Here is a 72,089-nt window from a genome sequence, read left to right on the forward strand (position 1 = left end):
GTGTAACTACCTGCTTAATGATTGTATCTCTGTTAAGAATGTCAGTCCTGTGAAGCTAGGAAATCATGCTTGTCCTGTTCACTGTTGCATTATCACCATCTAGCACACCTCTTGGTACATCATTGATTGGATAAATAAATGGATGAAGGCAAATGTATCAACTGGACCATTTAGTATCAGTGATCTGAAATCAACAGTGTTTTCTACATTCTTAAATGGATCAATAAATAAGTCTTAATGACTTATTTAATAAGTCATTTTAAAAACTAATTGCTCAAATTATACATTGTCATACTTTTCCTCAGACTATTGCTTTGGGGAAAGATGTATCAAGATGTATCTTCCTGACATATATCAAAAGCAATCTGTAAGTACGGAAAACACAACAATTAAGATTTATCCCTCATGATTCCTGACATGCTAAAATGTTCTCAGAGGGAAATGCACACATCTATTTATATCTCTTTACTGAGAAACAATCCTTTATCATGAAAAGTATTCCTCTCTGAATGGAGCAATGTGGACAATACTTACCTTGCTGGTCAGAGTACCAGAGTTCACTTTTCATTTCAGTGAGTTCACAGCTAGATCTATCTAGCACTCAACATTTATTTTCTATTTCAAAAGAATTTAGTGGCCTCAATAACAAATTTAAGGTACTGCAAAAAGGCTATAATATTAATTACCCTTGAAAAACTTAGGTGATATTCATCTTGGCCAGGTAGAAGAGACTAATGCTAGGTAATATAAATCTTTTATGTTTCTCTGTTAATGTTAGTCCTTAAATTGGCAAGGAATATCCCATTTATTGGAATAACTGTTTTGAGTTTTAAAGAAGCTATTGCAAATGCGTGGCATGGCCACTTACATTTCTTTACTTGTCCCCATGGGAGATGTCGCTAGTTATTAACAATGCTAAGACGATTTTTTAAGCTAATACTTTTCTTAAAAAGTATTCTATTTCAGGCAGCCACTATCACTTACCATATTGATTTGTGAGGTGAAACCTTTCCTACTCTCACCCAAAGACAGGGGATGTTCAAATTGGGTGAAACTCAAGCTTAGGAACACACCAGAAAAATGAATGATGGACTCAAGGGATAGTGTAAGTACACAGTTGCATGGATCAAAATGTTCATATATATTCCAGTTACCAGGACATTCATACACATTCTTTCACTTGATATTCATGAAATTCCTATGGAGTAGGCAGATCAGACATTTTCTTTGTATTTTATAAATCAAGGAGAGACAGAGAAGTTTAGAAACTTACTTGGAATCAGAAAATAATAAAAAAAAATTAGTCCTCTGACTTCAAATATTTTTTATCTAGAAATTACTTCTATAGAATTATTTTATAATCATAATTTTTTCTATTACTATAATTATATAGCTATTATTCTTTACAATTAGAATTATTTTCATTTTCTATAGTTTCTTTCTAATGACCTGATTGAATGATGAATAAAAAGTATAATCAGAAAATTCATAAGGCTAAAAAATATATTGTGGCAAGCTTCCTTTTCTCTGATAAGAGACCAATTAAACAAATCAGACATATACTTGATTCTAGTATGAACTTTACTCAAGACATCTGAAAAGGTCTTCTGACTCAGAGAAAACCTGGTTGTTTTCCAGGGCTGTTGTCAAAATATTGTCTGATTACTATCTTTCTGCAAACAAGCTGTTTAAAAGCCATTGTGGGTGCTCATGTTAAGCCCAATCACCAACTAGGAAAGCAGAGACCATTACTATGCATACTTAGCCCAGTTACTCTGGAAAGGAAGACAACACTTAGAATCCAATTCTGGCTGTCCTTTTTGTATTTTCCACAGATAGCACTTCCCATGTCACCACTCTCAAAGTCTTCTAGACAATTTCAATACCAGTGGATCTGATTCTTTGATTTGTTTCTGAGGCTATTTGGGCAGCCTGAATTTTAACAGTGTAAAAAAAGAATAATTGTATAGGAGTCAGGGGCTGAGAAATAGGGATTGGGGTATGAAGATTTCTATAATAAGTTTATGTGTGTGTGTTTGAGTGTATGTGTTGATGTTGAGAAATGAATGACCTAGTTGAGAAATGAAAAATAAGACAAAATGCTTAGTAAACCTAGTACAGTTCAGTTCAGTTGCTCAGTTGTGTCTGACTCTTTGTGACCCCATGGACTGCAGCATGTCTGGCTTCCATGTCCATCACCAAATCCCGGAGCTTACTCAAACCTCATGTCCATCGAGTCAATGATGCCATCCAACTGTCTCATCCTCTGTCATCCCCTTCTCCTCCCACTTTCAATCTTTCCTGGGATTAGGGTCTTTCCAATGAGTAACTTCTTCACATCAGGTGACCAAAGTATTGGAGTTTCAACTTAGCATCAGTCCTTCCAATGAATATTCAGGAATGATTTCCTTTAGGATAGACTAGTTGGTTCTCCTTGCAGTCCAAGGGACTCTCAAGAGTCTTCTCCAACACCACAATTCAAAAGCATCAATTCGTCGGTGTTCAGCTTTCAAGTCCAGCTCTCACATCCATATATGACTACTGGGAAAACCATAGGTTTGACTAGATGGACTTTTGTTGGCAAAATAATGTCTTTGCTTTTTAATATGCTGTCTAGCTTGACATGGCTTTTCTTCCAAGGAGCAAGTGTCTTTTAATTTCATGGCTGCAGTCACCATCTGCAGTGATTTTGGAGACCAAAAACTAAAATAAAACCTCTCACTGTTTCCATTGTTTCCTCACTTATTTTCAATGAAGTGATGGAACCAAATGCCATGATCTTCATTTTCTGAATCTTGAGTTTTAAGCGAACTTTTTCACTCTTCTCTTTCACTTTCATCAAGAGGTTCTTTTGTTCTTCTTCACTTTTTGCCATTAGGGTGGTGTCATCTGCATATCTGAGGTGCTTGATATTTCTCTTGGCAATCTTTATTTCAGCCAGGCATTTCCCATGCTGTACTCTACATAGAGGTTAAATAAGCAGGGTGACGATATACAGTCTTGATGCACTCCTTTTCTGATTTGGAACCAGTCTGTTGTTGCATGTCCAGTTCTAACTGTTGGTTCTTGATCTGCATACAGATTTATCAAGAGGCAGGCCAGGTGGTCTAGTATTCCCATCTCTTGAAGAATTTTCTGCAGTTTGTGGTGATCCACACAGTCAAAGGCTTTGGCATAGTCAATAAAGCAGAAACATATGTTTTTCTGGAACTCTCTTGCTTTTTCTAGGATCCAACGGATGTTGGGAATTTGATCTCTGGTTCCCCTGCCTTTTCTAAATCCAGCTTGAACATCTGGAAGTTCATGGTTTGCGTACTGTTGAAGCCCAGTTTGGAGAATTTTGAGCATTACTTTACTAGCATGTGAGATGAGTACAATTGTGCGATAGTTTAAACATTCTTTGGCATTGCCTTTCTTGGGATTAGAATGAAAACTGACCTTTTCCAGTCCTGTGGCCACTGCTGACTTTTCCAAATTTGCTGGCATATTGAGTGCAGTACTTTCACAGCATCATCTTTTAGGATTTGAAACAGCTCAACTGGAATTCCATCACCTCCCCTAACTTTGTTCGTAGTGATGCTTCCTAAGGCCCACTTGATTTCTCATTCTAGGATGTCTGGCTCTAGGTGAGTGATCCGGGTCGTGAAAATCTTTTTTGTGTAGTTCTTCTGTGTATTCTTGCCACCTCTTCTTAATATCTTCTGCTTCTGTATGGTCATTCCATTTCTGTTCTTTATCGAGCCCATCTTTACACGAAATGTTCCCTTGGTATCTCTAATTTTCTTGAAGAGATCTCTAGTCTTTTCCTGGTGAGTGATCCGGGTCGTGAAGATCTTTTTTGTGTAGTTCTTCTGTGTATTCTTGCCACCTCTTCTTAATATCTTCTGCTTCTGTATGGTCATTCCATTTCTGTTCTTTATCAAGCCCATCTTTACATGAAATGTTCCCTTGGTATCTCTAATTTTCTTGAAGAGATCTCTAGTCTTCCCGTTCCCAATGCAAACAATTTCTTTGCATTGATCGATGAGGAAGGCTTTCTTATCTCTCCTTGCTACTCTTCGGAACTTGGCATTCAAATGGGTATATCTTTCCTTTGCTCCTTTGCTTTTCACTTCTCTTCTTTTCACAGCTATTTGTAAGGCCTCCTCAGACAACCATTTTCCCTTATTGTATTTCTTTTTCTTGGGGATGATCTTGATTACTACCTCTTGTACAATGTCACAAACCTCCATCATTCTTCAGTCCCTCTGTCTATCAGATCTAATCCATTGAATCTATTTGTCACTTCCACTGTATAATCCTAAGAGATTTGATTTAGGTCATACCTGAATGGTCTAGTGGTTTTCCTACTTTTTTCAATTTCAGTCGAATTTGGCAACAAGGAGTTCATGATCTGAGCCACAGTTAGCTCCCAGTCTTATTTTATCTGACTGTATAGAGTGTCTCCATTTTGGCTGCAAAGAATATAATCATTCTGATTTGGGTATTGGCCATCTGGTGATGTCCATGTGTATTGGACTTCTCTTGTGCTGCTGGAAGAAATTGTTTGCTATGACCAGCGCATTCTCTTGGCCAAACTCTGTTAGCCTTTGCCCTGCTTCATTTTTGTACTCCAAGGCCAAATTTGCCATTTATTCCAGTTATCTCTTGACTTCCTACTTTTTCACTCCAGTCCACTATAATGAAAATGACATCGTTTTTGTTGTTAGTTCTAGAAGGTCTTGTAGGTTTTTATAGAACAATTCAACTTCAGCTTCTTCAGCATTATTGGTCGGGGCATAGACTTGGATTATTGTGATACTGAATGGTTTGCCTTGGAACGAACAGAGATCATTCTGTCATTTTTGAGACTGCATCCAAGTACAGAATTTCAGACTCTTTTGTTGAGTATGTGGGATACTCCATTTCTTCTAAGGGATTCTTGCCCACAGTAGAAGATATAATGGTCATCTGAGTTAAATTCACCCATTCCAATCCATTTTGGCTCGCTGATTCCTAAAATGTCAATGTTTACTCTTGCCACCACCTATTTGATCACTTCCAATTTGCCTTGATTCATGGACCTAACATTCCAGGTTTCTATGCAATATTGCTGTTTATAGCACTGGACTTTGTTTTCATCACCAGTCACATCCACAACTGGATATTGTTTTTGCTTTGGCTCTGTGTCTTCATTCTTTCTACAGATATTTCTCCACTGATCTCCAGTAGTATAAGCATATTGGGCATCTACTGACCTGGCGAGTTCACCTTTCAGGGTTCTATCTTTTTGCTTTTTCATACTGTTCATGGGGTTCTCACGGCAAGAATACTGAAGTGGGTTACCATTACTTCTCCCGTAGACCACGTTTTGTCAGAACTCTCCACCCTGACATTTCCGTCTTTGGTGGCCTTGCATGGCATGATTCATAGTTTCATTGAGTTAGACAAGGCTGTGACTCATGTGATCAGGTTGGTTCGTTTTCTGTGATTGTGGTTTTCATTCTGTCTGCCCTCTGAGGGATAAGAATAAGAGGCTTGTGGAAGTTTTCTGATGGGAGAGACTGACTGTGTGGGAATCTGGGTCTTGTTCTAATGGGCGGGCCCTTGCTCAGCAAATTTTTAATACAATTTTCTGTTGATGGTTGGGGCTATGTTCCCTCCGTTGCCTGACCTGATGCCAAACTATGATGGAGGTAATAGAGATAATGATGTCCTCCTTCAAAAAGTCCCATGCACATACTGCTGCACTCATCGCCTCTGACCCTGTATAGTCCACCATCGACCCATGCCTCCACCATAGACTCCTGGATACTCACTGGGAAGTCTGGTTTAGTCTCTTGTGTGGTCACTGCTCCTTTCTCCTGGGTCCTGATATGCACAGGGTTTTGTTTGTGCCTTCCAAGAGTCTGTTTCCTCAGTCCTATGTAAGTTCTGGAGGCTATATTGTGGAGTTAAAGGTGACCTCCTCCAAGAGGGCTTATGCCATTCCCAGGTCTACTGCACCCGGAGTCCTTGCCCCTGCAGCAGGCCACTGCTGACCTGTTCCTCCACAGAAGACACTAAAACACAGTTCTGGCTCAGTCTTAGTGGGGTCTCTGGGTCCCAGTTTGCACAAAGCTTGTCTGAGCCTCCGAATGTCTCTGGCGGTTATGGGGTTTGATTCTAAATGAGATTTTGCCCCTTGTACTGTCTTACTGGGGCTTCTCCTTTGCCCTTGGATGTGGGGTATCTTTTTTTGGTGGGATCTAACATTCTCCTGTTGATGGTTGTTCAGCAGCGAGTTGTAATTTTGGATTTCTAACAGGAGAAGATGAGCACACGTTCTTCTACCTCACCATCTTATAGAAAACTCAAGAGAAAAATATGCTGTGTCTTAATCTGTAGAGCTTTTTCCCCCCATTTTCACTGTTCCCAATACCATTAGGCCAAAAATTCCTTCCATTTTCCTTCCTACCGGCAGTAGAAGCCTACAGGGGCTTCCAAATTTATGCATTAAATTAAAAAATTAGGTTGGAAAAACATTTTAAAACCATTCAAGAATAACCAAAGTTAAAATTATCTACCAGTACAGAAGTATATATATCCATTTTTCAAACCAACTATACAATTAAAGACAGAGTCATTATGTTAGCTACCTTCAGCAATCAAAGAAATCTAGACCACTGAGTGTGAAAAGCAGCATTGGTTGTAGTTTAGGTTGAGCCTTGAGTAACAATCCAAATAAATTATTGTTTAAGTCTATTTATCTTTGTTGTAGTTAAGCTATAAAGAAAGAGTAAATAGCACAATACCTATTGGATAGATTCATTTTGTGTGGCTGCTATTATCTGCTATTACAGATCAATAGTCTATCACAAAATTGCCAAACACTTATACCCAAAGGAAAATAAATTCATTATGGTTAATTGTTTATTATTTTTCCTCCATTGTTAAATATTAAATAGTTAGTATTAAATATTTCTTCTGTGTTGTATTCTCCTATGCTGCATAAAGATTTTTGGTTTCCAGGAATCTTTATCACACTTCATGCCATACACAGTTGTATTTTAAAACTTATAACAAATGAAAACTCCTTAAATGTAATTTTAAAATGTGCTTGTTAAAATGACATGAATTCTGAGTTTGGCTCAATGATTCTTCTTTAGACTCTGATCATGTATCAGATAGAACCAGGCATCATTGCACAGGTGAGTGTGTATGTACTTTGAAATCAGAAATAGTTATTTGAAGCAGGGCAAAGACTAATATAGTTTTGCCAAGAAAATGCACTCGTCATAGCAAACTCCCTCTTCCAACAACACAAGAGAAGACTCTACACATGGACATCACCAGATGGTCAACACCGAATTCAGATTGATTATATTCTTTGCAGCAAAAGATGGAGAAGCTCTATACAGTCAACAAAAACAAGACCAGGAACTGACTGTGGCTCAGATCATGAACTCCTTATTACCAAATTCAGACTCAAATTGAAGAAAGTACAGAAAACCGCTAGATCACTCAGGTATGACCTAAATCAAATCCCTTATGATTATACAGTGGAAGTGAGAAATAGATTTATGGGTCTAGATCTGATAGATAGAGTGCCTGATGAACTATGGAATGAGGTTCATGACATTGTACAGGATACAGGGATCAAGACTATCGCCATGGAAAAGAAATGCAAAAAAGCAAAATGGCTGTCTGGGGAGGCCTTACAAATAGCTGTGAAAAGAAGAGAGGCAAAAAGCAAAGGAGAAAAGCAAAGATATAAGCATCTGAATGCAGAGTTCCAAAGAATAGCAAGGAGAAATAAGAAAGCCTTCTTCAGTGATCAATGCAAAGAAATAGAGGAAAACAACAGAATGGGAAAGACTAGAGATCTCTTCAAGAAAATTAGAGATACCAAGGGATCATTTCATGCAAAGATGGGCTCGATAAAGGACAGAAACGGAATGGACAGCAGCAGAAGATATTAAGAAGAGGTGGCAAGAATACACAGAAGAACAATACAAAACAGATCTTCACGACCCAGATAATCATGATGATGTGATCACTAATCTAGAGCCAGACATCGTGGAATGTGAAGTCAAGTGGGCCTTAGAAAGCATCACTACGAAAAAAAGCTAGTGGAGGTAATAGAATTCCAGTTGAGCTGTTTCAAATCCTGAAAGATGATGCTGTGAAAGTGCTGCACTCAATATGCCAGCAAATTTAGAAAAGTCAGCAGTGGCCACAGGACTGGAAAAGGTCAGTTTTCATTCCAATTCCAAAGAAAAGCAATGCAAAGGAATGCTCAAACTATCGCACAATTGCACTCATCTCACATGCTAGTAAAGTAATGCTCAAAATTCGCCAAGCCAGACTTCAGCAATACCTGAACTGTGAAGTCCCTGATGTTCAAGCTGGTTTTAGAAAAGGCAGAGGAACCAGAGATCCAATTGCCAACATCTGCTGGATTATGGAAAAAGAAAGAGAGTTCCAGAAAAACATCTATTTCTGCTTTATTGACTATGCCAAAGCCTTTGACTGTGTGGATCACAATAAACTGTGGAAAATTCTGAAAGAGACGGGAATACCAGACCACCCAACCTGCCTCTTGAGAAATCTGTATGCAGGTCAGGAAGCAACCGTTAGAACTGGACATGGAACAACAGACTGGTTCCAAATAGGAAAAGGAGTACATCAAGGCTGTATATTGTCACCCTGCTTATTTAACTTCTATGCAGAATACCTCATGAGAAACGCTGGACTGGAAGAAACACAAGCTGGAATCAAGATTGCCAGGAGAAATATCAATCACCTCAGATGTGCAGATGGCACCACCCTTATGGCAGAAAGTGAAGAGGAACTAAAAGCCTCTTGATGAAAGTGAAAGAGGAGAGTGGAAAAGTTGGCTTAAAGCTCAACATTCAGAAAATGAAGATCATGGCATCCGGTCCCATCACTTCATGGGAAATAGATGGGAAACAGTGGAAACAGTGTCAGACTTTCTTTTTTTGGGCTCCAAAATCACTGCAGATGGTGACTGCAGCCATGAAATCAAAAGACGCTTACTCCTTGGAAGAAAAGTTATGACCAACCTAGATAGCATATTCAAAAGCAGAGACATTACTTTGCTGACTGAGGTCTGTCTAGTCAATGCTATGGTTTTTCCTGTGGTCATGTATGGATGTGAGAGTTGGACTGTGAAGAAAGCTGAGTGCCGAAAATTGATGCTTTTGAACTGTGGTGTTGAAGAAGACTCTGGAGAGTCCCTTGGACTGCAAGGAGATCCAACCAGTCCATTCTGAAGGAGATCAGCCCTGGGATTTCTTTGGAAGGAATGATGCTAAAGCTGAAACTCCAGTACTTTGGCCACCTCATGCGAAGAGTTAACTCATTGGAAAAGACTCTGATGCTTCGAGGGATTGGGGACAGGAGGAGAAGGGGACGACCCGGATGAGATGGCTGGATGGCATCACAGACTCGATGGACGTGAGTCTGAGTGAACTCTGGGAGTTGGTGATGGACAGGGAGGCCTGGCGTGCTGCGATTCACGGGGTCGCAAAGAGTCGGACACGACTGAGTGACTGAACTGAACTGACTGAGATTTAAAATCAGTGTTCTGGATTGTTGAACTTGAGTCACAAGAATCAGGTGTCATATTCAGTACTGAGCTTTACTAGTAATTCACAGGGCATGGGTGATAATGCAACACAAGCAATGAATTTTCCTTTGGAAAGATTAGAGACAACCAATGCTGCTCCCTACGTCCGTTAGGACCTATTCTGACTTTGATTAAACATGGGATATTCCAAGCAATACATGCAGGGCTTTGCTTATTATAGAAAGAGCCATTTTGGTTATAGAGTATTTCCTTTAAAAACTTCAGTATATGTAGCTTATATGACACTTTCCAGTGGGCCAGGTCCCATATGTTTATGAATTCCTAAGGTATATACAATAAGCCACCTAGGCAGACCAGATGCACAGTGCATTTTGTTAAAAGCATTCCAAATATATATATATATATATATTCCAAATATATATATATTCCAAATATATAGTATATATATATATATTCCAAATATATAGTGTATATATATACTCCAAATATATAGTATATACATATATATGTATGTATATATATATATACATACATATATATATACACTATCATTCTGCTGGTAAATTTGCAAGGAGTTTTGACCAGTACAACTTTTTCTTTCCTGAGTATCCGTGTTAAAGAAAAAAAAAAAAAAACTCCGCAGATATCATAAGCTTACTTTTAACCCTTTATTTCTCATCTTAGTTCAAATCATTACTTCACTCTTGGCTATTGAGTGTTACTCTCAGAGACCTTCGTCAATTTCCACCATATAGGTTTTAACACTGTCAATTTCCACCATATGGGTTTAAACACTGAAGACATTCACTGTTCCGAAAATTATTTTTCCTTGTTTCTTCAGTTCAGTTCAGTTGCTCAGTCATGTCCAACTCTTTGCGACCCCATGAATCGCAGCATGCCGGGACTCCCTGTCCATCACCAACTCCTGGAGTTCACTCAGACTCACGTCCATTGAGTCCGTGATGCCATCCAGCCATCTCATCCTCTGTCGTCCCCAATCCCTCCCAGCATCAGAGTCTTTCCCAATGAGTCAACTCTTCACATGAGGTGGCCAAAGTACTGGAGTTTCAGCTTCAGCATCATTCCCTCCAAAGAAATCCCAGGGCTGATCGCCTTCAGAATGGACTGGGTGGATCTCCTTGCAGTCTAAGGGACTCTCAAGAGTCTTCTCCAGCACCACAGTTCAAAAGCATCAATTTTTGGCACTCAGCTTTCTTCACAGTCCAACTCTCACATCCATACATGACCACAGGAAAACCATAGCCTTGACTAGATGGACCTTTGTTGGCAAAGTAATGTCTCTGCTTTTGAATACGCTATCTAGGTTGGTCATAACTTTTCTTCCAAGGAGTAAGCGTCTTTTAATTTCATGGCTGCAGTCACCATCTGCAGTGATTTTGGAGCCCCAAAAAAGAAAATCTGACACTGTTTCCACTGTTTCCCTATCTATTTCCCTTGAAATGATGGGACCGGATGCCGTGATCTTCATTTTCTGAATGTTGAGGACCTTGAATTCCTTCTCATGGCCTATAGATTATAGTCTGAGGCAGATCCTGTGAGCTATCTTATAGATACTGAAAGCCCCACCAGGTGGAAGAAGTTAACTGTATGATGACCAGACTGTAGCCATGGCATAAACTGTCACAGTAATGAGAATTGAACTCAAAGAAATGGGAACAATCTGAAACAATCTGAAAACAAACTAAAAACAATCAAGATGACTCTAGTCAGACCACTGTATAACCAGTTTCAAGATGATTTGCTGCTGATGAAGATTAAGATGATAATGAAGACAATAATTTTGATGATGAGGAAACTGAAGAAGAAGTTCCAGTAAAGAAATCTGTATGAGAGACTCCAGCTAAAAAGGCACAAAAATCAAACCAGAATGGAAAAGACTCAAAACCATTAACTTCAAGATCAAAATGTCAGGAATCCTTCCTAAAAACAAGAAAGAAGTTAAAACACTGAAAGGACCTAGTTCTGTAGAATATGTTAAAGCAAAAATGCAAATAAGATTGAAAGAGATGGTTCCCTTCCAAAAGTGGAAGCCAGCTTCATCAATGCTGTGAAGAATTGTTTCCGGATGACTGACCAGGAGGCTATTCAAGATCTCGGGCAGTAGAGGAAGTCTCTTTAAGAAAATAACTTAAACAGCTTTTTAAATGTTTCCATCTTATTTTTTTTCTGTAATATTTGATATATGGCTGTTTTTTATAATGCAGAGTGAGAGTTTTCCTTATTGTGTCTGATAAATGTTGTCTGGGTTCCATTGTCAGGAAAAAATTAAAAAAAAAAACAGCAAAAACTATGTTTGCTATCTTAAAACATCAACTTAAAGATTTGATGACATGCATCAAGAAAGGGGGAATTTCAGCAGAGATATAAATCTCTAAAAAAATCAAATGGAAATGCTAAAAATAAAAAACCTAGTATAAAAGATAAAAAAGTTTATTTGCCAGCTCATCAATAGATTCAACACAGCTGAAATAAAAACCAATGAATCTGAATATATATGAAAAGAATATGCTGAAACTGAATCACAAAGAAAAAAGCAGTAAGGGAAGAAAGATTTCTAACAGCTGCAGGACAACATCAAATAGCTTAATACACATGTAATTGAGGTTTTAAAGAACTAGAGAGAACATAGCAGAAGAAATATTTGAAGAGAAGATGGCCAAGAATTTTCCCCAAATAATAAAGTGATAAAACTTCAGATTCAAGATGCTTGCTGCTGCTGCTGCTAAGTTGCTTCAGTCGTGTCCTACCCTGTGTGACGCTATAGACAGCAGCCCACCAGGCTCCCCCGTCCCTGGGATTCTCCAGGCAAGAACACTGGAGTGGGTTGCCATTTCCTTCTCCAATGCATGAAAGTGAAAAGTGAAAGTGAAGTCATTCAGTCATGTCTGACTCTTAGTGACCCCAGGACTACAGCCTACCAGGCTCCTTCGTCCATGGGATTTTCCAAGCAAGAGTACTGGAGTGGGTTGCCATTGCCTTCTCTGTCAAGATGCTTAGAGAAACACAAAAAGATAAATAAAGCACATCTGATAGAGCATATTTAACTTCTGGTAATTGAAGCAGAAAAGAAAACAAAGAGACAGACCAAAAGATATAGACTTTGAAAGAAAAATATGGATAATTGGAGACTATTAATAATGATTTCACCAGAAATTATGCAAGAGAGGACAGAATAGTGACATTTTTAACTTAAAAATTTTAGCTCTTAATTTAATGCCAAGTGAAATCATCTTTCAAAAATGCATGAGGAGTTTTCATTCAAAAAGAAAAAAAAAAGAAACCGAGACTTCGTCACTAAGACTTATGATATAAAATGTTAAAGGAAATTTCTCAGGCAAGAGAAGATAACAGATATAAATTTGTTTCCACACATAGAAATGAAAAGCTTTAAAAAATAGTTAATGTTAAGATAAATGCAAAGTATATAATTTTTCTTATTTTTAATTTAAAATGTAATTGACCATTACAAGCAAAAATTTTAATATTATATTATTGGATTATAACATATTTAAAATTAAACTGTATGTCAGTGGTAACAGAAATCAGATGAGAGAAAAAAATGAATGGCTTTCTTTTCAGGTTCTTACATTATACATGAAGCAGTGGAATACTGTTTGAAAGTAGACTGAGATAAATTAAAGATGTGTGTTGTAAACTTTAAGGCAATCTTTAAAAATGAAAAAGAAAAAAACATTGCTAATCCAGTAGTCATGTATGGATGTGAGAGTTGGACCATAAAGAAAGCTGAGCACTGAAGAATTGCTGCTTTTGAACAGTGGTTTGGAGAAGACTCGAGAGTCCCTTGCACTGCAAGGAGTTCAAACCAGTCCATCCTAAAGGAAATCAGTTCTGAATATTCATTGGAATGACTGATGCTGAAGCTGAAGTTCCATTACTTTGGCTACCTGATGCGAAGAACTGACTCATTTGTAAAGGCCCTGATGCTGGGAAAGATAGAAGGCAGGAGGAGAAGGGGATGATGGAGGATGAGATCACTGGATGACATCATCGACTCGATGAACATGAATTTGTTTAAGCGAGCTCCGGGAGTTGATGATGGACAAGAAAGCCTGGCATGCTGCAGTCCGTGGGGTCATAAAGAGTCAGACACAACTGAGCGATTGAACTGAACTGAATTTGGTCTTAGAAAATAAATTGAAAAGCAGGCTGTAGAAGTAAAAAATAATAATAAAAATAAAGAACAAATAGAATAAAGAGAAAACATCCAATAAGATACTAGATTTAACTCTAACACTATAAATGTTTATAGTAAATATAAAAGGATCAATCATTTGAATTAAAAGATAGATGTTATCAGATGGAATAAAATGCATGACCACACTATATGCTATCTAAAAAATGCTCATTACAAATTAAAGATGTTGACATAAGTAAAAGCAATAGGATATAAAAAGAGATATGTAGACACTCACTAAAAGAGTGGTTATATTAATATCAGACAAAGTAGATTTCAATACAAAGGATAGTACTATCAGGGGTAAAAGAGGGACACAATGATAAAGGAATTAATTGACCAAAAAAGACATAACAATCCTAAATATGTATTCACCTAACAATTAGCTTCAAAATATGGAAATGAAAACTGATAGAGCTGAAGGCATAATAGGCAAATTCATAATTTTAGTTGAGAGACTTCAATGTTCCTCTCTCAGTAATCGTAGAGCAAATAGAAAATCAGTGAAGATATAGAAGGCCTTTACAACACTACAAAGCAACATTACTTGACATTAAAATAAATATACTTCACCCAGAATAGATGAGTATACATTTGCCCTATTTCTATGCCTCCTATAAACAGACCCCAAGATGGGGTTAGATAGTGAAGATACTTTTTGATTAGATCCACCCTAAGGGGGAAAAAAAAAAAAAGGAACCAAACTTTCTGTTATAAGATAAATAAGTCCTGGGGATGTTATATGCTTCATGGTGTCTATAATTGACAGTATCTTACCTGGGTTCCCAGGTGGTGCAGTGGTAAAAAATCCATCTGTCAATGCAGGAGATGCAAGAGACTCAGGTTCAATTCCTGGGTCTGGAATATCCTGTGGAGTAGGAAATGGCAACCCGCTCCAGTATTCTTGCCTGGAAAATTCCATGAATAGAGGAGCCTGGAGGGCTACAGTCCATGGGGTTGCAAAGAATTGGACACAATTGAACAACAGAGCATGCACACACATAGTATTGTATATTTGTACGCTGGAAAAAAAAAAAAAAAGGAGATGTCTTGGTGAGACTGACTTTAGGGCTTCTTTAGGCGGCCCATGAGTAGTATGACTTAGCATGAGCGCAGTGATTAATTCAAGGGGCAGCAGCTGGGGCCATCCAACAACACTGCTTCCCCAAGAAGGAGATCTGAGTGCCACATTTTCACAGATCCCAAGTACATGTCTTATGCTGCACAGCATATACTTCACATAGCTTTGGAGAACAGCACCTCCATGGTTCCTATGACACTCTCTTTCTGAGGAGAAACTTAGAAAAGGAAGTTAGTGGGATAAACTATAAGCATTAAAGGTAGAGAAATGCAAATAAAGTTCATAGTTTAGTCATTAGTATTGTACCAATGTTGATTTTTTAAATTATGAATTTCTTCTTTTTTAAAAAAATGAAGTACAGTTGATTTACAGTATTACATTTAAAATATACAGCATAATGATTCAGTATTTTTATAAGATATACTCTATTAAAGTTATTACAAGATAATGACTATAGTTCCCCATGCTGTAGGATATATCCTTGTGGCTTATCTATTTGATACACAGTACTTTATGTCTTGTAATCCCTCCCCCAACATGCCATTCTCCCCTTCCATACTGATGTTGATTTATTAATTTTGATAAATGTACCTGTGATGTTGCGATATAATAAAAAATATATATTTGGTTTTTGTCTCTGGTACCTAGCACAGAATTCTAAAAATTCTTTCTAATTTCCCCAGTGATAGGTGTTTTAAAAGCATCAATTATTGTGTGTGTGTGTGTGTGTGTGTGTGTGTGTATGTGTATATATCTCCCCAGTCCATTCTAAAGGAGATCAGTCCTAGGTGTCCATTGGAAGGATGGATGCTAAAGCTGAAACTCCAGTACTTTGGCCACCTCATGAGAAGAGAGTTGACTCACTGAAAAGACCCTGATGCTGGGAGGGATTGGGAGCAGGAGGAGAAGGGGACGACAGAGGATGAGATGGCTGGATGGCATCACCGACTCGATGGACATGAGTCTGAGTGAGCTCTGGGAGTTGGTGATGGACAGGGAGGCCTGGCGTGCTGCACCGTGGGGTCACAAAATGTAGGACACGACTGAGCAACTGAATTGAACTATCTCCCCATTTACCCAAACCTGATATATGTCAAGGAGGTGACTCTTAGTGGATCCTTAAATGGCATCAGGATGGGGACTGGTTGCTAGAGAAGCCAACCATGTGATTATAGGGTTGAAACTTTCAGCTCCACCCCCTGACCTCCAGGGAGGGTTGAGGGGCTGGAGATTCAGTTAAGCACCAAAGATGGTAATGGGCAAAGATGTAATCAATCACTCCTATATAATGTCCTGCTTTAAAAACTCTATAAACAATGGGATTTTGAGAGTTTCTGAGTTGGTTAGCATGTCCACATGAGAAGAGGGTGGTGCATCCCAAACTCCATGAGGTAAGAAGATGGCATTAGACTTCATCTGCGTACCTCTTCATCTAGCTGTTGATCTGTATCCCTCATAATATTTTTATAATAAACCAGTGATGGTAAGCAAAATATATCCCTGGGTTCTATGAGCCATTATAGCAAATTACTGAACCTGAAGAGGGGATTATTGGAACCACCAATTTGTAACCAAGTCAGGCAGAAATGTGGGCACTCTGCAGACCCACTACTGTGATGGATGTATGAAGCCGGGACATATTTATGGGACAGACTGGGGTCTATGCTACTACAGGAAGTTAATATAAAAATTGAATTAATTTTAGGACACCAATTTGGTGTCTGCACAAAATTAGAGAATTACTTAGTGTGGAAATCCCATCGATTTAGTATCAAAACTGTTTTGTAAGAAACAGATGACAATACTAGCAGTACCACAAATACGTCAAATGTTAAGGTAGATGGGCAAATGTTACAAAGGATTTTCTGCCTTATTTTTGCAAAATTATTTCAAAATAAAAAGTGAAAAGAAAAAGAGAAAAGGAAATGATGCTGACCCCATTTTCTCTTGCTGATTTTGAGTTCATTTGCATGCTAGTCTTTGTACGCTAGAAGTGCAAAGAGCGCTGCTGGTAGACATGGCTTGTGGTTTAATGTCAAATTCCTTTAATGAACATTTAGTCAGAATGACCAAGAAATAAAATGAGAAAGAAAGAATGTATTTGTTTGAGAGAGAAGAGATTCAAACTACAAATCAAAAATGAAAGAAGGGACATTACCACAGATCCTGTAAGCATTATGATGATAATAAGAAAATACGTTGAACAACTTTATGTCAATACATTTTTACAATGTAGATTAACTGAGTAACTTCTTTGATATCATGAACTGCCAAAGATCACTCAAAAAGGAATCAGTTCTGTTCAGTTCAGTCACTCGGTCTTCTCCAAATCTTTGCAACCACATGGACTTCAGAAGGCCAGGCCTCCCTGTTCATCACCAACTCCTGGAGCTTGCTCAAACTCATGTCCATCAAGTCGGTGATACCATCCAACTGTCTCATCCTCCATTGTCCTCTTCTATGCCCACCTTCAATCTTTCCCAGCATCATTGTTTTTTTAAATGAGTCAGTTCTTCTCATCAGATGGCCAAAGTATTTGAGTTTCTGCTTCACCATCAGTCCTTACAATGAATATTCAGGAATGATTTCCTTTAGGGTGGACTGGTTGGATATACTTGCAGTCCAAGGGACTCTCAAGAGTCTTCTCCAACACCACAGTTCAAAAGCATCAATTCTTTAGCACTCAGCTTTCTTTATGGTCCAACTCTCACATCCATACATGACTACTGGAAAAAACAGATTTGACTAGATGGACCTTTGTTGGCAAAGTAATGTCTCTGCTTTTGAATATGCTGTCTAGGTTGGTCATAGCTTTGCTTCCAAGGAGCAAGCATTTTTAATTTCATGCCTGCAGGCACCATCTGCAGTGATTTTGAAGCCTCCCAAAATAAATTCTGTCACTGTTTCCATTGCTTCCCCATCTATTTGCCATGAAGAAATGGGACCGAATGCCATGATCTTAGTTTTCTGAATGTTGAGCTTTAAGCCAACTTTTTCACTCTCCTCTTTCACTTTCATCAAGAGGCTTCTTAGTTCTTTGCTTTCTGACGTAAAGGTGGTGACATCTGCATATCTGAGGTTATTGATATTTATCTTGTCAATCTTTATTCCAGCTTGGGCTTCATCCAGTTCAGCATTTCTCATGATATACTCTGCATATAAGTTAAATAAACAGGGTGACAATATATAGCCTTGATGCACTCCAATCCCGATTTGGAACCAGTCTGTTGTTCCATGTCCAGTTCTTACTGTTGCTTCTTGACCTCCACACAGATTTCCCAGGAAACAGGTCTGATGGTCTGGTATTCCCATCTCTTGAAGAATTTTCCCCAGTTTGTGGTGATCCACACAGTCAAAGGCTTTGGCATAGTCAATAAAGCAGAAATAGATGTTTTTCTGGAATTCTCTTTCTTTTTCTATGATCCAGTGGATGTTGGCAATTTGATCTCTGGTTCCGCTGACTTGTTACCAGCTTGAACATCTGGAAGTTCACAGTTCATGTATTGTTAAAGCCTGGCTTGGAGAATTTTGAGCATTACTTTGCTATCGTGTGAGATGAGTGCAATTATGTGGTAGCTGAATATTCTTTGGTATTCCCTTTCTTTGGGATTGGAATGAAAACTGACCTTTTCCAGTCTTGTAGCCACTGCTGAGTTTTCCAAATTTGCTGGCATATTGAGTGTAGCACTTTCAAAGCATCATCCTTTAGGGTTTGGAAAAACACGACTGGAATTCCATCACCTCCACTAGCTTTGTTCATAGTGCTGCTTCCCAAGGCCCACTTGACTTCACATTTCACGATGTCTGGCTCTAGGTGAGTGATCACACCACTACGGTTATGTGGGTCATGATGATCTTTTTTGTACAGTTCTGTGTAATCTTGCCACTTCTTCTTAATATCTTCTGCTTCTGTTAGGTCCGTATCATTTCTGTCCTTTATTGTGCCTATCTTTGCATGAAATATTCCCTTGGTATCTCTGATTTTCTTGAAGAGATCTCTAGTCTTTCCCATTCTATTATTTTCCTCTATTTCTTTGCACTGATCTCTGAGGAAGGCTTTCTTATCTCTCCTTGCTATTCTTTGGAACTCTACATTCTGATAGGTATATCTTTCCTTTTCTCCTATACCTTTCACTTCTCTTCTATTCACAGCTATTTGTAAGGCCTCTTCAGACAACCATTTTGCCTTTTTGCATTTATTTTTATTGGGGATTATCTTGATCACTGCCTCCTGTACAATGTCACAAACCTCCATCCATAGTTCCTCAGGCCCTCTATCAGATTCAATCCCTAGAATCTTTTTCTCACTTCCACTGAATAATCCTAAGGAATTTGATTTAAGTCATACTTGAATGGTCTAGTGGTTTCCCTACTTTTTTCAATTTCAGTCTGAATTTGGCAACAAGGAGTTCATGATCTGAGCCACAGTCAAGCAAACAAAACCTTGTGTGCACCAGGACCCAAGAGAAAGAAGCAGTGACCCCACAAGAGACTGACACAGACTTGCCCGTGAGTGTCCAGGAGTCTCTGGCAGAAGCATGGGTCAGTGGTGGCCTGATGCAGGGTTGGGGTCACTAAGTGTAGCAGGGCCTGCATGAGACATTTTGAAGGAGGACACCACTATCTTCATTACCTCCACCATAGCTTGGCCTGAGATCAAATAACAGGGAGGGAACACAGCCCCAGACATCAACAGAAAATTGGATTAAATATTTACTGAACCTGGCCCCACTCATCATAACAAGACCCAGTTTCCCCTCAGTCAGTCTTTCCCATCAGGAGGCTTCCATAAGCCTTGTATCCTTATCCATCATAAGGAAGACAGAATGAAACCACAGTCACGGAAAACTAACCAATCTGATCACATGGACCAAAGCCTTGTCTCACTCATGGAAATTATGATCCATGGTGTGTAGTGCCACCCAAGAAGGTCCAGTCACAGTGGACAGTTCTGACAAAACATGGTCCACTGGAGAAAGGAATGGTAAACCACTTCAGTAATCTTGCTGTGGGAAACCCATGAACAGTATGAAAAGGCAAAAAGATAGGACATTGAAAGATGAACTCCCCAGGTCTGTAGGTGCCCAATATGCTTATACTACTGGAGATCAGTGGAGAAATATCTCCAGAAAAAGAACAAGGAGACAGAGCCAAAGCAAAAACCACACTCAGTTGTGGATGTAACTGGTGATGGAAGTAAAGTCTGATGCTATAAAGAGCAATATTGCATAGGAATATGGAATGTTATGTCCATGAATCAAGACAAATTGGAAGTGGTCAAACAGGAGATGGCAAGAGTGAACATCGACATTTTAGGAATCAGCGAACTAAAACGGACTGGAATGGGTGAATTTAACTCAGATGACCATTATATCTACTACTATGGGCAGGAATCCCTCAGAAGAAATGGAGTAGCCCTGATAGTCAACAAAAGAGTCTGAAATGCAGTACTTGGGTGCAATCTCAAAAATGACAGAATGATCTCTGTTCCCTTCCAAGGAAAACCATTCAATATAGTAGTCCAAATCTATGCCCCGACCAATAATGCTGAAGAAGCAGAAATTAAGTATTCTATAAAGACATATAAGACCTTCTAGAACTAACACCCCCCAAAAAATGTCCTTTTCATTATAGGGACTGGAATGCAAAAGTAATTTTGTAAAAAGTAAAAAAGAAACCCCTGGGGTAACAGGGAAATTTGGGCTTGGAGTACAGAATGAAACAGGGCAAAGGCTAATAGAGTTTTGCCAAGAGAACATACTGGTTATAGCAAGCACCCTCTTCCAACAACACAAGAGAAGACTCTACATGGACATCAGCAGATTTTCAAAAAGGAATTGATACCCTAAACTGTCAATCTAATACTGTTATCACATTGAGGAATTTCCCTTTAATTTCTAGTTTGCTGAGTATTTTTATTATGAATGAATGTTGGATTTTTTTTCTTGGGTTTGTTTGCCATCTATTTAGATGACCATCATATAGTTTTCTAGTAAATGTAGCTATTTTTTCTTTGGTAGATATCCATTTTCCAATGTCCCACAACTAGATATAGCTACTAGGATCATAATATGTGGTTCAAAAATGATAGCTATTTTGTTAATTTAGCATCAATTGTTGAGATTTTGTTGCTTTTTTCTTGCCCATATTGATTTATGCCTGCTTAGGTTCTGAAGAGATGCAACACAGACATAATAAATCCTAATATGTATTTATTGTTTCTGATCAGATATCCTCTACCAGTTACTTGGTGTGAGTTTTTAAGGATGAGTTTGAAACAAACACTTTAGAAAGAAGTACCAGTTACTACCACATCTTTTCCTTAAAGCTTGAAGTCATTCTTTAGCAAAAAATTTCAACTTTTTTTTCTCCTAGATCCAATACCCTCTTTTCAGAGGTGCTTCTCAAGTGGCAAGTACATTGCTAGTTTCAACATTGAAAACAAAATTTTAAGAGAGGATTGTCTTTGTTTTAATCACAGATTTTTATAACCACTTTACTACTAGATATTGGTCTCCTTTGCTATACTGAAGCTCATGATACCAAAATCATGCTTTATGTTTACAGTTTATTATTTGTGTTTGTTTTCATAGGCTCTACTACAGGCTTAGCACAAGGTTGTTTCTTACTAAATATTGACTGAATAAGTGAATAAGTAAAAGGTCTATGCTAGAGTGTTTTGCTGTGTTGACCTGCTTTTTTTTTTTCCCACCACTCTTGGTAGCAATATATTTTCTTTTCTGAAGAGACTAGAATATTTGTGTGAGTCAGACAAGTCACAAACAATTGCCAGTAATAACATAAAGCACAAATAAAGTACTTGTATAATTTAGAGAGAAATAGAGTCATTAAATGGGAAAGGAGAAGGTCATTTATTTGAAATGCACGTATGCTTATCTAAAGGGAAAACAGAATAGAACTTTACCTTTTTCTAAGAGTAGCATCTGGAAACTTATTTGGACACACTGGGAAGCAGTAAGTTGGCTAATAATTGTGTTTTTCCTGACGCTAGTTTGAAAAAATAAGTTCATTATGGGAACTCCATGTTTCTTTTTACCCTGGCAACTACAGGTAGAGCACTACAGTGATGTGATTGACTCACTAAATCCCTTTCTAAATCCTCTCAAAGATTTAATGTTGTTAGCTTATCAAGTCTATCTCTCAAACTCTTGCTCTTCTAAAAGACTTTAAAAAATCCTTTGATTGGGATCCACAATGACTTCTCTGTATCACTGATGAACTTTTATTAAGCCTGATCTTTTGAACATTCATCAAACTAAAGTTTGAGCTTCTTTTACAATGGCAAATCACAGCTTCCGAATCAGGATTTAGATATTTATGTGAGATTCATGAAAGTAGAAAACCTCCCAAGGAGATTTCAGTTAAAGGGAGGTTACCTATCTTTAGTGTTTAAACTAAATATTTACTGAATTCTTTAACACAAATTTGTTGGTGTGTAATAAGCAAGCAAGCATAATAAGGGAATTAATTTTCTTCTGAATTTAACATGTTTACTAATACCCATATGTCTCTTCTAAATTTTTCCTATTCTTCATATTGTCTAGCCATTGAGTAAATGGGTCTGCTTTTTACTTAGGAGGCCTGGCGTGCTGCGATTCATAGGGTCCCAAAGAGTCAGACACGACTGAGCAACTGAACTGAACTGAAAAGTATGTAGTGTTCACTTCTACAAGACATTTTCACACATTGATAAACAAAAACAACAATGACCACAATATAATGACAACATCAAATAGTGTTAATCATGTATTTCCATGGAATCTTACAGCCTAAACAGAACTTTTATTTCACTCATCTTAAACCTCATGGCAACCCTCTCCAGTATGCTTGCCTGGAAAATCCCATAGGGAGAGGAGCTTGGTAGGCGACAGTCCATGGGATTGCAAAGAGTTGGACACAACTGAGAGACTTCACTTCACTCACAAACCGCAAGACAGCTGAAATGGATGCTATTATCTTCTTCATATGGATGAGAAAAGTAAAACACAGAGAATACTTCCCCCAAATAATGCAAGTAAAAAAGCTAGAATTTAATACCCCGTTTGCTGAGACTCCTGGTTTTGTTATTTAGTCACTAAGTTGTGTTCAACTCTCTGTGACCCCATGGTCTGTACCCCACCAATCTCCTCTGTCCATGGGATTTCCCAGGTAAGAGTACTGGAGTGGGTTGCCAGTTCCCTCTCCAGGGGATCTTCCTAACCCAAGGACTGAACCCCATGTCTTCTGCATTGGCAGGCAGATTCTTTACCACTGAGACACCAGAGAAGTCCCAAGACTACTGTTACATCAATTTAATTCACTCATTCATGAAACTAAGATTTTGTTTTGGCTAAGATGGCAGGTATATACAAGGGAGAGCAGAGAAGGCTAGAAGAGTATCTCTGGATCAGATAATAAAAATCTTGTAAAGAGGTTGAATTTCATTCTGTAAACTTTGAAAGCCATTAAGCAGGAGAGGAGTATAATTAAATTTATATTTTGAAATTCTGGAATCATTAGTGAAAAGATATTTAAGTGATGCAAAACAGTAGAAAAAGAGATCTGTTAGGATATTACTCCTAAAGATGTGGTCCATGTGATTCACAATTATTAAGTGAAACAAATGAATGGAATGTGGGTAGAGGATGAAGATACCTACCAATGCCAGGCAGTACACTAGATGCTTTGGAAATACTATCTTTAACCCTCCAAAAAATTTCTGTTATGCACTACTATTTTTAATGCCCTAGAGAAATGGTATAATATATTGCACTTTTCACAGCCAGCAAATGGCATAACCAGTATTTAAAATTAGGGTTTATCTGGTTTCAAATCTCTTCATTTTTCATCAACATAATTCAGCTTCAATGGCGTGGTGAGGAAGGAACATAATCAAGTGCTATTTAGCAAACAAATCCTCATGTTTGACTGGATTAGAATAGTGAGGAAAGAAGGGAAGAAGTCCAGAATGCTTCCTAGTTTTATGGCTTGAGTGCCTGGATGAAAAGAGAAATTGGGAATGAAAAGCAGTTTTGGTGGAAAGATTTTATTCCTGGTTCTCAAAACTGTTTTAGATTTGAATCACCTGAGATGCTCTTAAAATCAGTTTTAACTGCCTGATTTTCACACTAAATGTAAATATCATGAGGGCACAGATCTACTGATCTGAATGTACAATGACATCTAATGTATTTCTTTGGCCTTTTATACAGTTCATGAGGTTCTCATGACAGGTATACTGGGGTGGTGTGCCGTTCCCTCCTCCAGTGGATCATGTTTTGTCAGAACTCTTTGCCATGACCTGTCCTTCTTGGGTGGCCCTGCATGGCATGGCTCATAGCTTCACTGAGTTACATAAGCCCCTGTGCCACAAGGCAGTGATACATGAAGGAGGATGACAAACCAAGACAAGAAAAACAGAGACATTACTCTGCCAACAAAAGTCTGTATGGTCAAGGCTGCGGTCTTCCTAGTGGTCATGTATGGTTGTGAGAACTGGACCATGAAGACAGCAGAACACCAAAGAATTGATGCCTCTGAACTGCAGTGCTGGGGAAGACTCCTGAAAGTCCCTTGGACAGCAAGGAGATTAAACCAGTCAAGCTTAAGGGAGATCAACCTTGAATATTCACTGGAAGAACTGATGCTGAAGCTGAAACTCCAGTATTTTGGTCATCTGATATGAACAGACAACTCAATGGAAAAGTCCCTGATGCTGGGAAAGATTGAGGGCAGAAGAAGAAGAGGGCATCAGAGGATGAGATGACTGGACAACATCACTGATAAAATTAACACAAACTTGGGCACACTTTGGGAGATGGTGAGGGACAGGGAGGCCTGGTGTGCTATAGTCCATGGGGTCACAGACAATCAGATACGATTGGGTGACTGGAAAACAACAGCATGTTTCTTGGCATATAATAGGTACATTAAAAAAAAACAAATAAAAAGTGAATCAAAAAGAACTCTGAAGCCCATAATACTTGTCTTAATCTGAATCAGTCAAGGTTTACCTAAGAAAACAGAAATCACACTGTTTCAAATAAGAAGGGATTTAATACAGAGAGTCAGAGTCATACAACTTTTGGAAGTTCTGGAGGAATGAAGGCATTATAACCATTGCTGTTTGGGGAGGAGGCGATTCAGAAGAGAAAGAATTGCAAAGAAGATGTTAATAATCTCAACACCCTGCAAAGTCTAAGTACGGTATTTTAAGGACAGCTGGAATCTGCTAGTAAAATTCCATACTGGCCATCTCTCTAATTTTTGTATGTGTCTAATGGCTTCTTCTTTTCCTCCGTCTTTGAAATATCAAATATATTTCCCAAAGTTATCCAAGAAATGTATTTCTAGGCTTTTACTCACTGTAGTAAAAGGAAGACCTTTGGAAAGTGGTGTGACATCATCATGAAATGACATCTGGCAGATATATAATTTTCTTCAAGCTCTTTTAAAGATGGAAGGCACTACTGTTTCTGTCTTCCTTCCCTCCAACATGCAAAATTTATGGGCCATTTTTCTTTTGTTCACTCTCTGCTTCACAGATACACATGTTTTCATGTACTTTTGCTCAATATAAATATTTTATACAATATACTGAAAGATTGATTCAATTCAGCTGTACTTTGTATCTTCTAGTGTGATTTCAAATCAGTGTTATTGTCACAGACTGTATTCTTAAATAGAATGAGTATGACAACTTTATTGTAATTTTGTTCATTTATATAGAAATTTGGGCTGCTTATAGGTTTGACTATTGTTAATAAACCTGCTATGGAAATACATATACAAGGGTCTTGTTGCACATGTATTCATTCCTCTTGGATAAATATTTAGGAATAGAATTTTCAGAATAGAATAATTATATGGGATTTTTTCCCCAAAATTATTGTATTATTTTATATTTACATCATCAATATGTGAGATACTTGAATACTGCAGATCTTCACAGCTAGTTTCTTTTATATTTTAATCATTCTAATGTGTGAGTAGTGATACTGAACTTCTTTTATGTGCTTATTGAATATTCACATTTGTTTCTGTTTGATGGATATTTCAAGAATGAAACTATATTTAAAATTAGCTCGATTTTCTCTTTACTGATGTAGGAATGTTTACATAGTCTGGATGTAAGTATTTTGATGTATAATACACACACACACACACACACACGTGTGCAAACACACACACAGGGACTGACTATTGTATCCCAGTCTATAATTTGCCTGCTCATTTCCCTAATATTGCCTGTTTATGAGCAGATATTTTAATTTTTTAAGTAAATGTAATTTATGTTTTTTATGGTTTCTTCTTTCTGTGCCCTATCTAAATTTATCTCATGAAATATTCATGAAAATATTCTCTTATGTTTTCACCTAAAAAGTTTATAGCTTTAGCTTCTATATTTAGGTTTATGCAGTAATACTTTTAGTTTATATTTTCTCAGTAGTCTTATTGCTGTTTGTTGAAATGACTTTGCTTTCCACATTGGATTGCTTAAAAATTTGTTAAAAAAAATCAAATGACCATATAAAGGTGGGTGTAGTTTTATATGATTCCTTTAATAAGTTTGACCTTTTGAAGGAAGTCACTATTATCTTGATTACCTCCACCATAGTTTGGCCTCAGGTCAAACAACAAGGAGGGAATATAGCCCCATCCATCAACAGAAAATTGCATTAAAGATTTACTGCCCATCAGAACAAGACTTCCCCTCAGTCAATCTCTCCCATCAGGAAGTTTTCATAATCCTCATCCTTATCCATCACAGGGCAGAAAGAATGAAAAACACAATCACAGAAAAGTAACCAAACTGATCTCATGGACCACAGCCTTGTCTAACTAAATGAAACTATGAGTCCTGTCATGTAGGGCCACTCAAGATGGACCAGTCATGGTGGAGAGTTCTGACAAAATATGGTCCACTGGAGAAGGGAAAGGCAAACCACTTCAATATTTTTGCCTTGAGAACTCCATGAACAGTGTGAAAAGGCACAAAGACAGGACACTGAAAGATGAACTCCCCAGGTCGGTAGGTGCCCAATATGCTACAGGAGATCAGTGGAGAAATAACTCCAGAAAGAGTGAAGAGACCCAGCCAAAGCAAAAACAACACCCAACTGTGGATGTGACTGGTGATGGAACTAAAGTCTAATGCTATTAAGAGCAATATTGCATAAAAACCTGGAATGTTATATCCATGAATCAAGGTAAATTCCGTTCAGTTCAGTTCAGTCTCTCAGTCGGGTCTGACTTTTGCAACCCTATGGACTTCAGCATGAGGGCCTCCCTGTCCATCACCAAATCCTGGAGTTTACTCAAACTCATATCCATTGAGTCTGTGATGCATCCAAACATTTTATCCTCTGTCGCCCTCTTCTTCTTCTGCCTTCAATCTTTCTATGCATCAGGGTCTTATCAAATAAGTCAGTTCTTTGCATCAGGTGGTCAAAGTATTTGACTTTCAGCTTCAACATCAGTCCTTTCAATGAACATTCAGGACTGATTTCCTTTAAGATGGATTGGTTGGATCTCCTTGCAGCCCAAGGGACTCTCCAGAGTCTTTTCCAACACCACAGTTCAAAAGCATCAATTCTTCAGTGCTCAGATTTATTTATAGTCCAACTCTCACATCCATACATGACTGCTGGAAAAACCAAAGTCTTGACTAGATAGAGCTTTGTTGGCAAAGTAGTTTCTCTGCTTTTTAATATGCTGTCTATGTTGGTTATAACTTTCCTTCCAAGGAGCAAACATCTTTTAATTTCATGGCTGCAGTCACCATCTGCAGTGATTTTGAAGCCCCCAAAAATAAAGTCTGCCATTGTTTCCCAATATAACTGCCATGAAGTGATGGGACCAGATGCCATGATCTTAGTTTTCTGAATATTGAGCTTTAAGCTAACTTTTTCACTCTCCTTTTTCACTTTCATCGAGAGGCTTTCTAGTTCTTCTTCACTTTCTGCCATAATGGTGGTGTCATCTGCATATCTGAGGTTATTGATATTTCTCCTGGCAATCTTTATTCTAGCTTGTGCTTCATTCAGCCCAGCATTTCTCATGATGTACTTTATATATAAGTTAAATAAGCAGGGTGACAATATACAGCTTTGACGTACTCCTTTTTGTATTTGAAACCAGTTTGTTGTTTCATGTTATGCTCTAACATGTTCTAAATGTTCCATGTCCAGTTCGAACTGTTGCTTCCTGACTTGCATACATATTTCTCAAGAGAAAGGCCAGGTGGTCTGGTATTCCCATCTCTTGAAGAATTTTCCACAGTTTGTGGTAATTCACACAAAGGTTTTGTCATAGTCAATAAAGCAGAAATAGATGTTTTTCTGGAATTCTCTTGCTTTTTCCATGATCCAGCAATGGATGTTGGCAATTTGATCTCTGGTTCCTCTGCCTTATGGTATCAGCTTGAACATCTGGAAATTCACAGTTCATGTACTGCTAAACCCTGGCTAGGAGAATTTTGAGCATTACTTTATTACTGTGTGAGATAAGTGCACCTGTGTGGTAGTTTGAGCATTCTTTGGCATTGTCTTTCTTTGGGATTGGAATGAAAACTGTTATTTTCCAGTTCTGTGGCCACTGTGGAGTTTTCCAAATTTGCTGGAAATCTGAGTGCAGCCTTTCACATCATCATCTTTTAAGATTTGAAATAGCTCAACTGGAATTCCATCACCCCGACTAGCTTTGTTTGTAGTGATACTTCCTAAGGCCCACTTGACTTCACATTCCAGGATGTCTGGCTCTAGTTGAGTGACCACACCATCATCATTATTGGGGTCATGAAGATCTTTTTTGTACAGTTCTTCTGGGTAATCTTGCCACCTCTTCTTAATATCATCTGCTTCTCTTAGGTCCATAATATTTCTGTCCTTTATTTTGCCCATCTTTGCATGAAATGTTCCTTTGGTAGCTCTAAATTTCTTGAAGAGATCTCTAGTCTTTCCCATTCTACTGTTTTCCTCTATTTGCACTCATTATTGAGGAAGGCTTTCTTATCTCTCCTTGCTAGTCTTTGGAACTCTGCTTTTAAATGGGTATGCCTTTCCTTTTCTGCTATGCTTTTCACTTCTCTTCCTTTCACAGCTATTTGTAAGGCCTCCTCAGACAGCCATTTTGCTTTTTGCATTTCTTTTTCTTGGGGATGATCTTGATCCCTCTCCTCCTGTACAATGTCACAAACCTCCATCCATAATTCATGAGGCACTCTGTCTATCAGATCTAGTCCCTTAAATCTATTTCTCACTTCTACTGTATAATCGTAAGGGATTTGATTTAGCTTATACCTGAATGGTCTAATAGTTTTCCTTACTTTCTTCAACTGAGTCTGAATTTGGCAATAAGGAGTTCATGGTCTGTGCCACAGTCAGCTCCCAGTCTTGTTTTTACTGACTGTATAGAGCTTCTGCATCTTTAGTGCAAGGAATATAATCAATCTGATTTTGATGTTGACCGTCTGGTTATGTCTATGTGTAGAGTCTTCTCTTGTGTTACTGCAAGAGGGTGTTTGGTATGTCCAGTGCATTCTCTTGGCAAAACTCTGTTAGCCTTTGACCTGCTTCGTTTTGTACTCCAAGGCCAAATTTGCCTGTTTTTCCAGGTGTTTCTTGACTTCCTACTTTTGCACTCCAGTTCTCTATGAGGAAAAGGACATCTTTTTTCAGCGTTAGTTCTAGAAGGTCTTATAGCTCTTCATAGAACTGTTCAACTTCAGCTTCTCCAGCACTACTCATTGGGGCATAGACTTGGATTACCATGATATTGAAGAGTTTGCCTTGGAAACGAAGTTGGTAGTGGTCAAACAGGAGATGGCAAGAGTAAACATTGACATTTTAGGAATCAGTGAACTAAAATGGACTGAGTTTTAAATTTTAAATTCACTGAGTGCGTGAATTTAACTCAAATGACCATTATATCTACTACTGTGGACAAGAATCCCTTCAAAGAAATAGAGTAGCACTCATAATCAATCAGAGTCCAAAACGCAGTACTTGGATGCAATCTCAGAAACGATAGAATGATCTCTGTTCCTTTCTAAGGAAAACCTCTGAATATCACAGTAATCCAAGTCTATGGAATAATCCAAGTAATCCAGACCAGTAATGCTGAAGAAACAGAAGTTGAACAATTCTCTAAAGCCCTACAAGATGTTCTAGAACTAACACCCAAAAATGATGTCATTTTCATTATAGTGGACAGGAATGAAAAATTAGGAAGTCAAGAGCTACCTGGAGTAACAGGCAAATTTGCCCTTGGCATACAAAACAAAGCAGGTCAAAGGCTAATGAGTTTTGCCAAGAGAATGCACTGGTCATAGTAAACACCCTCTTCCAACAATACAAGAGAAGAATCTATCATGAACATCACCAGATGGTCAATACCCAAATCAGATTGATTATATTTTTGTAGCCAAAGATGGAGAATCTCTATACAGTCAGTAAAAACAAGACTGGGAGCTGACTGTGGCTCAGATCATGAACTCCTCATTGCAAAATTCAGACTGAAATTGAAGAACGTAGGAAAAACCACTGGACCATTCAGATATGACCTAAATAAAATTCCTTAAGATTATACAGTGAAGTGATAAATAGTTCAAGGGATTACATCTGATAGAGTGCCTGAAGAATTATGAATGGAGGTTCATGACATTGTACAGGAGGCAGTTATCAAGACCATCCCCAAGAAAAAGAAATGCAAAAAGACAAAATGGTTGTCTGAGGAGGCCTTACAAATAACTGAAAAAAGAAGAGAAGCTAAAGGCAAAGGAGAAAAGGAAAGATATACTCATTTGAATTCAGAGTTCCAAAGAAAAGCAAGGAGAGATAAGAAAGCCTTCCTTGGTGATCAATGCAAAGAAATAGAGGGAAACAATAAAATGGAAAGGACTAGAGATCTCTTCAGTAAAATTAGAGACACCAAGGGAACATTTCATGCAAAAATGGACACTATAAAGGAAAGAAGTGGTATGGACCTAATAGAAGCAAAATACATTAGGAAGAGGTGACAAGAATACCCAGAACTATACAGAAAAGATCATCATGACCCAGATAACTATGATAGTGTGATCACTCACCTAGAGCCAGACATCCTGGAATGTGAAGTCAAGTGGGCCTTAGGAGGTTTCACTATGAACAACGCTAGTGGAGGTGATGGAATTCCAGTAGAGCTATTTCAAATCTTAAAAGATGATGATGTGAAAGTGCTGCACTCAGTATATCAGCAAATTTGGAAAACTCAGCATTGGCCATACAACTGAAACCTGGTCAGTTTTCATTCCAATCCCAAAGAAAAACAATGCCAAAGAATGTTCAAACTACCACACAATTGCACTCATCTCACATGCTAGCAAAGTAATGCTCAAAAATCTCCAATCCAGGCTTCAAAGGTATGTGAAATGTGAACTCCCAGATGTTGAAGCTGTATTTAAAAAAGGCAGAGGAGCCACAGATCAAGTTCCCAACATCTGTTGAATAGTTGAAAAAGAATGAGAGTTCCAGAAAAGAATCTACTTCTGCTTTATTGACTATGTCAAAGCCTTTGACTGTGTGGATCACTGTTTTCCAAAAACTGTGGAAAAATTCTTCAAGAGATGAAACTACCAGACCACTTGACCTGCCTCCTCAGAAATCTATACACAGGTCAAGATGAAACAGAACTGGACTTGTAACAACAGACTGGTTCCAAATCAGGAAAGGAGTACATCAAGGCTGCATATTGCCACCTGCTTATTTAACCTCTAAGCAGAGTACATCATGCGGAATGCCAGGCTGGATGAAACACAAGCTGTAATTAAGTTTGCCAGGAGAAATAACAATAACTTCACATATGCAGGTGAAACCATGCTTATGGCAGAAAGCAAAGAAGAACTAAACAGTCTCTTGATGAAAGTGAAAGAGAAGAGTGAAAAAAATTAGCTTGAAACTCAATATTCAGAAAACTAAGATCATAGCATCTGGTCCCATCACTTCATGGCAAATAGATTGGGAAACAATGGCGGATTTTATTTTCTTGGGCTCCAAAATAACTGCAGATGGTGACTGCAGCTGTGAAATTAAAAGATGCCCGCTCCTTGGAAGAAATGCTATGAGCAACCTAGACAGTATATTAAAAAGCAGAGACATTTCTTTGACAACAAAGTTTCGTCTAGTCAAAGCTGTAGTTTCTCCAGTAGTCATATATGGATGTGAGAGTTGGACTCTAAAGAAAGCTGAGCGCCAAAGAATTGATGCTTTTGAACTGTGGTGTTGGAGAAGACTCTTAAGAGTTCCTTGGACTGCAAGGAGATCCAACCAGTCCATCCTAAAGGAAATCAGTCCTGAATTTTCATTGGAAGGACTGATGCTGAAGCAAAAACTCAAATACTTTGGCCATCTGATGCAATGAACTGACTCATTTGAAAAGAGTCTTATCCTGGGAGAGTTAGAAGGTGGGAGGAGAAGGGGATGACAGAGGATGAGAGGGTTGGATTGCATCACTGACTCAACGGACATGAATTTGCATAAACTCTGGGAATTGGTGATGGACAGGGAGCCCTGGTGTGCTGCAGTCCATGGGGTCACAAAGAGCCAGACACAACTGATCGACTGAACTGAACTGAACTAATGATAATATTAAACTGTCTCATTTTCAGTGACTTTACAAGAAGTCTCCACAAAAATTACTTAGACCTACTGCTGCTGCTGCTAAGTCGCTTCAGTCGTGTCCGACTCTGTGCAACCCCATAGACAGCCCACCAGGCTCCTGGGGTTCTCCAGGCAAGAACAATGGAGTGGGTTGCCATTTCCTTCTCCAATGCATGAAAGTGAAACCTACTACTTTTCTTTTTTTCTTCTATTTTAAAAATTGTGTTTACTATTCTAGGCCATTAGAATTTCCCTTTAAATTTATACCTACCTTATTAATTTCTACAAAAGAAATCCTGTTGGGTATTGTTGGAGATTGTGTTGAATCAGTGGATCAATATGGGCAGAATTCATATTTTACTATAATGAAAATCATCAAATCTATTCAGTCATGAACTTAGTATCATTCTACATTTTCAGGTATATCATGTGTCTCACAATATTTAGTATATATCAGTATAGAAGTTTTGCGTTTATTAGAAAAATAAACCAAACTATTTTTTCTATTATAATTTATCTTTAAATATTTTATTTTACATTTATTACTAGCATAATTTAAATAGTTTGTTTTCTGTGTTGACACTAGATTATAGAAACTGGCTAAATTAGTTCACTTACTAGTTTTATTTTTTTCTTTGTAGATTCATTGGGATGTTTTGGACATCATGAGGTTTCTCTATTTAAGAAAGAATCATCTGTCTCTTTCCAGTCTATAATATTTCTAATTATTTTTCTGCACTGTCAAGAATCTGCAGTACAGTGTTAAATAATAGTGATGAGAAAGAATATTTTTCAATTATTCCTAGTCTTAGGAAGACTATATTTAATTATTTAGTTGTTGTTGTTCAGTCACTAATTCATGTCTAACTCTTTGTGATCCCATGAACAGCAGTACTCCAGGCTTTCCTATCTGTCATTATCTCCTGGAGTCTGCTCAAATTCATGACCATTGAGTCAGTGATGCCACCCAACCATCTCATCCTCTGTTTCCCCCTTCTCCTCCTTCCCTCAGTCTTTACCAGCACCAGGATCTTTTCCAGTGAGTGGGCTCTTTGTATTAGGTGGCCAAAGTATTGGAGTTTTAGCTTCAGGATCACTCTTTCCAATGAATATTCAAGATTGATTTCCTTTAGGATTGACTGGCTTGATCTTCTTGCTGTCCAAGGAAATCTCAAGAGTCTTCTCAAGGACCATAGTTTGAAAATATTAATTCTTTTGCTCTGAGCCTTCTTTGTGATCCAGCTCTCACATCTGTACATGACTACTGGGAAAACTATAGCTTTGACTATATGGACCTTTGTCAACAAATGATGTCTTTCCTTTTTTAAATGCTGTCTAGATTTGTCATTGGAGAAGGCGGTGGCACCCCACTCCAGTATTCTTGCCTGGAAAATCCCATGGATAGAGGAACCTGGTAGGCTGCAGTCCATGGGGTTGCGAAGAGTCAGACATGACTGAGCAACTTCACTTTCACTTTCATGCATTGGAGAAGGAAACGGCAACCCACTCCAGTCTTCTTACCTGGAGAATCCCAGGGACAGGGGAGCCTGGCGGCTGCCATCTAAGAGATCACACAGAGTCGGACACGACTGAAGTGACTTAGCAGCAGCAGCAGCAGGTTTGTCATAGCTTTCCTTCCAAGGAGCAAGCATCTTTTAATTTCATGGCTTCAGTAACTGTCTGCAGTGATTTTGCAGCCCAAGAAAATAAAATGTGTCTTTGTTTCCACATTTTCCCCTTCTGTTTACCATGAAGTGATGGGATTGGATGCCATGATCATCATCTTTTGAATGTTAAGTTTTAAGCCAGCTTTTCACTCTCATCTTTCGTCCTCAAAAGGCTCTTTAGTTCCTCTTTGCTTTCTGCCATTAGAGTGGTATCATCTGCATACCTGAAGTTGTTGATATTTCTCCTGACAATCTTGATTACAGCTTGTGATTCATCCAGGTCAGTGTTTAGCATGATGTACTCTAAGCAAGGTGACAATATATAGCCTTGACATACTCCTTTCCCAAGTTTGAACCAGTATGCTGTTCCATGTCTTGTACAAACTGTTACTTCCTGACCTGCATACAGGTTTCTCAGGAGGTAGTAAGGTGGTCTGGTATTGTAATAATTGTATTGACTTCCCTTTATTCATTAAATATGTTAAGTTACAGTTATTTTTCAGTGTTAAACCAACTTGACTTCCTTCAGTTCAGTTGCTCAGTCATGTCTGACTCTTTGCGACTCCATGAACTGCAGCACGCCTGTCTTCCCTGTTCCTCACCAACTCCCAGAGCTTATTCAAATTCATGTCCATTGAGTTTGTGATGCCATCCAACCCTTTCATCCTCTGTCATCCCCTTCTTCTCCTGCCTTCAATCATTCCCAGATCAGGGTCTTTCCAAATGAGATAGTTCTTCACATCAGGTGGCCAAAGTATTTGAGTTTCAGCTTCAGCATCAGTCCTTCCAATGAAAATTTGGGACTGATTTCCTTTAGGATGGACTGGTTGGATCTCCTGGTTGTCCAAGGGACTCTCAAGAGTCTTCTCCAACACCGCAGTTCAAAAGTATCAATTCTTCAGCACTCAGCTTTCTTTATAGTCCATCTCTCACATCCATACATGACTACTGGAAAAACCATAGCTTTGACTAGATGGAACTTTGTTGGCAAAATAATGTCTCTGCTTTTTAATATGGTGTCTAGGCTCATTTCAGTTGACTCTCTCAGTCAAGTCCAACTTTTTTTGACCCCATGAATCGCAGCATGACAAACCTCCCTGTCCATCACCAACTCCCGGAGTTCACTCAGAATCATGTCCATCGAGTCAGTGATGCCATCCAGCCATCTCATCCTCTGTCATCCCCTTCTCCTCCTGCCCCCAATCCCTCCCAGCATCAAAGTCTTTTCCAATGAGTCAACTCTTCGCATGAGGTGGCCAAAGTACTGGAGTTTCAGCTTTAGCATCATTCCTTCCAAAGAAATCCCAGGGTTGATCTCTTTCAGAATGGACTGGCTGGATCTCCTTGTAGTCCAAGGGACTTTCAAGAGTCTTCTCCAACACCACAGTTCAAAAGCATCAATTCTTTGGCACTCAGCCTTCTTCACAGTCCAACTGTCACATCCATACATGACCACAGGAAAAACCATAGCCATGACTAGATGGACCTTGCTTGGCAAAGTAACGTCTCTGCTTTTCAATATGCTATCTAGGTTGGTCATCACTTTTCTTCCAAGGAGTAAGCATCTTTTAATTTCATGGCTGCAGTCACCATCTGCAGTGATTTTGGAGCCCCCAAAAATAAAGTCTGACACTGTTACCCCATCTATTTCCCATGAAGTGATGGGACCAAATGCCATGATCTTCGTTTTCTGAATGTTGAGCTTTAAGTCAACTTTTTCACTCTCTACTTTCACTTTCAGCAAGAGGCTATTTAGTTCTTTGCTTTCTGCCATAAGGGTGGTGTCATGTGCATACCTGAGGTTACTGATATTTCTCCCAGCAGTCTTGATTCCAGCTTATGCTTCTTCCAGCCTAGCGTTTCTCATGACGTACTCTGCATAGAAGTTAAATAAGCAGGGTGACAATATACAGCCTTGACGTACTGCTTTTCCTATTTGGAACCAGTTTTTTTTTTTTTTTAATTTTTTAGTTTTTTATTTTTTAAATTTTAAAATCTTTAATTCTTACATGCATTCCCAGCATGAATAATTAAACACCACGACCAAATGAAATTTACCCCATGTATGCAAGTCTGATTCAACATTCTAAAATGAATTGATATAACTTATTACATAAAGAGCTAAAATATAAAAGTCTCACGATCATATCAATAGATGCAGAAAAAGCATTTTAACAAAATTCAACACCCACCCATGATAAAATACTCTCAATACATGAGGAATAGAGGGAAATTTCTTCAACTTGGTTAGGAAAATCTATAAAATACTTACAACCAACATAATAATTTATGGTGAAAAAACTGAAAGCTTTCCAACCAAGATTAGATACAAGAAAAGTCTGTACCCTCTCACAGCTTTTGTTTTGACATTATTCTGATCCTTAATGAAATAATAGGGCAACAAAAGAAAATGTATACAGATTGGGAAGGAAGACATGAGAGTGTTTTTGTTCACAGATGACATGATCACCTAGGTAGAAAATCCAAAGTAATTGATAAAATTTTGGGAAGTAATGAATGATTATAGTAATGTAGCAGAATATAAAGTTAATATATAAAGTCAATTCCTTTCCTATATAATAAAAATAAATGGGTGGTATTTGGATTTAAAAATAATACCATTTACATTAGCGTCCCCCAAAGTGAAATACTTTGGTATAAATCTTACAAAATACTTACAAGGTCTATTATGAGGAAAGCTACTTAACTCTGATGAATGAAATCAAAGAACTAATCAATGGAGAGATATTTCATGTTCATGAAAAGGAAGATTCACTATTGTCAATATATCAGTTCTTCCTAACTTAATCCATAGATCCAGTGCAATCCCAGTCAAAATCTTAGGAGGTTTCTTTTATGAATACCAACTGATTTGAAAGTTTATGTGAAGATGTAAATGTGTCCAAATGGCCAATACAATATTGCAGAAGAACAAAATTGGAGGACTGATACCACCCAACTCCATGACAGTATAAAACTAGGTAATCAAGACAACCTGGCATTGGCAAAAGAATAAATGTGTCAGTGAAACAGAATAGATGACCCATAAACAGACTCACTTAAATATAGTCAACTTATTTTTAACAAGGAAACAAAGTCATTACAATGGAGCAAAGATAGTTTCTTCAACAAATGGTGTTGGAAAAACTGAGCAATCACATGGGAAAAAATGAATCTAGACACAGACCTTATGCCAATTACATAAACCTACAACAAAATGGATCATAAGCCTGTGTGTGAAACCCAAAAATATAAATCTCCTAGAAGATAACATGAGAGAAACCTACACATGACCTTGGTGATTTTTTTAGATATGACGCAAAAGACATAATCTGAGAAATAAATAATTGATAAGCTGGACTTCATTAAAATTTAGAATTTATGCCCTTTAAAAGACAATGTCAAGAGCATGAAAAGACAAGCCACAGATTAGTGGAAAGTATTTTCAAAATACATATCTGCTAAAGGACTGTTATCTCTAAGGTACTAATAACTTAAAAGTCAACAATAAAACTAGAAAACAATTTTAAAAATGGCAAAAGACTTTCACTGATAGCAAAGAAAAGACCCAGATGGAAAATAAGTATATGAAAAGATGCTGCACAGCCTATGTCATCAAGGAAATGTGAATTAAAATAACAATGAGATGCTGCTACATACTTATTAGAGTGGCTCAAATCCAGAACATTTACAATATCGAGTGCTGGTTAGAATGTGGAAGAACAGGAACTCTCGTACACTGCTCGTGGAAATATGCCAAATGTACAGCTATTGGAAGACAGTTTGACAGTTTCTTAAAAAAAGCTAAACATAGCCTTACAATATGATCCAGAAATCACACTCCTGTTATTTACCCAAGGGAGATGAAAACCAATGACCACACAAAAACTTGCACAAGGATGATTAAAATAGTCTTACTCATAATTTCCACAACTTGGATGCAACCATGATATCTTTCAATAGGTAACTGAATAAGTAAACTATGTTACATCAATACAATTAAGTATTTTTTAGCACTTAAAATGAGCTATCAAACCATGAAAAACCATGGAGTAAATTTATACACATATTACTAAGGGAAAGGAGCCAGTCTGTAAAGGCCAAATATTATATGATCTTAATGATATGAAACTCTGGAAAGGGAAAAACTATGGAGACAATAAAAAGACCAAATAAGATCAGTGATTTCCAGAAGCAGTGGTAATGGGAAGAATAATAGGAAAAACATAGGATTTTCAGGGCAGTGAAAATATTCTATAATATTATAATTATGGATTTATTTATACATCTGTCTAAATCCATGGAATATGCATCTAGTGTGAATCCTATGGTAAACCGTGAGCTTTTGGTGATGATGAGTTAGCAACTAAACAAAAACAACATATATTACATAAGACAGTGCAATGGTATACTTTTACTTACTTTCCTCTCACCTTTGTGGTGGTGTTGTCAAATAATTTATTCTACATGTTATATTCTCACTATATTAGTATTATTTTTTACCAATTCACTATCATTTATTTTATTTTTTTATGGTAAGCAATAATATTTTCTAGAATGATAACCATTCATACAGTAGCCAATTAAACATTTGAGATTAGTTTTGTCTGTTTGCAACTCCTACTTTTCTCTGCACCGTACAATCTCAAGAATATCCATTCAGCTGGCAGTTCCTCAGTAGTTGTTCTGTCAAGCCTCAAGGGGATTTTTCCTGTTTGTGTTCAACGTTGTATTTGCCAAAGACATTAGAATACCTCTTGTAGATTTGTGATAGTCTGCATACCACTTTTCTCTGCAGTATTATGTTCCATATATTTTATCTGTCTCAGCATTGCCTTAACATTCAACTCTGATCTCATTCTCAGCAGCTTATTGAGAATGTGATGCTTTGCTTGGGGTCTGTCTGTGAATGTTGGAGTATAGCTAGTGCCTGCATACAGAAAGTCAAAATGACTGTGGTACTTACTTCATGGATTTCCCTTATTCAAGGACCACAATCCTATGCTATTTCTTATTAATACGTGATAACTGTCATTTCACTTATTTTTCAGTTTCATAGTTCCCAGTGTCCAGTAGTTATTCAATTATGCCCAGAAACAGAAACTTCTGAAACAGAATTTTACTATCTCTCAGACAAGTAAAAGAAGTTTATTCTTGCTTCTAGAGTCAAAATAATATTCTTAGAATCAATCCAAAACAAAGATTCACTTATCTGAGGTTGAAAGAGAATTAACAGATGTTTGGCTGCTTTAGGATGATTGGCAGATTAGGCTAGTTGTCCTGATAGCACAAACTATGAACAAAATTTTAATTGAGAACAGTCTCCCATCAGGAAACTGATTACAGGATAATGTGAATTAGTACAGGTAGAAAAAAAAGCCTACCTATGTATTCTGTCATTTTCTGGCAGAGAATGGTATCTGAGACATTGTTACATTCTCTAGCACAGTTTGTTTCTTTTTAAAATTGATAATAGTTGACATAATTTTATTAATTTCAAGTGTATAGCATAGTAAATCAATATTGTTTAGATGATACTCAATACAAAGTTATTATGAAACACTGACTATATTCTCTGTGCTGTACATTACATCTTTGTATCTTATTTATTTTATACTGTGTAGTTTGTATCTTTTAATCCCCTTCACCTATTTTGCTAAATCCCCTTTACCCAGGGGCTTCCCTGGTGGCTCAGAGGGTAAAGACTCTGCCTGCAAGGCAGAAGATCTGGGTTCTATCCCTGGGTGGGGAAGATCCCCTGGAGAAGGGAATAGCTACCTACTCCAGTATTCTTGCCTGGAGAATTCCATGGACATATAACCTGATGGGCTACACTCCATGGGATTGCAAGGAGTTGGACATAACTGAATGACTAACACTACTACACTACCTATTTTACCCCTCTCTCTACCCCCTCCTTTCTGTTCACTAGTAGTTTGTTTTCTGTATCTGAGTCTTATTCCTGTTTATTATATTTGTTTGCTTGTTTAATTTTTTATATTCCATATGTAAGTGAAAACAAACTGTATTTGTCTTTCTCCACCTGAGCTATTTCACTTATCACAGTTGGGCAATTGCAAATCAGTTCCAATCACCAGATTGTATTTGGAGGTGTCTTTATTCTCCACTTAGTGTATTCAGAACTTCTTAATTTCCATTTTCCCTTTGGCCCTTATGTTTCTGGCACCAGGTTTATTATGTCTTCCTTCTCAACTCTGAGCAGACATTTTGAGTTTTGGGCTATGGTAACTAACAATTGACAGTTCTGCTATGGGATTGCTTATACCTGAGAAATCTGTGTCCTTGGAGAGATATGCATTGTCTTCACATTTGTTTCACCTGAATAATCATTCTCAGTCGATTCCAGAAGAAAAACAGTTGATTTTTTCTGAAGCCTGTTTCCCCAGGAACCTAGTGACACCCATGACCTCTTCCTTCTACTTAATTCACTTCTTCCTTATTTTTGGGATATTTTAAATCTTTCTGCTAACTTTATTTCTGCAGGAATTAAATTTCCTTCTGTTGCTATAATTTTTCCTTATCATACCCCTACATATCTTTTATGAACACTCGATTGTGTTAATAGCTTAACTGACATCTTAGACTTGTCTTCTCCTTTTTCTAGCATATGTTGCATGAGCACTTTTACCTGGAACCAAAGACTTTCTTTCATTTCACCTTCTCTTTTCCTTCTGTCCAGATGTTTGATTTTCTATTCATTTCTCTTGATTTTGTCTTCTGTTTTATCCTATAGCAAGATATATGAAATCATTGAATTCTTGGCACAACCAAAGCAACCAATGAAAAATAAATCTTGTCAGTGTTTGCTTTAATTTTACCCACTGGGCAATATTTTGTCCAAGCCTGAACTCAGCCTGCTGTCTTTCTTATCTCTCCTTAATCTGCTTTATTTTAGCTGTGTCTGCCTTCAGAATCATAATTCCAGTGTTTAAGGGCATAGTTTCTCAGGATATACTTAGTGTCTACATACCTCTCACAGGTGTCACCTTAAAGTTCACTAGCAATTTTTAAAGTCTGTGTTCTTAGAATACTTTTTGGTCTTTTCATCTCAAATCTATATAATTTGTAATATTGCAGCTTAGCTGTTGAGGGGAGTGGTAATATTTTTATCCAATTACTGTGAAATCTCCAACTGCTGCTTTCAATGAGTATTTCTTATCAGCTTCTTGGAACCTGATTCTTTCTGGGAAGCCTGTCTGCTAGCTATGAACTTGCCATTTTTCTTTTGTTGGTTACTCTGGGCCCTATTGCTCCTGGTCTTCCCTGGTGGCTCAGATGGTAAAGCATCTGCCTGCAATGCAGGAGACCTGGGTTCAGTCCCTAGGTAGGGAAGATCCCCTGGAGAAAGGAATGGCAACCCACTCCAGTACTCTTGCCTAGACAATTCCATGGACAGAGGAGCCTGGTAGGCTACAGTCCATCAGGTTGCAAAGAGTCAGACACAACTGAGCGACTTCTCTTTCTTTTTCTCTGGGCCCTATTAGGACTTTCCTGATAGCTCAGTTGGTAAAGAATCTGCCTGCAATGCAGGAGACCCCAGTTCAACTCCTGGGTTGGGAAGATCTGCTGGAAAAGAGATATGCTACCCACTCCAGCATTTGTGGGCTTCCCCTGTGGCTCAGCGGTAAAGAATCCACCTGCAATGTGGGAGACCTGGGTTCAACCCTGGGGTTGGGAAGATCCCCTGGAAGAGAAAGGCTACCCACTTCAGTATTCTGGCCTGGAGAATTCCATGGACTGTATGAATTCCATGGGGTCGCAAAGAGTTGGACACGAATGAGTGACTTTCACTTCACTGGGCCCTATTTCTCTTTCCTGCTAATGAAAACATCTCCCTTTTTTCTTTGTTGTTGTTCAGTGGCTCAGTCCTGTCTGACTCTGGGATTCCATGGACTACAGCCCACCAGGCTTCTCTGTCCTTCACTATCTCCTGGAGTTTGATCAAACTCATGTCCATTGAGTTGATGATGCCAGATCTGGGTGACTGACATTTTCCTCTTCATTTATTAGTTTCTCTTGATCTTTAAGATCTCATCTTCATTTTCATCTATGAATAATCTGTTATCCAAGATCTTTATACTTTCTCTTCAAGAAATGTAATTCTTCTTCCAGTTTATTAGTCTTCTTTTTTTTTTTTTTTTTTGCTCCTTTATTTACTCATTTACTTTGCTTTCATTCTAATTTAAAGTCTGAAGAATATTTTTAAACATGCCAGTTATGCTCTTATTTTCTAGGCAAATGTGATTCTTAGAAGCGAAGTTCCCTTAAACACGATTTGGCCATTTGGATTTGCCATAAATTCTTCAATTTGTTTTTCCATAGTAACTAAATAAAGTATCACATTAGGAACCTCATTCACTTTCCATTTATGAACAAAAAATCTTTCACTCTTTTGGAAAGGTGCCGCTTTGGTTGTTTGAAATTAAGTTCACAATTTGCGTAATGAGCAAAACTCATTACAGCCACATTGTCATTATGGGCTGCTGAGAGATTCTTGAATTTGATAAAATTGCAGCTCTACCTACCAAGGCGTGGTCTTAAAGATTTAAAGTTAGAAACTCAAAAGGGTTTACACCAGGGAGGTCCCAGCTGCTTTTAGAGTTTTAGGACCAGGTCTTATGGCCAGATGATCTGTTTTGAGATTCAAAGTAAATGACACCATTATTTTTTTCATAATTCTCCCTGAAAAGTAAGACTTTATGGGGTAGAGTGGTGAGGAGATAAGAAAGAGGACTATGTTTCTTTCTTTCTTTCTTTTTTTTTTAGTTTTAAAAATCCCAAACCTAAAAAAAAAAATTACAAGAATATTATAAAGAACATGTACACACAGATATCCTTTATCTAGCTTCACTCACTGTTAATATTTTTCCACATTTGTTTTTTCCTTTATTTCTCTCTCTGCCCCCCAATCCCCCCCCCAAATCTATGCGTACCTGTAACCCACACACACCTCTATATACATCTATAACATATATCATTATTTGAGGAATCATTTGAAAATAATTATAAAAATCATGACCTTTCAAAAAAAGTCATAAAATCTTTAGGATGGATAATGTATCTCCTTATAGAACTGCAATGAAATCACCAAATTCAGGAAATTTAGTATCTGATACGGATATCCAATGTATAGTTCAGAATCAAATTTTTGTAATTATACCAGTATTACCCTTTAAATAAATATTTTTATCAGTGCACGATGCATTCCAAGATCAAGCGCTATACTGTTATCATATCTCTAATGTCCTTTAATCTGGCAATATGCTCAGCACTTATGACATTTTTGAAGAATAGAATGCTCCTCAAATTTGGCTTGTCTGATATTTCCTCATATGTTTCTTTATCCTCATTTTGTGATTTCGTTCTTACTCTGACTTTGCCTATACCAAGCTAAGCAGTACCGTATAGTTTAAGTGCCACTCTTATTGGTCAGCACACTAAAGTCCCTACAGCTGTCATGGGCTAAGATCTGCACCTGTGTCCTTCTCTATATGAAAGCAACACTTATCTGAACAACTCACTAATGTTACAGTGACCAAGTTAAAATCTTATATGTCTACTGAAGCCTGAAGCTTAAAGCTACTTAATCAGGCTGTTTGAGTTTGAATCCATTTGCCTAACTATAAACAATTATCTGCCTAACATAGAATAGGCTGTCATGAACTGTTAAAAAATACTTAGATGGATTATGCTTACTCGTGTGCCACAAAAAAAAAAAAAAAAAACAAAAATTACCTATCTAGCTAGGTTAAAAGCATCGATTTTTCTGTGTTACCTGTGTCTTCAACTTTAATCTTTTCCTTATTTCCCAAGAATCCCAGTCCATTTACAAATGGTGCCTGTCCCCAGTGGGATCTCAATATATGGTTGCTACAATGAATTGGATTTCACTAGGTTACACTGACGTTTGAATGTTTAAACCTAAAGCAATATATTATTTTGCATAGTAAAAGCGTAATTGTCTCCTAGTGTGGTAAAAAGTTACCTCCCCTTTTCAATTAGATTTATCCACCCACATAAAGTCAAACTTTATATTTCAACAAGGCTTAACTGTAAATTCAGTTAAACAAAAAATTGAACATCTAAACAGAAACCCTCCTTAAGTGATAGGCTGAGCCTCAAGGGCACTCATCAGACCCTGGATTTTGACATCCATAGAAAAGATGGAGGCCCAGGGAGTATAGATGTGTTGTTGTTGCTGTTGACAGAAAAAGACCCTGCAGTATCAGAAAAGAGAAATGGAAATAATGAACAAATCAACCCAGAGAACAGGTGCTGACATGTGGCTTCCTATCAGATAGAACACTTCCTTCACTGTGTGACAAGAAAATTGAGGCCAGAACGCCCAGCCATATTACACAAAAACAAAATCTCAAAAAAAGAACAGCGGGAGGCATAAATGATAGATGAAGGGACTCTAGGAGGTGGCCTGATCAAGCTGTTTGAAGACTACTGTGGTTGAAGGCTGTGTGGAGCTTTACTCCTGGTCTCTGTTGGCCTCTGGGGATTTCACCTCAGCTGGCTTTTGCATTGAATGAAGGTTGGAATGCAGAGTTCTTTTTGGTGGACCAAAAAGGATCTTTCAGTTTCAGCGTGGATTTGAAGAGCCCTGGATTTTTAACCATGGAAAAAGGGAAAAACTAGGGCCAGAAAATCTATTTTAGTATATCATAATACTGTATTTTATAACTTACATATTCTTTCCAGAAAGGATATTAGCCAGAGATTCTTAAAGTTTGATAGAGGGTTTCTGGAAGTGCCTGAGACCCTTTAAGTAAGGATTTAAGTGCAATTAAAACTGTTTTCATAATAAAGCTAAAATGTTATTCACCTTTTTCACTCTTATTCTCTTTATGAATATGTAGTGGGATCTTTCAGAAGCTACTTGAAGTTTGATAACACCCTCTTTTTGATAGCTAATAAGATGTATACTTATGTATTTTGGATTTTCTAAGGTAGTAGACTTAGGGTATAAATATACTTTTTCAGGAATTAACTCAGTTTGTTCTCAGTGATATTACCTTGCTATCACCAGTTATCACCTTTAGTAATCTTATTAACCTTATTATCACTTAGAAATCATTATTTTGAAATTATAGGATGAAGTATAATATTTTGCAAAAATGAAAAAAGCAAGTTATAGAATTTCAAAATAATGATCTAATAGGCAATTACTAGCTTAAGAGAGATTTTGAGAGGTACACTTGCTCTTATAGCTGTGGCAATCAGCTATCCTAGTAGCTTTTCACCATTACACTTATAATCTTCTTTAAAAATCCCAATTTCACTTAAGAATGTACTTAATGAAGTACAGATCTTCCTCAAATTAACAGTAGGATTAAATCCCAATAAATCTATCATAAGTTGAATATATCATAAATCAAAAATACTACAGTTCTGTTCAGTTCAGTTCAGTCACTCAGTTGTGTCCGACTCTGTGACCCCATGAATCGCAGCACACCAGGCCTCCCAGTCCATCACCAACTCCTGGAGTTCACTCAGACTCACGTCCATTGAGTCGGTGATGCCATCCAGCCATTTCATTCTCTGTCGTCCCCTTCTCCTCCTGCCCCCAATCCTTCCCAGCATCAGAATCTTTTCCAATGAGTGAACTCTTCGCATGAGTTCAAAGTACTGGAGTTTCAGCTTCAGCATCATCCCCTCCAAAGAAATCCCAGGGCTGATCTCCTTCAGAATGGACTGGTTGGATCTCCTTGCAGTCCAAGGGACTCTCATGAGTCTTCTCCAGTACCACAATTCAAAAGTATCAATTCTTTGGCGCTCAGCTTTCTTCACAGTCCAACTCTCACATCCATACATGACCACTGGAAAAACCATAGCCTTGACTAGATGGACCTTGGTTGGCAAAGTAATGTCTCTGCTTTTGAATATGCTATCTAGGTTGGTCATAACTTTTCTTCCAAGGAGTAAGCATCTTTTAATTTCATGGCTGCAATCACCATCTGCAGTGATTTTAGGGTCTTCCAAAAAGCAGAAGGTAAAATAGAATTAACCATGCAAGAGATTTATTAGGAGCAATACTGTAAAGATAAAGAGAAGGGACAGGAGCAGGCAGGGAGGTTCTTTGGACCTTGATGCTGATCTGAGCCATGAGAAAGGAGGGAGGGAAGAAAGGCTGGACTAATAAGGGTCTCAGGCTGCAATGAAGTTCTGAGAAAGTCTCAGCTTAGGTAAGAGGAAGCACAGAATAAAGACTACATATCAGAAGAAAGTCATATTTACAGAAATGGTGCCCCTCCAAATTCAGTCATTAACTTTGAGCAACTGAGGGCAAGTGTGGGCTTGGAGGGAAAAGTGTAGTGCATCCAAAGATGTGGTAGCTAGAAGCTGTCTGTCAACTGGAACTTCCCTGCATGGAATAATATAGGTGGTTCAGCAGTAAAGAATCCACCTGCCAATGCAGGAGATGTGGGTTGGGAAGATCTGCTGGAGAACAGAGTAGCAACCCATTCCATTATTCTGGACTGGAAAATCCCATGGACAGAGGAGCTTGGTGCGCTACAGTCCATGGGACTGCAAAGAGTCGAACATGACTGAGCAACTAAACAATAACATCTGTCAACTATGCTTTTCATAGAAGATTCTCTTAAAGACATATCTGAGCAACACTATCCAGTTCAGTTCAGTTCAGTTGCTCAGCTGTGTCCGACTGTTTGTGACCCCATGAACTGCAGCACATCAGGCCTCCCTGTCCATCACCAACTTCCGGAGTCCACCGAAACCCATGCCCATTGAGTCTGTGATGCCATCCAACCATCTCATCCTCTGTCGCCCCCTTCTCCTCCTACCCTCAATCTTTCCCAGCATCAGGGTCTTCTCAAATGAGTCAGCTCTTTGCATCAGATGGCCAAAGTATTGGAGTTTCAGCTTCAACATCAGTCCTTCCAATGAACAAGCAGGACTGATCTGCTTTAGGATGGACTGACTGGTTGGATCTCCTTGCAATCCAAGGGACTCTCGAGAGTCTTCTCCAACACCACAATTCAAAGTCATCAATTCTTTGGCGCTCAGATTTCTTAATAGTCCAACTCTCACATCCATACATGACCACTGGAAAAACCATAGCCTTAACTAGATGGACCTTTGTTGACAAAGTGATGTCTCTGGTTTTTAATATGCTGTCTAGGTTGATTGTTAAGTTTCCTTCCAAGGAGTAAGCGTCTTTTAATTTCATGGCTACAATCACCATCTGCAGTGATTTTGGAGTCCAGAAAAATAAAGTCAGCCACTGTTTCCACTGTTTCCCCATCTATTTCCCATGAAGTGATAGGACTGGATGCCATGATCTTAGTTTTCTGAATGTTGAGCTTTAAGTCAACTTTTTCACTCTCCTCTTTCACTTTCATCAAGAGGCCCTTTAGTTCTTCTTCACTTTCTACCATAAGGGTGGTGTCATCTGCATATCTGAGGTTATTGATATTTCTCCCGGCAACCCTACCCAGGGCCACCACAAACCTATACAGCATGCATTTACTGCATTTATCGCATAAATATTTCTCAAGAATTATTCCCCCACATTGTTTAACTTTTCTTGTTATTTTGTGGATATCTACTTGTATTAATGTAAAGCTGTTTCAAAATATTACTGCAATAAAACAGACAATAATATACCTTTAACTGGAAGACTAAACTAAAAAGTAAGAATCTAAGAACAAATGTTGGAATATATTAGAAATAGAGTGGATATTGTTTCATTTTATTGGATAGTTTATTAACCTCCCTAACTTTTGATTTTATTTGTTTTTATTTATGTCTAATATTTTAGAGTTAGCTTATTTACTTTATTCACATGGTTTCAGAGGCTGAGAAACACCCACATTTGTTTCCTTCTCATCCCTTTTATTGCTTTATGTCTGAAGTTACACAATCAAATTAGTGATATAGTCTTGCACACTTCATGTTTTATCTTACCTCTCCCTGGAATACCCTCTGATCCTTCCTCCTCTGCTCTTATCACCTGTCTTTCAAGAATTAGTCAGGCGTCATCTTTTCTGGGAAGAACCACCACATACACTTTCCCCATATATCCTCTGTCTGCATCTGTAATTCATCATCTGTATACCCATTGTATCTCTTATCCCATAAAACTCATGATCATCTAAGATCCTTGGATAGAAGCTTGTGTTTATCATTATTTCTTTTAATTATCACTTTGCATGGAATAAAATAGGTACTCAGTATATGTTTAAGTCAAAAACTTAAATTCCACTAAATATATATACATAATCATAGGTATGTTTAGCACTTCCACTTAAACATTTTCACTTGAAGATGATTGAAAAAGAAGTAAACTTTGCCTGGGGTGGGGAATAGTCTGGGGGTGAGTGATAGGGACAATGCTACTGAAGAAAGTTTTTTAAAAGATCATCTTCTAAGATAACAGAAAGTGTTCAGTTAAAAACCTGATACTAAATTACTTACCCAAAAGCAACTCACAATTTTTCACAAAGCTGGCCCAAGGATAAGCTCATTTTAATTTCAATATGTTACTTAAACCCAAGTGGATTGGTTTAGTAGACTAAGTTTTTTTTAGCTCTTAGAAAAGGTAAATGACATTCACACATCTGCTTGAAAGAAAAAGAGAAATATTTTCTTGATCTCCTACAGATGTGTCCTTAGGAATGGCATATTAGTTAAAATCCAGGAGTAAATAAATCAATACCAAATGTGAAGTGGCATTTAAAGATTTATCTCATTGGCAGTTTTCTTTTAGACCTGGCTTGATTTCTTTCAACAACAGACCCTCTGGGACTCTACTGATTTGCATGGTTGTCTACGTGGTTTCTTCTCTCAAACATTCACTCACTTTTTGAGAATATTTCTAACTCCTCTTGTTTCTATGGTCTCTGTCTCCAGAACTCTGTTCAGGTTGAATGAGAGCAAAGCATGAAGAATGATGTATATCTGCCTTATGCAATACTGCACTTAGCAGCCATTGAGCATAATCATTATGTTTTAAAAGTTAATGATGGGAATTATAACATGCTAGAGATTTTATAAATATATTTATTCTGAGTGATATTTGTGAATATACATTTTTTCTCTTATAATGAAGTTTTAAGATACTTAACTGAGAAAAAGTTAACATAAGAGAGAAAGATAGACTACCTTTATTTATATTTTATGGACATTACCCCTTTGCTTAAAACCTTTGCACTACAAATAGAACGTTGTCCTGATCTGGATGTAAAGATCATGATCTGGATGTAATCTATCTTTATGAATTCTGCTTTTCATATTCTTCCTGTTTCCTGTCCCCAGTAGACTTCTTTGATACCCAGACATATCTGGGTATTTTCTGCCTTAGAAACTTTATGGATGATGATGGCCCCTATCCTTCCTAGTCTTCATGTACCTGCTTCCTTTCCATTCAATCTCAATTAAATGTCATCTTCTTAGAAAGACCTACTTTGACCACCATAGATAATGCATACCTCTCCCCCACTATTGGTTCCATTATTCTATTTATTTGCTCTAAAACACTCTGAAGTCACCTCAGTCTGTTGATACTGAAGAGGAGAATATGTCACCTCAAAAGATGTCATTTTAGCATATTGATTATTTTGAATTAAATTTACTTAAGAAACAGTTGGTGCAAGAAGAACATTCTGATTCTCTTTTGACAGGAGATAAGTAAATTGCAGGAAATAAATCTTCTGTGTGATAGGCACCTTTCCTGTACCAGAAGGTAAAGAGGTACACTTATTACCAGAGATAGGAAATTTAGAAGCAGGATGGTCATATAAACAAATCATGTTACTTCACTACTTTACTATCCCCAACCCAAACCTCTTTATTTAATTTCAGTTCTCCACATATTAATTGTTTCTTTGTCTAAAAGATCTTAAAGCTTCCTGCTTTGGTCTCTTCTTAGAGTCTCATGTTTTTATGGGATTCCTGTGTCTGTGAAATTAAAATGGTTTTCTTATGTTAATCTGTTTTATTAGGCTGACCGAAGAAATTAGATGGGAAGAAAGGAAAAATTTTCTGTTCCTACAGCTTCCTGAGGGTACGGGCTTCATTGTTTTGCTTCTGGAAAAGGGGACAACTTGGTGGCAAATATCAACAGGCTTATGTGCGGTGCTCACCTTCAAGTGCAACTCTTTGAAAGTACAATGACCAGTCCCAAATCAAATATTGAGTCTAAGAGAGTGAAACACAAATTAATCCAGCTTGGACTACATGGTTTCTGCATATAAAGAATAGACCTAACTCCAGTACTAAAGACCAAGAATGCGTACAAGGGTGATTTTCCAGAGAAAATTAGGTTTGGTTTTGTTTTTTAGAGAGAGAGAAATAAAGACTTAGAAGTTGAAATCAACAATTGCCCACTCCCAAAAATAGAAGTTTATATGATTACTTTAAAGTGTTAGAAGGCATGCTTCAGAGCAGATGAATCCTAATTTACTCAACTAATTCCCTGTAGATGGATATTTTAGTTTGCAAAATGTTGTTGTGATGAACATCATTGTACATACCTCTGATTATATCAGGATAATCCCTAAAGGTGAAATTGCTGGGCTCTAGTGTATGCATTAAATATTTGATATAGAAAAGTTCTATTAAATGAAGATAAGTTTCATTGTGGAAGCTCATTCCTTTTGTAATAACAGTGCTGTCCAATACAAATATAATGCCAGCCACATATGTAGTATAATTTTTCTAATAGCCATATTAAAAAAGAAATATGTTAACTTAATTTTTTAATGTATATTTTAACCGAGTATTTCAATAATACTATCATTTTAACATGTAATCTTTATGAAAATTTATTCATAAAAGACTTTAGATTTTTTTTCTCATATTAAAGTCTTTGCAATCTGGTGTCCATTTTACACTTACAAAACATTTCAATCAAAACTAATACTCAATGACCACGTGAAATTAGTGTTCTAGTTCTAGTAAGCACATAGAAGGTTTTACACACCTATGTGCTCTGAGACTAATCTCTGGGTGATTGTTTAAAGATAGGTCTAATTGAACCTAGTACAGATCATCCATTAATAAGACTATCCATCTCTAGAAACATTTCACTCTAAGTGATGCTTCGAAAATACACAATGGAGAGAACTTGTGTATGTGTTCGTCACTCAGTCAAGTCTGACTCTTTGTGACTGTGTGAACTATATAGCCCACCAGGCTCCTCCGTCCATGGAATTCTCCAAGCAAGAATACTGAAGTGGGCTGCCATTCCCTTTTTCAGGGGATCTTCCCAACCCAGGGATTGAATCCTGTCTCCTGCATCGCAGGCAGATTCTTTACCGTCTGAGCCATGAAGGCAGAGGGCCCAGTTTGGTGAGGTCTCAAAGCAGTCACGAAGACAAGAGTAGGAGGAAGTCTGATAGAAGAGATGAGGCCTAGAGAGATGAAAGTTTGCTAGTGGGTGTGGTGAGAATGGGAAAGAATTTGGGAAAACGGCTAAAGCTACCCAAAAGAGATGAATATGCTGTCTGATAAACTACAGTTATCTGGCACAAGAGTGGTCAATTCTGCAACATCACAGAGAATTCATCAGACTTTGGGGGTCTAAATGAAATATGCTTTTTACACTATTCAAACCTTTTTACTCTGATTTCATGTACTCAGTGCTTACTTAGAGCTGCGTTCTGTATTCATTTGTTCCTCACAGCATGTGAATTAGGTACAATTGCTACACCCATTTTGCAAATAAAAAACTGAGGCACAAAGTAATTAGTTTCACAGCTAGCAACTGCTAGAGCTGGAATTTAAACCTCTGACTTCTAACCCCAATGTCATATCCATTACCTCTGTTTTATTTTGTTCTCATTGTACCACACATGCTGATACCACAGAGTTTGACCAGTGATTTAATTTCTTATGTACACTGACACAGCAAGTTGGTGCCTTAAATTTTTAGACATTAATACTCTAGTCATCAAAATTATATTCCCTTTTGAAAATTAGTATTTAGGAAATTAACCCATCTATTGGCATGTTGTGAAAAGTCTAATAGATCAATCCTGAGGCCCTGATCAATTCTAAATAGGCAAAAAAAGAAAAAAATTAAATAAAATTGTCTAAAGTTGAAGACCAAATCCTGAATCCTGGAGATTCTATCCAGCTCCAACCCAAATAGTCAGACTTTCTCCCTCTTTATGGCCTCTTCATCTCATCTTTAGTTCTGAAACTTCTTTAGGAAAAACAAACAAAAAAACTGCCCTTGGGAAATAAGAATGTGTCCATCATTTTAATGTGATTGGTAGAGTAGCAGCAAGAGACCTGGGTTCGATCCCTGGGTCAGGAAGATCCCCTGGAGAAGGAAATGGCAACCCACTCCAGTATTCTTGCCTGGAGAATCCCATGGACGGAGGAGCCTGGCGGGCTACAGTCCACGGGGTCGCAAAGAGTCGGACATGACTCAGTGAATACAGCCAGCCAGTCAGCCAAAACAAAAATCACTGAATTGTTCTTGATTGCTTTGGAAATACCATTGAGCCTCCAAATAATGCCTGGGAGAGAACAGGATAAACATGCTGTTGGTGTGCGTTTTATCTGACTCCAACTCTCACATCTAGTTTTTGAGATATAATATTCTGACAAAAATCAAAGAAGTCAATAGCCTGAAAATAAAAAGGTTTCATTTCTTTGTTTTTAGTGAATTTGAGGCTTTGTTTAGAAATCTCTCTGCTTAAAACAGATTTGACCTTGAGAAATGCACATATTTCTCATTGGTCAAATGAACTAATAACCTAAATTTGAAAACATGCTTCGGTACTTATTAATTGTCCACTTATAAAATTTGGGGTCTTGTCTTTGTAACAGAAGTGTTAAATTAATTAAGCAAGGAGGCCATCAGACTAAGGTGGTTCTATTATCTTAACAGCCTAGTAAGTAAGCCAAAGCCTCTGCCTGCAAATGCCTCAAGGTTAAGAAACTAAAACCTAAGGACAACCAATCCCAAACAGCCAACTAGATTTTACCAAATAAAGAAATATTACCCAATTACTTTCCTCACTTAGCTTCTATGTCTTCTTTTGTCACTAGCTCCTGGTTGGTGGAGTGCTCCTAACCACTCCAGTGCTCAAATACACTCTTACAATATTAATATACCTTGAAGAAGTGAAGTCGCTCAGTTGTGTCCGACTCTTTGCGATCCCATGGACTGTAGCCTATCAGGCTCCTCCGTCCATGGGATTTTCCAGGCAAGAGTGCTGGAGTGGATTGCCATTTCCTTTTCCAGGGTATCTTCCTGACCCAGGAATTGAACCCAGGTCTCCCGCATTACAGGCAGACACTTTACCATCTGAGCCACCAGGGAAGCATAGAGAGAGCCCATGAAACTATCTCCTGAAACCCTTGAGTAGGAGGCACTTACAAGGTTTTCAGCAAATGTGTTTATATGTCTGTCAGCTTGTGGAACTAGACTGGGACAGTGGAAAAAAACTGAACAAGTGTTTTTCCTACTAAGAAACTACAAAAGGAGCATTGTGCTGCACAGTATGTGTAAGCCCAGACAGTGATCACCAAATTCAAAGACAGTTTATGTAAGTCGATAAAGACTGAGCTGAGAGAGTCCTGCAGATTTAGAAGTTTCAGTTGCAAACAAAATGGTTCTTTCTTTCAAGGGAATATTTTGTTGAAATGCTTGAACTATATTCACCAGAAGTAAAAGATGGTCTAGTACACTTTTGTGGGATATCAGAAATGTTTCTCAGGGAAGGGAGATTTGTTCTGCTTCAGCTTGCGTTGGAGTCCTAACAGCACGGCAGAGATGGGGGAGGGGTGGGGGTAAATCCGCCTGAAGCCAGGGTCTGTGTTCCTGTTTGTCACAGTATCCTTAAGGTGTGGAGCCGGCAGAGCATTATGTAAGTGAGGCTAAATAAATGAGAGACTGTCTCATTGATCAGAAATTTTTCTCGTTAATCAGCGGTGGTTTGGCCACACAGCTGGCATTCAGTGATCTTCTTTATAGGCTGCCATAAAGAAATTTTAGGGAGAGTCAAGGCAGATGACCTTAATGTCATGCTTCATCTGGTTTGACTATGATTTTAAGATCTTTCAAAGGTTTGCAATTTGATAGGCATGATGGATCAAAAACGCCCAGTTCTTTAGTCCCAGGAGCACCACCTCTCTGATAGAATTTGAAGAGAAACATTTACAAGGACTGCTCTATCCCTTCAGACACTGGCTACAACACAGGATTTGTCTGAAATGAATTGAAAATCAGAGACTCCAAACAATCCTGGAAAATAATTTTCATTTTATGAGGATCAGAAATGGCCTCATCAAAGTGTTGGAGGACTTCTCTCAAGGTCTATACGCTCCATGGGAACTATATGAGTCTCGGGGAGGCCCTGGGAGGCTCCTTTTCTGGCTTCTCAGAGACCCTCACTCTCTCACCACAGACATGGAAATAATGACACTTGCTGTCTTGCATTCATTAGCATAACAACTTCAATTATTTGATTTTCTCCTATGAAATATGCTATATAAATGCAAATGATCACCAAGAATGATAGTTAACCATCTTTAGCTACAAACCTCTTACACCTAATATCCATATATCAGAGACTGAGAAATGTACAAGTATTATTTAAGAAAACTGTTCCTTTGTGTTAAACATGGTGACAGGCATTTGTAAAAGCTGTACCTTTCTCTGGTTCTGCTGCAGGAAGAGGGACCCCTTCCAGGGCCCGAAACTGGGCTCTTGTCTAACACCTGGAAATGAATTGTCCGAGGACAATTAACATGTGCTGACAAAGCAAGAGATTTTATTGGGAAAGGGCACCCAGGTGGAGAGCATTAGGGTAAGGGAACCCAGGAGAACTGCTCTGCCGCGTGGCTCATAATGTCAGGTTTATGGTGATGGGATTAGTTTCCAGGTGGTCTTTGACCAATCATTCTAATTCAGAGTCTTTCCTGGTGGTGCATGCATCTCTCAGCCAAGATGGATTCTAGCGAGAGGGATTCTGGGAAGTGGACGGACATGCAGTGTCTCCTTTAGACCTTTCCCAAACTCTTCCAGTTGGTGGTGGCTTATTAGTTCCGTATTCCTTATCAAGATCTCCTGTCATAAAACAACTCATGCAAATGGTTACTATGGTACCTGGCCAGGGTGGGCGGTTTCAATCAGTGTGCTTCCCCTAACAGTTCCATAGCCTAAGAATTTTTGCTGACTGAGGGAGATACTAATAAAATTCATCTTTCATAAGAGTTAAACGCTAGGGTGGCAGGATGCTGCATTCAATATGGGGGGGTGGTGGTGAGAGGGAAGGGGAAAGCAGTGAAGCTATTTCCACATGAGAAAACATGAACTCCCGAAACCCTAAGTGTATTTAATAGAAAAAGATTTATCATGATTTGTACCCTGCCAGCATTGTACACAAATAGTTTTACAAGATGAGAAAAGTGCTGAAACAGGACCTAAACATCGCAGGTTAAAAATATAGCTCAATCCCATGTGCATTGTTTTGCTCAGCCCTGACCTGTTATCAGTTGCTTCTTATTGACACCATTGATTGTCTCCATGAAACAACAATCTGATTAAATATAGCAAAACCATCAAGTCTCTGATTTCAATCTGGAAGAAAGAGGACAGTTTCATTGCTAGAAAATAGCTCATATTGCAGGAAGGAGGAACCCTTCCAGGACCTGAGACTGGGCTCCTGTCTAGGACTCAGAAATGAGTTGTCCAAAGAGACATACATGGCGGCAAAGCCAGAGACTTTATTGGGAAGGGAGTGCCCAGGCGGAGAGCAGGAGGGTAAGGGAAACCAGGAGACCTGCTCTGCCATGTGGCTCACAGCCTTGGGTTTTATGGTGATGAGGTTTGTTCTTAGGTTGGCCTCTAACCAGTCATTCTGACTCAGGGTCCTTCCTGGTGTCACACATTGCTCAGCCAAGGTGGATTTCATGAGGATTCTGAGAAGTTGGTAGGACCTATGGACTGGCATCTCTTGTCTCCTTTTGACTTTTCCAAATCCTTCTGTTTGTTGGTGTCTTGTTAGTTTCATATTCCTTACTGGGACCTCCAGTCATAAAGTAACTTGTGTAGATGGTTACTATGGTGCCTGGCCAGGGTGGGTGATTTCAGTGCTTCCCCTAACAATTTTCCCATTAAAGATCATGTGCCATTCTGTTGTTTTATAAAAGACAACATAAACTAAAATGAAGGATGAAGGTGGTCAAGCTCTTATTCATTTAGCAGGTTGATGCTTTTTGTTTTTTAGAGGATACATTTTATGGGGTTTTGATTTTCACAGCATGATCTGCAGCATAGTCTTTGTTTATCCTATTAACTGATATACTCTTTTAATAACTCTGATACTGATGAACATGTGGCAAAACCTCTCCTTGGCACAGTACTTAAATAGAGCATCAATTATGAGTAGGATATCTTTATTGTTAACTTAGGCTCCTTGGCTTTCGTAATTTGCTTGGGACTGTTATTTTTACCTTCTTTGGGGATTTATTACTGACTTCTTTTATTGTTACAATGTGATCTAATCTTAAATGCCTGCCTTCTCTTTGCAACCCATTCTAACTTTATAGCTTGGGTCTTTCATCTATTTCTTGATTTAAGATCAAGTTTTTCATTTATTCATAGATAATTTGCCTCTATGAAGATCATGGCATCCGGTCCCATCACTTCATGGGAAATAGATGGAGAAACAATAGAAACAGTGTCAGACTTTATTTTGGGGGGCTTCAAAATCACTGCAGATGGTGACTGCAGCCATGAGATTAAAAGATGCTTACTCCTTGGAAGAAAAGTTATGACCGACCTAGATAGCATATTCAAAAGCAGAGACATTACTTTGCCAACAAAGGTCCGTCTAGTCAAGGCTATGGTTTTTCCTGTGGTCATGTATGGATGTGAGAGTTGGACTGTGAAGAAGGCTGAGCATTGAAGAATTGATGTGTTTGAACTGTGGTGTTGGAGAAGACTCTTGAGAGTCCCTTGGACTGCAAGGAGATCCAACCAGTCCATTCTGAAGGAGATCAACCCTGGGATTTCTTTGGAAGGAGTGATGCTGAAGCTGAAGCTCCAGTACTTTGGCCACCTCATGCGAAGAGTTGACTCATTGGAAAAGACTCTGATGCTGGGAGGGATTGGGGGCAGGAGGAGAAGGGGATGACAGAGGATGAGATGGCTGGATGGCATCACGGACTCGATGGACGTGAGTCTGAGTGAACTCCGGGAGTTGGTGATGGACAGAGAGGCCTGGCGTGCTATGATTCATGGGATCGCAAAGAGTCGGACACGACTGAGCGACTGAACTGAACTGAGCTGAACTAGCTATTTGAGTTTTTCAATCTCAAAATGCCAATTGAAGTGAAAAGTTCAGGAAAAAAGAAACTTCAAGTGCTTTGGAGTCTTAAGACATTTAAGGTTTCTCCCAGGGAGTTAACTCTTCAATTCCAGGTGGGAAGATTTACCAAGTTAGAAATTCATGAATTGATTTCTGAAGTCTCATGCAATTTGCTTTTTAAAAAGAAGGAGAGCACTAGTAATTTGGGTGTGAAATAGAATATACACAATGAGAGAATTAGTCCTGAACTTTTTTTTTGTATTTTGCTATGCAAATAAGGCAGTTGGTATGGAAAATAGACGTTGACCTTGCAGTCTGCTAATGGTAAATCTTAACATATGAAATAATATTTTTAAAGCATATTTTAAAGCAGTCAAACTCCAATAACAGGATTAGAGTTATTTGGATCCTCAGCAAATTTTCAAAATTCGCAAATTTGTTTTGCTCTCCTTCTCTCTTTCCATTCTTTACTTTTTATCATTCTGGTGCTACCTTTTCTTCACCTGTATTTTAACTGTTCAATCCTCAGCTGCCAACTTAATATCCCATTATGCTCCCACTTTCCCCATACCATTCAAAATTTCTTTCTTTTTTCAAATATTTTCAACTATATGTTAGGAGAAAAATAATTTGAATGAATTTCCCTTTACCAGGCTATTTGTGAAATGTTTGCATGAGGAAAGAATTTAAAGCAACTATATTCTAAAAAATGATATGATGACTATTTACTGGGTTTACCTACTCTGAGCAACAGAATTTTTACTTTAATAGAAAGGGTCTCCCCAATAAAAGATTATATATTTAACAGAAATACCAAAATAAATCCATCTTATTAGGTTAATTCAGGTTGATTGTGCTACCTGAAGAACCATGAAAAGAAGGTTTGTAAAGCAAAGTCAAGGTACAGTAAGAAAAAACAGGAGAAATAATGAGAAATTTCTTCCCTAAATGAGGGATATGAGAATAGTAGTTCTCAGGCCAAACATATACTATTGTTAATGTATTGAACTATACTAATAGAACCTATGCTTTAAGCAGTTGAAACAATTAAATGAGATAATGCTTAGAAAGTACTTAGCATGATGCTCCTCAACTTTAGCTATTCATCACAATTACGGTTCCACACTGAGCTTTTGATTTAGTATGTCTCAAGTGATAAAAACAACACAGTGACAACAGAAACAGTAAGGCCAATAGCAATTGAGTAGATGGAAATGACTTTCCAATGGAACTGAGATTCATTGGCTTTACCCACAGTAAATATATAATGGCTATTATTATTATTATTAAAACAGAAAAGCATTTATCAAATGGTGCGCTATGGACACCAGAACATTATATGATATATGAAAATTGTAATTATATATACACAGAAATGCTACATAATCTGTCCCCTCCTTTAAAACTGAAAGGTGTTTTACTTACTGAAAAGGGTGAGAAGTCCTTTTGTTGCACAGTCATGTCCAACATCTTGCGACCCCATGGACTGTAGCACACTAGGTTTGCCTGTCCTTCACCATCTCCCAGAGCTTGCTCAAACTCATATCCATCAAGTCAGTGATGCCATCCAACCATCTTGTCCTCTGTCATCTCCTTCTCCTCCTGCCCTCAATCTTTCCCAGCATCAGGGTCTTGTCTAGTGAGTTGACTCTTCACATCAGGTGGCCAAAGTATTGGAGCTTCAGCTTCAGCATCATTCCTTCCAAAGACCACCCAGGACTGATCTCCTTTAGAATGGACTGGTTGGATCTCCTTGCAGTCCAAGGGCCTCTCAAGAGTCTTCTCCAACACCACAGTTCAAAAGCATCAGTTCTTCAGTTCTCAGCCTTCTTTATGGTTCTTGTCAAGATGGTAGAATAAAAGGACATGCACTCATCTTTTCCTGTGAGAATTCCAAAATTTGCAATTAGCTGCTGAACAACCATTGACAGCAGAGTGTTGCATCCCACCAAAAAAAGATACACCACATCCAAGGGCAAAGGAGAAGCTCCTACAAGATGTTAGGAGAGGTGAAATCACATCTAAAATCAACCCTATACCCACCAGAGATTCTCCGAGGGCACAAGCAAAACCTTGTGCACACCAGGACACAGGGACCCCATAAGAGACTGAGCCAGACTTGCCTCTGAGTGTCTTTCCTGCAGAGGCACAGGTCAGCAGTGACCTGCTGCAGGGACAGGGGGTCTGGCTGCAGCAGGCCTGGGAGGCATGCCATGTGGCATAAATCCTCTTGGAGGAGGTTGGCATTAGCCCTACCACAGAGCCCCCAAGCAGATGATCCACAAATTGGAGAACAATTATACCAAAGAAGTTCTCACACCATTGCAAATCTTCTGGGGCCCACAACAGATTTGCCAGAACCTGAGGATCTGGAAAAGGGACTGAGAACCCCCAGGGAATTTGACTTTGAAGGCCAGTGGAATTCGACTACAGAACTTCCACAGTACTGGGAAACAGACTTCTTGGAGGGCACAAACAAAACCTTGTGAGCACCAGGACCCAGGATAAAGAAGCAGTGATCCCCCAAGAGACTGATCCAGACTTGCCTGTGAATGTCCAGAAGCCTCCAGTGAATGTGTGGGCTGACAGTGGCCTGCCCCAGGGTCAGAGGCGTGAATACACCAGTCCTGGGAGCCATGGCATGCTGGCCTCAGTCCTTTTGAAGGTCACCATTACACCTACCATAGTTTGGCCTCAGGCCGAACTACAGGGAGGGAACACAGCCCCACCCATCAGCAGAAAATTGGATTTAAGATTTACTGAGGGTTTCCCACTCCAGCACCTTTGCCTGGAAAATCTCACGGACGGAGGAGCCTGGTGGGCTGCAGTCCGTGGGGTCGCTCAGAGTTGGACAAGACTGAGCGACTTCACTTTCACTTTTCACTTTTCACTTTCATGCATTGGAGAAGGAAACGGCAACCCACTCCAGTGTTCTTGCCTGGAGAATCCCAGGGACGGGGGAGCCTGGTGGGCTGCCATCTCTGGGGTCGCACAGAATCAGACACGACTGAAGTGACTTAGCAGCAGCAGCAGCAATGCAGGAGACCTGGGTTCAATCCCTGGGTTGGGAAGATCCACTGGAGAAGGGAAAGGCTATCCACTCCAGTATTGTGGCCAGGAGAATTCCATGGACTGTAAAGTCCAAGGGGTGACAAAAAGTCAGACATGACTGAGCGAGTTTCACTTTCACTTTGGTCCTGAACTGCTCCTGTTAGGTGTTTGACCTCACCGTTGTTATCAAACAGCACATCTGAGGGCACTGCAGCATGCGAGATGGTTGATTACCCCCTCCTTTTTGGAAATTTTTTTCCACTTGGCTTCTTGGATGTCACACTCTCCTTGTTTTTTTCTTACCTCACTGTCACTGACCATGTCTTCTGTCTCTTGATTCTAGTTTTTCCTCCCTGATCTCTTATACTCTATAACTCTCTATTCCTTTTCCTTCTGTTGGTTTTTTGTTTGTTTGGTTGGCTGGCTTTTTACCAAGAATTAGCATTATAAAACACCTATGTATTTTATCATTATAAAGTACCTATGTAAATACCTATAAAATACCTATTATAAAGTATATATGTATCATTTTTGTCTGATTCCTTTCCGAAGAATGTGAGAGATTTTTTTCTTTTAGCCACTGATACATCATCTACATCTAGGATACCGCTTGGTACATACTAAGTAGTTTCAAAAAATGCTTTTCGAATGAATAAACCGGATGCAACTAATAAATACACTTCAGAAAATGATCTATTTCTTTTCTCATTATGTCATTTTCTGATGAACTCTTGTGTTCCACCCTGTCTGGAAGCAGTAGAGATTCATTTCAGCAGCACTTTAGTAAATTTCAGCATAGTTTAGTGATCAGGAGCATAGACTCCAGACCTAGACTCTCTGCCTTTACTGGTTGTGATAACACAGGCACATTTAGCCTAATGCCTCAAATTTGAACAAAAGCTAATGTCTATTTCACCCTATAGGGTTATTGAGAAGATTAAGGGAGAGAATGCATGTAAGGTACTTAATACAATGCTTGGAACCTTGTAAACAGTGTTACCTTCCATCATTAAGGTCAGAATTTCTACAGCAGAGCTCCATGCAATGCTTCCTTGACTGCAGAAATCTTGGTTTCTATTCTTTCATCTGTACCAGTTGCTAGTGCTGTTATCTACAAAGCAAAGCTATCCAGAAATGTTCCCCTCTAATGTAGAAGCACAGCGCTAACTAGCTATATAGGTATTAGGTGACATCAGCCTTGCAAGGGTTAACAGGACTTTCTGAGTAGAAGAGCAGTAACATTTGGTTATTTTATTCTATTTTATTTTTTTGTTCAAGGCTTCACACGGTGTCTGAAATATCTCATAATTCTGTGCAAAAAGATGGGAAAAAAAATCAGAGATCCTGTTCAAATGTAAGAGTTATGAGTCAATAAAATGCTTTTTTGATATGGAAATGCAGCATAAAATCGTTAGTTAGACCATCTAACATAGAAATTGTGAGAGTGTCTATATCTCTATTCAATTGAGGAAGAGGACTGTTTTAAGCTCACACTATGAAAAGGACTTTAAAGGATTCTTCATTTGTTGCATCCTCTTCTGTTTGCAGCAAAGGGATAAGTTCACAAGGCTGTGAGCCAGAGAGCTTGGAGTATCCTGAGGGAACTGGCTTCAGCATTTAAACACACAGACAAAAGAACCCAAACATAGGGCATCAACATATGCAGGAAGCCTGCATTTGACAGAGGGCTTTGGAAGAAGCAAATCTTCTTAGCAACACTGATAATAAATATGCTGTTGAGAATGAACATTAAATGTTCGAATAAGGAAAGGCTGAACATTTTGTAAATTTTAAGAAGGGAATTAGAGGCAAACAGAAAAGCCAGTGTAAAGCTGAGCCCAGTTAGAATAACAAGTGGTTTAGTGTGATTGGAACATAGTGTGGGGGTGAGATTTTCAAAGCCTTTTTATTTATAAGGTAATTTTTAGATTGTTGCAGAGTTACTGGATTTCCCCAACCCCCTAACCTAAAAGTAAACTGTTTTTTTTTTTTCTTTGCTGGGTATTGCATGAGGGACTGTGGTCACTGAAATGTAAAACTCTTAACAAGGAAATGAACTGAAGTTGAAAAGAGAGGTTTAAGTTCAGCCTCAGAAAGCAGTGTAGAATAACAGCTAAAAGATGGAATTTGAGTTCAGGTGACCTGGTTCAAACTTCAAGCCTGTGCTTGCTAACTGCTTGATTTGGGGCAAGTTAATAAATGTTTTTGAGCCAAAATTCTAATTTGCATCTTGTGGGTTTGTACTGTCTTTCTCACAAGGTGATTATGAAGATTAAAGGAGATAATGTATAGAAACCATTTTGCACAGTCTCTTCCTTACAGTTAGTGTTTGGTAAAAATAATAATAATAATAATAATGACATTGATTTTGACAATGGCAATGATTTAAAAGTGCTTGGAAGGGAGATCTCAGAAAGTTTTCAGTATACAAAAAATGGACATAACAAACCCACATGTAGACAGATAAACACATCACAATCCCTAGATTATATTGAAGGGAAAAGAGAATATCACAACTTCACAGAGTGGAAAGTACTGGATATTAGAGTTTCTCACATAAGTGGAACTCAGAGAATTAAGGAGAATAATCAACTTTCTCTCTCTGTACTGCGGACCTAGCTCACTTGACTCTGTTTTGCTCTCATCAGCCAGCCGGCTAATGTCAGAAGATCAATGACAAACAGTAAATTCAGATAAGCTGGATTTTGAACTTTCAAGTGCTGCATCATTCTTTTGGTGGGGTGAGCCCAATAACAGAGAAATGATCTTTTTGGATTGTCAATGACAGAAAAAATTATATGCATACTTAAAAAGAACCCTTTTGGGTTTTAAGAGAAGGCATTTTTCTTGCAGCAGCATTCTGCACTTCAGTGGAGCTAGCCAGATTTTATTAGAGAAGGCAATGGCAACCCACTCCAGTGTTCTTGCCTGGAAAATCCCAGGGACAGAGGAGCCTAGTGGGCTGCCGTCTATGGGGTCGCACAGAGTCGGACACGACTGAAGCGACTTAGCAGCAACAGCAGCCAGATTTTATACTAGGGAGGGTATACAAACGGTGTTCAAGGAACATGCCTGCTACTCTTTGTTCTGAACTTCTGCATGCTGCCCTTCAGGGCCATGCTACCCATGAAAATGTGACATAAGGCACTCCTTTATCCTGAATTGTTTATTAAAACCATTTTAATATGTTGAAGACTTTTATCTGTGCTCCCATTTCCCTGCTGATCTTCTCAAGCTCTAAAGCAAGGCTTCTTGCTATTCCATAATATGCCCTGACTCCTGAGATGGTTACATTTTATGCTGGCTCATGGCATAAACCTTCAGAACCACCAGCTGAGTTGTCATTGTAGTACAACTGATTTCTTGATTGATGTACAGTGTCTGAGATGGCTTTGTTCTGCTGGCTTCCCACTGGTTATCAGATTATAGATAAGAAGAAAAGAAAAGAGTGTAACAATCAGAGCAACACTGGGGTCTCTAATGATATTAGAGGTTACCTTCTCTTTAAGAGAGCATTTGTTATTTTAAAATGATCGGATCATCCAAATATATCATGCTGGGCAAGTCAACTCAACTACAGACTGGGGCTTTGGAAAGCTTTCTTCTTGATCCCAGAGTTCATCTCATTTTTGGCTGCAGGATATCTGTGCCCTGAGAAATTAGATGTCTGGAACGATCTTTAATCTCAGTGGAAGGCTTTTTTGTTGTTGAAATGCTGCCCAATTGTGAGGAAAAACACAGTTTTCCTTACAGTGCAGAGAAAGAAACAAAAAAAAAAAAAATTTTTTTTTTAAAGGAAAGTACTTAATGCTGGCCTATTACTTTGCAAAAGAGACATAATATTTTCCTCTGGCTCTGAGCAAACTTCAGCTATTTTGTTTTCCTTTCTTCTAAAGTGGAAGAAAATTGACATATTGAGACATTCTTTGGAAATCATGTAGGGCATTTAGGGTTGGGTTTGGAGTCTACTGGCCTATCAAAAGATCCAGAAATAAACTTTGATGAATCAACCAATTTTCCTGTTTTGAAAACTTCTCTGAATCCATTATTATGTAAAACAAGTAACTGTGGCTTTTCTTTCAAGTATGCTTTCTAATATCCACTATGCTTCAGTACAAATTGGAATTGCAACTTCCTAAGTGCGTATACTGTTTTTCTAACACAAATGGAAATTCTGTCTCCTCCTTACCCTCTCCTATTCTCCATGGTGCAATGGCTATGTGAGTGTGACTTGGTTAAACACTTGGTGTTTAAAATGTCCTATGAATCCCAGCTGTGGACTTTTAATCCTAATGGAGAATGTGGTCAGATCTTACATATTTGTCTCATGCACCAGCTACTTGGTGAAGGAAGTTGGCATGCAGTCGTGACCTCTAAGAAGAAAACCTCAGACAAACAATGGCGAATTAGGCAGAGGCTGATATCACCATAGATAAAAACGTACAGTCTGTAATTCAAATGGCCAAGGCAGATTGTTGAAAACAAAAATCTTTAGGCCGAAAAGCATTCTGCTTGGCAGTAAAATTGGAGTTATCCTTCCCTCTTCTCAGACTCTTCTCATCCTGTTCAGCCCTATGCACCAGGCTCAAGGGCTCCAGCCACAGTTTGTCGCTCACCCATTCTTCTTTGGTTGTTGGCGGGTAAGGCTTTTCATGAAGGGATCACCGAGGACAATAGGAATGACTTTACTTTCTTGCCTAGCAGACCCAGAAGGCTCTGCTTCCTTCAGACATCACAGGCTGATGTACTGGTCTGATTACTCACAGCAGGAGAAGTGTCCAACTGATCCCTCTGATCAAGCTCACCAACAGTGTAAAAACCCCATGACTGGAATTGTCATAACTTCTACATTGTAACCAAAGGTTACCCAGAACTGGGGAGCATGCAGGCTCTGACAGAGAACAGTGGGTAGGACAGTAAGGAGCCAGCAGGTAGCTATTTCATAATAGCAGCTCTAGCTGTGGAGAGAGAAGGGCAAGGCCTAAGGGTAAGACATAACCACCAGGTTCCAATGCAAAGGGGGTAATGCTGGGTGGATCTCTGCAGAAACACAAAGAACTTTCAACAAACAAATAGCATCCACTACATGACACTGACCAAGCTCAAATTACTCTCATGCATAAAGTCTAATGAAAGAGGCATAGAAATTGGTTTTGTCTCCTTTTTTTAGCTACTTGAGTGGACTGACAGCTGGATCTATATTAGGTCTAGGTATATGCTTGCTGTTATGATTTACTTATCTCATTAAACAGACCTTAAATTACTGATGTTTGATGAAGACACATATCCCCAGACCTATAGGTCTTAGGTCAAGACACTGATGCCACATTACTCTTTTATGCTATTCCTAACAAGAAATACAGAACTTTTCTGATTCCCTCAAATCAGAATTGAGAGGAGCTAAGAAGAGAAAAAACAGAGAAAAGTTAAAGATACTGTTTTATTTGAGAAGAGCTGGGATATTTGAAGTCTGTCTCTCCCATGCATCCCCAGCCCATGATTCCTCTACCGCCAGTACCACCACTCTGAAGCTGCTAATGGACAGACTCTATGCCTAGGAAAGCAGAACTCAGAGCTTTTGAATTTAAAAACAAACTCTGGTTGATTTTATTTGATTAGCAGCATTCTTTTGGGTTTGTTGAGGACAAGTTGTTGATGGAGAGGTGGACTTAAAGAAATTTAGGATATGACCCTTATCTCAAGAAGCACAAGGGCAGGAGTGGTGAGAGAGGAGGGAGTATGTGAGACGACACAGTGCTCAACACAGGTACTGGTAAAAAGTTGGGTGCCAGAGTTGTGGGATGGGCATTTAGAGGAACGTGAAAGCTCGTGGTTTCTCACACTATATTTCAACCACAATAGTAGCTCAAAATTGAGTTCATTTTGGAGAGGCCCTCTGAATAATTTCTTTGTTTTTGGCTCCATGGCCTGGAGTCCATTTGCCTGGCTTTGGCACCCACCTTTACCACCTAATTGTTGTGTGTATTAGTCAGGGCTTCCCTGGCGGCTCAGACAGTAAAGATTCTGCCTACAGTGTGGGAGACATGGGTTTAATTCTGGGTTGGGAAGATCCCCTGGAGAAGGCAATGTGTGATGAGGCCCAAATTACTCTTTCTCTGTCTGTGCCTCCATCTCCTTATCCATTAAATAACACTGCTAGTAATAAATGCCTCATTGTGTGAAACGTGAAGAGTAAATACAATAATTCATATAAAGCACTCTACACAGAGCTTGGCACATGGAACAGTCATTAAGTAATACTATGGCAGAAAGTATTGATTGTCTACTTAATATCCATTCTCTCCTTTCTTGCTGAGAAACTCTGAGTTGAGCGGCAATATTGCTAGATGAATATTCACTTTCCAGCCTCCCTTGAACAAGAGTTAGGCACATGTTGCTGTTCTGTTCAATTGGTGTAGGTGAATGTCTCCTGGAAGTTTCTGGGTAATGTTTCATTTCCCTGTTCAAAGGGAACATAACCTGGTGTGTGTCAGACATAACCCTTTCCCCAGCTTTTCTTACTTGAATATGAATTTACCGTTAGGAATCAAAGCTACCATTTGTGATGGAAGCAGCAAGCACAGAGAAATTTCAAGAGAATTGCAGAAATGCCAGCCCAAATGTCATCAATTTACAAAATCAGCACCAGCAGGAACCTATATCCTGGTTTCTTGTTTTTTTCTTTTTGCTGTGCTGGGTCTTTGCTGTTGCCGGCAGGCTTTCTCTGGTTGTAGAGAGCTAGGGGTTCTCTTCACTGTGGTGCGATGGCTTCTCATTGCAGTAGCTTTTCTTGTTGCAGAGCTCAAGGGCCAGCAGGCTCAGTAATGTGGCTCTTGAGGGCTTATTGCTCTTGGGTATGTGGAATATTCTCAGACCATGGATTGAACCTGTGTCCCTACAGTGACAGGCAGATTCTTAGCTGTTGGACTGCCAGAGAAGTTCTAGGGTTCCCTTTGTGTGAGAAAACCCCCCTAGATAATCATGATGATGTGATCACTAATCTAGAGCCAGACATCTTGGAAAGTGAAATCAAGTGGGCCTTAGAAAGCATCACTAGGAACAAAGCTAGTGGAGGTGATGAAATTCCAGTTGAGCTGTTTCAAATCCTGAAAGATCATGCTGTGAAAGTGCTGCACTCAATATGCCACCAAATATGGAAAACTCAGCAGTGGCCACAGGACTGGAAAAGGTCAGTTTTCATTCCAATTCCAAAGAAAGGCAATGCAAAAGAATGCTCAGACTACTGCACAGTTGCACTCATCTCACATGCTAGTAAAGTAATGCTCAAAATTCTCCAAACCAGGCTTCAGCAATACGTGAACCGTGAACTCCCTGATGTTCAAGCTGGTTTTAGAAAAGGCAGAGGAACCAGAGATCAAATTGCTAACATCTGCTGGATCATGGAAAAGCAAGAGAGTTCCAGAAAAACATCTACTTCTGCTTTATTGACTATGCCAAAGCCTTTGACTGTGTGGATCACAATAAACTGTGGAAAATTCTGACAGAGATGGGAATACCAGACACCTCTTGAAAAATCTGTATGCAGGTCAGGAAGCAACAGTTAGAACTGGACATGGGACAACAGACTGGTTCCAAATAGGAAAAGGAGTACATCAAGGCTGTATATTGTCACCCTGCTTATTTACCTTCTGTGCAGAGTACATCATGAGAAATGCTGGACTGGAAGAAACACGAGCTGGAATCAAGATTGCTGGGAGAAATATCAATCACCTCAGATATGCAGATAACACCACCCTTATGGCAGAAAGTGAAGAGGAGCTAAAAAGCCTCTTGATGAAAGTGAAAGAGGAGAGTGAGAAAGTTGGCTTAAAGCTCAACATTCAGAAAACGAAGATCATGGCATCTGGTCCCATCACTTCACGGGAAATAGATGGGGAAACAGTAGAAACAGTGTCAGACTTTCTTTTTTTGGGCTCCAAAATCACTGCAGATGGTGACTGCAGCCATGAGATTAAAAGACGCTTACTCCTTGGAAGGAAAGTTATCACCAAACTAGATAGCATATTCAAAAGCAGAGACATTCCTTTGCCAACAGAGGTCCATATAGTCAAGGCTATGGTTTTTCCTGTGGTCATGTATGGATGTGAAAGTTGGACTGTGAAGAAGGCTGAGTGCCGAAGAATTGATGATTTTGAACTGTGGTGTTGGAGAAGACTCTTGAGAGTCCCTTCGACTGCAAGGAGATCCAACCAGTCCATTCTGAAGGAGATCAGCCCTGGGATTTCTTTGGAAGGAATGATGCTAAAGCTCAAGCTCCAGTACTTTGGCCACCTCATGAGAAGAGTGGACTCAGACTCTGATGCTGGGGGCGATTGGGGGCAGGAGGAGAAGGGGATGACCCAGGATGAGATGGCTGGATGGCATCATGGACTCAATGGACGTGAGTCTGAGTGAACTCCAGGAGATGGTGATTAACAGGGAGTCCTGGCATGCTGCCATTCATGGGGTTGCAAAGAGTCGGACACGACTGAGTGACTGAACTGAACTGAATGTTTAATTTTATTATTTTATATTGACTCTATCAGAAGTTCTTCCCTTATTTGCAGGTAAAAGCATTCCTAACAGAGTTTAAACAGGAATGTATTTTTTATTTAAAACCATGCATAATTTCAATCTGTTAAAGCCTAGGAAGGTAAAGTGTTATTATTCTCAGTTTTCTTCAGTTGATACTTAAATTGAAGCTTAATAATAAAAGGTAATATTTTAATATTAAAAATAATAAAAAATGCTAAAATAATGAATTATAATAAAGTAATAAAATGCTAGTGTAATAATCACCGATGGGTTTTGAGAGCTTATTATGTGCTGCTTATCATCTCCATTTTATAGATGAGGAAACTGAGGCACAGAAAGGTTAAATAATCTGCCCCAAGTCATAGAATTGAAATTCAGATCTTTCTAATGAGTGAGTTTATATGCTTTAATTATTTAACTAGTTCTACGAGCCTTCCTGCAGTTTCCAAATGTTTTCTGTCTCTTCCAGGTCTCTGTTCCTTGTGGCTGGAACAGTTTTCTCTCCACTGTCTTTTCTTGACTAAATCTCATTTATGTTTCCTGTTGTTGTTTAATAGCTAAGTCAGGTCTGATTCTTGCAACCTCATGGACTGTATGCCATCAGGCTTCTTTGTCCGTGGCATTTCCCAGGCAAGAAAAAATACTGGAATGGTTTGCCATTTCCTTCTCCAGGGAATATTCCTGATCTAGGGATTGAACCCTCATCTCCTGCATTGGCAGGTGGATTCTATACCACTGAGCCACAAGCGTTGCTCATTATGGCCTCTACCTCAGCTGAAATATATATTCTTGGAAGCCTACTGTGATACCTGCTCTGCTGCTGCTGCTAAGTCGATTTAGTTGTGTCCGACTCTGTGCGACCCATAGACGGCAGCCCACCAGGCTCCCCCGTCCCTGGGATTCTCCAGGCAAGAACACTGGAGTGGGTTGCCATTTCCTTCTCCAATGCATGAAAGTGAAAAGTGAAAGTGAAGGCGCTCACTCGTGTCTGACTCTGTGTGACCCCCATAGACGGCAGCCCACCAGCTCTACTCTGTGTGAGTTCATATTCTCCTATGTTTACTCTTGTCATAGAACTTAGTCCACTCTTTTGCATGTTCCATTTATTAATCTTGCTCACCCATCAGAGATGGGCTTTCAGAACATTGGCTCTATGCCTTGTTCACGAGCATTGTCTTAGGGTTTTACTTGTCCGTTAAAGGTGTCAGAGTTAACTGGTCCTTTGTTCTCGTTGGATGTTTTAGGAGAGTGGAATGGTGCCTGAGGAGGTAAGAACAAAAGCAGATTGAGGGGAAGGAGGGATGACGGACTCAGTTCTAGAGGACTCAATGGGATTTGCTTTCAGGTCAGTTCATGCACTGCCAGTGAAATCATACTTGCTATTTTAGCATTTGCTGCAAGCAACCCTAGGAAGGCTACTAAGTCCATGGCTTAAAAAAAAAAAAAAAAAAAAAAAAGACAAAGAATGCTCTGAAAAGGTGGCAGTGTGTGTCTTTGGAAGGCAAGCCTAGACATGTGGTGGGAGTTAAAGAAATGCAGAATTACAAAAAGAATTCCTCCCACGGATGTCTAAAAATGATGTTCCTAGCAGCTTTAGGTATCACAGTTGTGCAGGCAGAAAAGTATTTGATTAACTCACTGGCATTATCTCTGAGGTGTGGGTGTCTTGGAAATCTGCATGCACAATATTCCCTTAAGAAACGCTGCTGGAAATCATTGTATATAGGCTACATTGCTGCTCTTCAGGTCGCTCTGTACATGACTGAAGTCATGCACTTTAAAATTGGCCTTCCCAAGGTTCGGATAGCTGTGCTGTGGTCATCTTTGTGCTTGGCCTTTGGGAACAAGATAATGAGATTTGAAGTTTGCTTGAAATAGGATTTCTGAATGTACTAGAATGGGCAACTTAGCCAACCCCATCCCCTTCATTCTCTCTACAATGCTTTCCCTGAAGGTTTTCAGATAGTCCCGTCTTATCTGCATTTTTCCCTTTGTTTTAGATATTTGGTGAATCAGACTTGCTTCATTAGGGGACAGAGTTAGTCACAGTGTGATACTGACGTCTACAGAGGCCACATCCAGAAGGATCTCCAGAAAAAATGGAATGAGGATGTGGCTTACAAGTAATCCCTAATCTGCCCACCCCAATCCTTGGTTAGAAATACTCTTTAACTGGGTGATTCCCATGGTTAAAGAAAAGAGCTTTCCACACAAAGTTTAAAAGCCCAAGAAACAAGAAAGCTGACTTCCCAAATGTGACCTAACTTGAGTCCACTGATTTATTAATGATTTGGTTTCTCTGTTTGATTTAGTAGTAATGATAAATGACTTTTTAAATCATCAGAATACCTAACAGTCAAATTTCAATCAACCCTAGTGGGTGATAGGAGCAGTTGGTTGATAACAATTCAAACTGTAAATTGGTTGGTAGAAAATTATACTGCAATACAGCGGTTGGCCATTTTGGTGGGGGGTGTACAGGGCCAAATGGTAAATATTATTTTAGGTTTGAAGGCCGTATGCAACCCCTCGACTCTTCCATCACAGACCAAAAGCAGCCAAGGTAATACAGAAAGAAATGGGCATGGTTGCATTCCAATAAAACTTTATTTATATAATAGGTAGCAAAATTTGGCTCACTGCAGGGCTATAGTTTGCTGCTACCTGCAATTAGCAATTTCTTTGGTGGACAGAGGAGGAGTGGTGACATAGATGCCACGCATTTTCCATTGCTGTTATAGAGATTTACAGCATCCAAACCTTTCCATTTTTAAAGTCTCATTGGTTCCTCCTAAAGAAACACATGCGGCAGCTCCACAGCAGAAATGTTTAGATCAGTGGTGCATTCTGGTTCACAGCACAAGCTTTAGAAAGAGACTGGTATTGGAATCTAGCTCTGTACTTAAAAGCTGTATGAATTTGAACAGACTATTACCCTCTTAGTACCTTGGTGCCTAATCTGTTAATAAAGGATTATAATAGTAGCTACCTCAAGTATAAAGTGAAAGTAAAGTCGC

This window comes from Ovis aries, chromosome 1, assembly GCF_016772045.2.
Source record: "Ovis aries strain OAR_USU_Benz2616 breed Rambouillet chromosome 1, ARS-UI_Ramb_v3.0, whole genome shotgun sequence".
In the NCBI taxonomy this organism is placed as follows: domain Eukaryota; kingdom Metazoa; phylum Chordata; class Mammalia; order Artiodactyla; family Bovidae; genus Ovis; species Ovis aries.